This window comes from Perca flavescens, chromosome 13 (genome assembly GCF_004354835.1).
Source record: "Perca flavescens isolate YP-PL-M2 chromosome 13, PFLA_1.0, whole genome shotgun sequence".
NCBI classification, from domain to species: Eukaryota; Metazoa; Chordata; class Actinopteri; order Perciformes; family Percidae; genus Perca; species Perca flavescens.
In genome coordinates, this window is record NC_041343.1 from 17,298,044 (window position 1) to 17,369,608 (window position 71,565).

The 71,565-nt window shown below is 40.8% G+C and overlaps 5 protein-coding genes and 2 long non-coding RNA genes across 9 annotated transcripts in view; 2 read left to right on the forward strand and 5 right to left on the reverse strand.

The window, feature by feature from the left end:
• Nucleotides 1-24,170: 24,170 nt before the first annotated feature.
• On the reverse strand, nt 24,171-27,525 carry LOC114566218 (uncharacterized). Of its 2 annotated transcripts, none has more exons than XR_003694033.1 (3): nt 27,377-27,525; nt 26,789-26,891; nt 24,171-24,292 (listed from the first exon to the last, which is right to left on the reverse strand). It is a non-coding gene; the product is annotated as an uncharacterized LOC114566218 (long non-coding RNA). The 2 variants fall into 2 exon arrangements; XR_003694034.1 differs by having other exon boundaries at nt 27,283-27,525.
• Nucleotides 27,526-28,328: 803 nt separating this feature from the next.
• On the reverse strand, nt 28,329-32,431 carry sod1 (superoxide dismutase 1, soluble). The gene is made up of 5 exons (XM_028595715.1): nt 32,272-32,431; nt 29,672-29,768; nt 29,451-29,520; nt 28,780-28,897; nt 28,329-28,680 (listed from the first exon to the last, which is right to left on the reverse strand). The coding sequence occupies exons 1-5, from the start codon at nt 32,341-32,343 to the stop codon at nt 28,573-28,575; spliced, it is 465 nt and encodes a 154-aa protein (XP_028451516.1). The 5' UTR covers nt 32,344-32,431; the 3' UTR covers nt 28,329-28,572.
• A 982-nt stretch (nt 32,432-33,413) lies between these two features.
• On the reverse strand, nt 33,414-50,873 carry LOC114566385 (uncharacterized). Its single transcript, XR_003694056.1, has 3 exons — nt 50,862-50,873; nt 48,601-48,603; nt 33,414-33,983 (listed from the first exon to the last, which is right to left on the reverse strand). It is a non-coding gene; the product is annotated as an uncharacterized LOC114566385 (long non-coding RNA).
• On the reverse strand, nt 34,216-47,172 carry scaf4a (SR-related CTD-associated factor 4a). 2 transcript variants are annotated; one of them, XM_028594790.1, is made up of 19 exons: nt 47,094-47,172; nt 44,439-44,522; nt 44,265-44,309; nt 44,009-44,170; nt 43,719-43,851; nt 42,480-42,616; nt 42,184-42,360; nt 41,921-41,991; nt 41,205-41,289; nt 40,433-40,609; nt 40,187-40,260; nt 39,854-40,044; nt 39,186-39,286; nt 38,727-38,840; nt 38,474-38,630; nt 38,214-38,341; nt 37,668-37,821; nt 37,169-37,324; nt 34,216-37,051 (listed from the first exon to the last, which is right to left on the reverse strand). In XM_028594790.1, exons 2-19 carry the CDS (start codon nt 44,508-44,510, stop codon nt 35,922-35,924), a joined length of 3,264 nt encoding a protein of 1,087 aa, XP_028450591.1. In that variant the 5' UTR covers nt 44,511-44,522; nt 47,094-47,172; the 3' UTR covers nt 34,216-35,921. The 2 variants fall into 2 exon arrangements, with proteins under 2 accessions (XP_028450591.1, XP_028450590.1); XM_028594789.1 differs by lacking the exon at nt 47,094-47,172 and adding an exon at nt 46,126-46,436.
• On the forward strand, nt 48,235-59,715 carry hunk (hormonally up-regulated Neu-associated kinase). Its single transcript, XM_028594791.1, has 9 exons — nt 48,235-48,948; nt 51,844-52,136; nt 52,929-52,984; nt 53,364-53,499; nt 53,629-53,756; nt 55,145-55,271; nt 55,488-55,656; nt 55,867-56,029; nt 57,418-59,715. The coding sequence occupies exons 1-9, from the start codon at nt 48,709-48,711 to the stop codon at nt 58,164-58,166; spliced, it is 2,061 nt and encodes a 686-aa protein (XP_028450592.1). The 5' UTR covers nt 48,235-48,708; the 3' UTR covers nt 58,167-59,715.
• A 4,249-nt stretch (nt 59,716-63,964) lies between these two features.
• Nucleotides 63,965-70,324, reverse strand: mis18a (MIS18 kinetochore protein A). The gene is made up of 5 exons (XM_028595664.1): nt 70,006-70,324; nt 69,650-69,716; nt 67,919-68,041; nt 67,312-67,414; nt 63,965-64,782 (listed from the first exon to the last, which is right to left on the reverse strand). The coding sequence occupies exons 1-5, from the start codon at nt 70,238-70,240 to the stop codon at nt 64,702-64,704; spliced, it is 609 nt and encodes a 202-aa protein (XP_028451465.1). The 5' UTR covers nt 70,241-70,324; the 3' UTR covers nt 63,965-64,701.
• A 1,106-nt stretch (nt 70,325-71,430) lies between these two features.
• haus1 (HAUS augmin-like complex, subunit 1) overlaps nt 71,431-71,565 on the forward strand; it is a 3,744-nt gene continuing 3,609 nt past the window's right edge. The window contains exon 1 of the mRNA XM_028596040.1: nt 71,431-71,565. This exon is cut by the window's right edge and continues 192 nt beyond it. The gene's annotated coding sequence lies outside the window, so the exon portion shown is untranslated.

The window sequence follows — 71,565 nt, forward strand, 5'->3', positions numbered from 1 at the left end:
GGAACTGGAGAGGGTTATTGTGTGTGTTATTATGGGTTTATGTGTGTGACCTGTAAGGAAGATGGATAGCGTGAATAAGGTTTGAAGACTGCAACAGTGCAATGCAGGTAATAGCTTACTCTGTTTTTAATGAAACAGTTAGAGTGATGCAAAGACACTGTTATCACTTTATTAATTAAGATTTCTGCTGAGGCTCTGCAAATCCTTTGTAGTTCTAGGCTAATTATTGCCAGTGAGCAAGAGAGAGGCTTTGGCTTGACCGCACAAGGACAGGTGGAGTGAAGAAATAATAGAGAGGGTACCTTGGGGAAGAAAGAAAAGAAAGGAAATTAAAGATTAAGGGTAGAGAACCAGTAGAATAGACACCATAACAGTATAAACCTGACAGAGGTGAGTAAGCAGGTAGTGCGAAGAAAGATGGCAGAGGAATGGGCAACACAGAGGTGGACTGCAGAGAAAGGGGGGAGGGGGACAGTGAAGGGGAAGTTATCTTAGTACATCCCTGCACCTGAGTCAACAGTGGTGCTTGCAAACAAGAGACAGGAGACAATGCACTGCAGTGAGAGATGGGGTAAGAAATGTTCAGCAAGAATGTGACAGACAAACAGCAGCCTTCTGTGTTTTGTCTCTCGGCCAAGAGAGGACAAAGAACACGATACAGTATGGGTCGGGAGTACACAAACCTTACCTATGATGGGTTGGTTGGTTGTGGGGTGGGTTAAGATTAGGTTAGATAATGTCAAACTCCTTATGGAAAATGCTAAAAGTTTCTAGTGGCCTAAAAGAGAGACACATGAACTAGCTATTGACAGATGTAGCCAATGGTTGCACATTAAACATATATATATATATATATATATATATATATATATATATATATATATATATTATATATATATCCATAATATACAATTAATTTATAGTCCATGTCAAATGGCATGCACAAATTTGCATAGCATCCTGTACTTCTCACATGATGTTTTTTTGTCTGCCATTAACCAAGATAAAGCAACCCTCCCTCTTGCTACCTACTTTTTCATTTGTGCATCTCACACACACACACACACACACATGCTGCTTCAGAGAATAAGGGTGGACCCACACCCATAATGTTGTACACAGTTACACACCGCTCATCCAGGTTTATGTGTGTGTGTGTGTGTGTGTGTGTGTGTGTGTGTGTGTGTTTGTCTCCATTTACTACGTGTGCAAGTGTATATTCAGAATCAATGTTCTGCACATTTGAATGACCACAAACTGCTTCAGTAATTTTAGCACTATAGGTCAAGTTACGGACACAGAGATTAAGCTTAGTTCAGGACTAAAAAAACTCTGGAAAAGAGGGCTGAAACTACTGACTTTTACTGTTATTTACAATTTTTCATAATTGATCAATCTTTTAGTCAACAATATGTCAGAAAATAGTGACAAATCAATTTCCCAGAGTCCATATCTTCAAATAACATGTTTCGTCCAAAGCTTCAGCACTAGTTCAGGAAAGCAAGCCCTTGTGTATATACTTTATGTATCAATTGTCACATTTTAACATTATAATAAGTTTAACTTAACCTAGCACAGTATAGCAATATGAAGGTGCTCTGTTTAGCACTACCATAGTGACACAAACAAATGTTGTTATTTGAAAGAAACAAGATCTGGACAAAAGTTACATCTTGTGATGTAGTGTCAAATTAACCTGGTTGTGATCAACATAAGGTAATTTCCAAAAAGAAAACTGAAATAAAAATGTAAGCCATTGTGGGTAAATTCTTGTCACTATAAAGGTCATAAAGGTTGGTAAACCATAATTAAATCCCTGGCTATTTGAATAAGTGTCCCCTCGGATTCCAGCCAATGTTTAAATAATGTCTTGTGGCAAAAACAAAACGATCATTGGGACAAGGATGTCAACAACATGTCAGCAATGTGGCGTCTCTTTAGTGGATGGGGTTGGATCTAGGTCAATGGGTCCATTTCCTGGGAGTTGAGCTCTTGTGCGGACTCGAGTTGGGGTTATTGTTTGGGCTCTGAGTGGCTACGGTGAACAGAGCCTCCCCTCTCAGTGCATTAGTGCCCTCTATAAGCTCCACACGACTCACTGACATCTGAGTGCAGGCCTGAGGTAAGAGGACAAAGGCAATTTGACCACACATGCACACACATTCACGTGTCTAAAAGCGCACCAAAGGGCAATAACAAAAACACACAGTCTAATAGAAACCTTATACAGCACTCACCACAGGGTTTTTATCCCCAAAGAAACTCAATCCAAAGAACAAAAAAATCCATGCAGCTCTGCTCGTAAGCCTTCATCCTTGCTTTTGTCAACCCCCCATCTCACACACACACACACACACACACACACACACATACATACAGTAGCTGCACTTGCACACATTTACAAATGCATGTACAGTCTTCTGAGACCGCCACGTACAATCCCACTGCATCACTTCCAGGTCAACAAGCAGGAACGTGTGACTATGTGATGAGCACTAAGTCGCTGGTCATCAGTCTCTCTATGTAACTAGTGTAATGTGGGGGGTTGAAGGAAAACAGAGAGGATAGGAGAGGAGAGGAGAGGAGAGGAGAAACAGTGGCTTGTTTCAGTCATGTAGATGTAAAACACACACAAACACCCACACAAATTAGGGGGTGTAAAGATTTCCAAGCAGATATTTAAAAAAGGAAATCCCGCGACGACCAAATCTCCCCAGTGCAAACACAGCATAAAGCCAATCTTTGAAGACACTCTGCACACCCACATTAATTCCTCCCTTAAATCCCTACTCAGCACTTCACACAAAAATGTATTCCCACTCACTCACTCTGAAGTATTTTACATTAGCTTCCTGTTCAGGTAACATTGTCTCAATGCACGCGTCCCTTTTCCACTAAACCACACTCAGATTATAGCACCTTTACAATATGTACTTCTTTGGCATGACAAACATCAGCTTGTGAGCACTGCACACATAATTTCTTTGCCAATCGCTCAGGAAACAAAATGATACATATTTACCATCCCCTGCTTTTTTCTTTTGCTGTTCTTCTAAATTGAGGGCACCTAAGAAAAATATGAAGATCCAACAGTCTGTATATAAAAAAATAAGATGTAGATGTATGCACATAAACACACAGACACACACACACACACACACACAGACACACACACACACACACACACACACACACACATGCATTTACGCATCATCAGATGGCAGTAAGAGCTGATGTGTGGGCTGGAACGCAACACTGATCAGAGATAATGGGCAGACATGACAGGGATGGCAATGCTGCCACTCCAAAGAGGAAGGAAGGAGGGATGATGGAGCAAGAGACAGAAAGAGAAATAAAGAAAAAAAAGAGCAAGAAATAGAGAGAGAGAGAGAGGAGAGAGAGAGAGAGACAGAGAAAAGGGAGGGAGCACAGGAAAGAAAGAAGGAAGAAAGAAACTCCCAATTCATCAGCAGAGAGAACAGACAAAAGATAGGAAATGACTGAACATGCCAGCTCATGTCAGCTCTGAGACACCCCTCCCCCGTCTGGACCCTTTTACAAATTAGAGGCATCCCCTTCTGCTTCTCCCACTCCTTTTGCATCGTCTTCTTTTTCTCATCAGGGGGTTGATGTTGAGGAGTCTGGCACAAAATAAATGTTCTTCACCTGATGTTTCACACTCCCCTGCTAACAACTCTTGCAGACCTGCTCAACCAGATGAGTGACATTAGTAAGGGATGCACATAAGCAAACGCGTCACTGTGACATAGTGTTCACACTGACTCATTCAGCCTCTCTTGTTTCCCACAATTTCTCCTATTTTCAAAAGGATCATTATATATATATATATATATATATATATATATATATATATTTTTTGTGTGTGTGTGTGTGTGTGTGTAAAACCCCAACCTATTTGACTTTTGGCCCCTTAAAATAAAACAATGTCTACTTATAACCCATCATCACAAATATCATGGTTTATGAGCAGGTCACCCGACCCCCAGCTCGTGAACTATTGCCGTATTTCATCAGCTACACTGGAAAGGGATTCCCCCTTACTATTGAATGCAACCATGATAGAACCGGCACCTTAATTAGACACACTCAGTGCAACCAGAGAAGAGAAAAAACAGTGTCTTTCCCCCCTCAGCTGTCAGTTTTGTCTTGGTTTTCCCAAAACAGACATCAACAATATCTGTCTGGTATTGGGCTGCAAGTGACAGCAGCAGAGAAATGGGACAGTGAGAGACAGACAGACAGACAGACACACAGGGAACCTACAGGCACACAGTCAAACACAAACATTTAAACAGCTTGATTGCATGTGGGGAGATGGGCACTGGGGGCTGCATAAGCCCTATATTTGCTTAACAGCATAAATAAGGGGACCACTGAGGAAGAGGGATGAAGCATGTTCTAACAACGGTTAAAAGATGAGAGAGGAAGACGAACAAAGATGCAAGAGAGAGAGAGAGAGAGAGAGAGAGAGAGAGATCATCCCTTTCATGTTAATTGCATCATCCCATTATCATGCCCACCACATGCTCATCAAACTGCATCTTATGTACTGTATCTGCAATCATAAAGTGAGGGCGTCTGTCTGCTCTGCCACAAGGTCAGAAGAATCACATTCACTGTGGAGGATAAAGATGTGAGAGTATTTGCAACAAGCTATTTAGGTTCCATGCTGTTGATGATGAAGATGATGGTGACTGCGATTATTATTTCCAATTATATAATGATTCATGGAGCACTTTATAAGCTTTACATGAGCAGATCAAAGGATGAGTATATGACTTAAATATTTGTATTTATAGTATAGATTATTCTAAATCTGCAGAATATATAGAGGGTGGTGAGTGTGTGTGATTGTGCCTATCATAAAAATCTGCAGATTTTACTGACTTGGTATTTAATTAAGGTTGATGTAAGGGTTAGAGTTACAGTGCTCATGTATGATCTTAGTTAGGCTGTTTATGTGAGGCTGGACATGTGTAAAAGAGGATACACCTACTTATATCTTCCCTATAGGTGAGCTGACTTAGTTTGAGAGCAGTGTATCAATCTGGGTCAGTATGTACACACACATACACACACACAATACAAGCACACCCGCACACCCACAGGGCTCACTTAACAGATCCCCATCCCCCCTTTCACGCTCACACACTATATTAGCTTACTGTACACATACGGAGCACATGGTTGTGTGGATGCACATATATTTGTTCTGAACACACACTTGCACATGTAGTAAATGGAGACAAACACACACACACACACACACGCAGACACACACACACACACACACACATAAACCTGGATGAGCGGTGTGTTACTGTGTACGAGATAATGGCTTTCCCCCATTTTCACAGCCCCAGGCTTTCGCAAAGTCTTTGTCAATTTAAAAAAAACAGTGTGTGTGTGTGTGTGTGTGTGTGTGTGTGTGTGTGTGTGTGTGTGTGTGTGTGTGTGTGTGTGTGTGTGTGTGTGTGTGTGTGTGTGTGTGTGTGTGTGTGCGCGCACACACCAATTTTTATCTGTCACTATAAATCCTTTCACGGATCACTACCTCAAAACAACCTGCCAATATTCAACTTCCTCATGGCAGAAACTGAAGCAGTGAAATGAAGCAAGAAGATACCATGAAGAAAAGATAACAAGGACGAGAGAGAGATAGATGGCTAGTTTACAATTCTTATTCTTCTCAAAATCAAAACAAACACTAATAGCAAATCATTTTAAATATTGATGATAAGGATTTATAACAAAGTAGGATTTGTAACTTATACAGTTTTACAGTCTTTGAACGATCTGAGTGCAAACATTCTTAAAGAAATACATTATTCACTATTCAATTAAAGTTAAAATAGGTTACTGAATTACTAAGGTACTACTCCTTAAATTGCTCCCCGTGGTTAGGCCAGTCCCTTACATGGTAGATGGGTGAATGAGAAGCAAATTCCAAAGCCAAACATTTACTAAATTACAGATATTTATGCTTCTTGTAATGTTTTATCAGAAACCTGCCATACACTTGTCATATCTTGTTGATAATAAGGTCCTGATTTCAAATCCAGGACTAAATATCAAAATGACCTGCAAATCTTACATCTAATTTCTACTATATTTTATGTAATCTGTACTGAATTATTTTAACCAAACCAAATATCCCGAGAAAAAGCATGAAACTGAGGGAGGAGAAAGGACAGCAAAGATTCTATGCCCTTTGACCCCTCATCATTATTTAGCTGTCTGGCTGCCTAGAGATGACCCTCTGCACAGCTGAGACCTAACACCTCCACCAACCTACTCACATTTGAGTGACAGATGGTAAATACCTCTGAAGTATTCAGAAGGAGTTAAAAGTGCACATTTGCAGACTCTCCTCCTTTGTTTTTGTATCTCTGTTAACTTGCAACTTTTCCCATATCCCCCTCTTTCTCTCTCTCTTATTCTGTCTTGTTGGCTACTGTCACTCTCTGCCAAGTCTTTAGTACCACACTGCCTTTCACTAGTAGCTCTTAGGTCTCCCTCTTTGTCTGTCTCGTCCTTCTCTTATTCTTTAGCCGTTTTGCCTCTTCCAGCCTCTGTTAATATTTCCATACACACACACACACACACACACACACACACACACACACACACACACAAAGTAGACTAATGTCTTTATCAGATCCAAAATCCGTTAGTGTCTCTACTCATTTTTGCATTGTGAAACTTTGATGGCATAACCAGAAATTTTGAGAACTGACCTGCGTCTTAATTTTTTTTTTATTATGCGCATGCTAAAGCATGCGTTACTTTGTTTGCCCTTTGAGCTGTGGAGGTTGTACAATGGCAGGGAAATGGCAGGTGGTGCCAGTCCAGAGGGCTGTTAAGGTATTTTGTTATCACTAAATTACCTCAGGTAAGAAACCAGTTAAGTCCCAGTGAGTGAGTCCCATTAATGATTGATAAAGTCCAATCATCAACACACACACACACACACACACACACACACACACACACTGGCCTAAACATATGGTTCTATTTCTACAAAATGTGTGTTTGTCTATTTCTAGCAATTATCTTGTATTTGTGTGTGTGTGTGTGTGTGTGTGTGTGTGTGTGTGTGTGTGTGTGTGTGTGTGTGTGTGTGTGTGTGTGTGTGTGTGTGTGTGTGTGTGTGTGTGTGTGTGTGTGTGTGTGTGTGTGTGTGTGTGTGTGTGTGTGTGTGTGTGTGAGTGTGAGAGAGAGAGAGAGAGCAGGAGAGCCCCATCAAGAGAAAAAAGCCACCACCAAACAGTAGAATAGTTTACTAGCCAAGGAGAGGAGTCACACACACACAGAGACACATTGTGAAAGAAAGCATACAAAATATATATATATATATATATTTTGTATATATACAGACATTAACATACACAAACACACACACACACACACATATGGACCGAGGACAACAAAAAGCTTGTACTCTTGGAAGAAGTGAGACGCACAAATTTGGACATCTTACTAGAACTTTACCTTCTTTTGCCTTATTAACACAGAAATTAACATTTATCCAAATGGTTAACAAATCATCTAAACACACAACATGAAGCCAGTTAAACCCCCAAGCAACTCTATCTCTGTCACTCACAAGGCTCCCAAAACATCTTTAAAAAATGAAATGCATCTCTTTACCTTTACATAAGCTCCCAGTGTGTCCTGTGTGAGTATCAGTTAATTCCCTGTGGTGGTTAAAACACAGTCGGCATGTGTCCTCTCCGACAGCTAACAGGGGATTCCTTGCATCGGTGAGACGTCTCCCGGACTCCAGCGCAGCGTTTGACTCTACACACACATACACACGCACACACATTACAGCACATACTCACACATGCTGCCTCTTGCATGCCTAGACCAGACTGAAGGCTGAGGAGAGAGTGTGTGTGCGCTGGCTGCGTCTGAGCCCGCCCTCTTCTCTCTGGTTCTCCCCATCTCTCCCACATGCACTCACCCTGCACTCCTCCTTCCTCCCTCTCTTTTTCTCTCGCTCCCTCGCTCTCTCCAATTTCACCTCCCCCGGCTTGCCAATTGACTGCCAGCATGTGTGCTGGGTCTGTGCCTCTAAGCCTTTAGATGTCCCAGTCCTCTTTTTAATTGCTGGCTCTCTGGCCTCAAGTTCTACACGCACAAAAACAAAAAAACACAGATACAATGGACAAGCACAGGCATACATAAACATATAAGGATACAGACACAATTGCCTACAAGTAAAATTGATACAGTAAATATTTTTCTTTTCTTTTCTTTTCTCTAAATCTAAATTCTTTTTTTAAAGATCATACATAATACAAACCTACACTCTGAAAAGTAGGTAAGGAAATGTCAATCCTAAAATGAGACTTGTAAAACTTAAAAAAAAAAATTAAATTCAATGTGCCAGAATAGAGATGTGTTTTGAGTAGAAAGGTGAGAAAGGTGCACAGTGAGGTGAAGTGTACAAGAAAAATCCATCTCATTCCTTGGAAACTTTCCATGAGAGCAGCTGTAACTCGTGTTATGCTGCTGCTTTACTCTTGTCTTTTTTTCCACCCATCTTTTCTTTACTATCTTATAACCCACCAGGCTTTGTTGTAACACAGGCTTCAAATAAAAAGAATGAACCCTCAAGTGGTAGTTTTTGCTATTTTTTACTATTTCCTCCTACGTTTTGAGTATGAAGAAATCCTCACTTGTAGGGTTGAAACATGGATCGGAAAAGTGTGTAGCCTGCTCCTTCACTGATAGTTGTAGTCACATTCACAACAATTACAATGGATTCCAAGAGTGACCCAGTTTTATGGCAAAAAAAGTATCAAGACATCCATCCAATCTACTCAAACCACTTCTGTAGCACAATCCACTACTTTACTGTCCATTCCTATGCTCAGTATGTTCCAGAAACGGATGCCTTTAGCAAGATGGGACAAAATAAATCTAAAGCTTAATATATAATGTCACTTGTGTGGTTAGCTATTTGCCTTTGTCATCAACACAAGCAAACATACATGCATGTGACAAAGGTAAATACAAACAGTGTAAAGGTTGTTGCAATTTGGAAGGGTCTTTGTACCAAGACTAGGACAATTATGTTAGTGAAATTTGTTAAACATTATACTATATTAATGTTTGGCAGAAATTAAATTGTTGTAATCATGAGAAATGTGCATTTTGCTACCCAGGATTTTAGTTTTGAGCCACGTTACCATGTTTTGGTAAATGAAACCCACAGTATTTTCCCTTTTGTTATTGTTGGAAACTTAATACATTATACCACACACATACATTGTAGAGTACAATTTACTAATTTTCATTTACAAAAGAGTGTGTGGGTCTTTGAAACAGCCCTGTATACCTTATGCACATTAATGTCTACATCCAAAACAAATGGCCTTAGCACTCAAGAAAACTTTAGGATGTAGCGTTTTTAAGGAAACTTAATGTATGAGTTGAGGAGGTCCTACAACAAAACTAAAATGCTATATTAGTGTATATCTTTAAATCTACAAATTGAACTAATAACTAGATGAAATACACCTCAATATTAAAATAGTTTATTTCTCCCTGGAGATAACTAATCATCTGGCAAAACAATTCTCAGGATCATCAAATAATTTACCAAAATGTTTGGCTTGAGGACAGAGGATCTTATGAGAAAAACAGGGACGATTACATAATAGGCTGATGATCCCCATTGTCTCTATCTGCTGAACTGTGCAGCTCTTAAAATAACTGCTGTTTGAGAGTATTTTACATTTATAGAGGCAAAAATGTCGGGACAAAGGGAAGGTAACAGATCTACCCAACAAAAGGACCTGACACAACCTCCACAGGTAGAGAGGGGAGACAGTCACAAGCACAAAGTTGCTAACATAAGTGCACACCGGTGCAAAGACAACACACACATTCACAGCTTCTTCTTTTTTTTACCCCCTGGGCACAGGGGCTGACATTTCAGCACCTGACTCAGACAATACCATTAAATGACAGTTCTTAACAGCAAATGTCTATGTACGTGCATGTATGCTATCTGTCTGCCTGTCTCCTAGCACCTGTCTATTCACCAGACATCATTCTCTTCCCAGTCTATCCCCTTCCTTTCTGTCTCCCCATTTGTTTCTTTCTGTGTTATCTAACAAATTAGCTGGAGAAGGTCATGTCCTGCTAGGAGCCGGCTGAAACAGGAAATAACCAATCCAGGAGGATAAATAGGGACTTAGACAACCAGTTCCCACACTCCTACCCAAACATAGCGTTATTGGGCTGTAATGCAATTATCCAAAGGAGCGGGAAGGAAGTGGTTAGTAGTTTTAGGACAACTCAGAGCAATGGCTGTGATGGCATGCTGGCACAAGCAGAGTACAGAGGAGGTAATAGTAACAACATCAGGTGGAAGATGTTATGTAAGCAGAGAGGAAGGCTGGAGAAACATCAGGATGGCAGGATTTTTTGCTTGTTTTGCTCTGTCTGCACTTATTTGGCGTGCTCCTACTGTAATGTGAACACGCTCATTGTTTATTCTCTGTTGTGCAGTTAGGACAGCGATGAGTAAATGGATATCAAAGCCCATTCACCAGTCGCGTTTTCTGTTGAAATAGCAGACTATTCGGTAGCAGCGCTGTAAGAGTAGCCGGTTTTGTTCTCCTGTCTTCCTGCACACCTGAGCTGGCCTTTCAGCACAATAGACTCTACCTTTCAATCCTTATCAGACGTTATTGCAGTGAGGGTGGCAATATCAGTAAAGGGCTGAAAAGATGAGACACAGATTGGTTTTCCATTTCATGCATCTTTTACATATCTGTTGCTAAACATATATTGAAATTCATGAACATATTGTATTGGAAAAGGGACAAAAAAAAGATACGCACATATACACAGTAAGGATGCCCGTTTTTCTCCCAACCCCCACCCACCTTGCCAGATTTGATAAAATCATCATCACCAGCCATGCGAGTAGAGCTGATGAATAATGTATGTAATGCTGGGCCACAATAGTACATCCCTTCTGGCCTGTTACCTTTCTCTAAAGTCACAGTAGCTACCAGTTGCTTCGGGTCATATCAGCTAATCCCTGTCTAGCGCTATTGCATTTCCCATTAGCATGCAACAAAACTATATATGCACATGCATACTGGTATGCACACAAAATCAGGTGTCTAATGCACACATACAGACATATAGGCACACTCCAGACAGGAAAATAAATTGGACAGATATACAGAAAGACAGAGACAGATGTGACTGACAGACCCTCAAACTGTAGAATGAGCTGGCATCAGGTGTAAGACTGCATCCCTTCATGATCAACACATTGAAAGGATGACTTGCATCAGATGTTATGCTGTGATTGACAGCTTGGGTTAGAGGCGATAGGTAAGACATCAATTATTTCAATCGTCAAGCGTTTGTATTTCAGAGGAGGCCAGTGATTTATTCTGATTCACTGTTATCTTTAATGTCTCCTAGAAGATGGACAAAAAACGAGCAAGTCACCAGTCCAGATAATGTTATGATTTGCTAATGAGCTAGTATATTCTTGTCCTTAGACTGCAAGGTCATACAGCACACATAGCCTACTGTATGTTCAACATCAACCCAAAGCTATGAGTCTAATTAATATTCACATGGGGGAGGTAAGCTCATTACCTGCGGTTATCAAACAGGAACATTGTATATTGTTTACTTAGGTCTGACTTACATTGCTGCTCCTAAACCACTGCTACACTGATGTTGTTTAATATGCTTTTACAGTACTAAGAAACATGACCTTCAGCCCATTGCATGTTGTCTAAGAAGAAAAACATCAAAGTTGGTCGTTTACATCATATAAAAGTCCGATTCTGAGCTTTGCAGTCTGATCACCACAGATTGTGCATTATCAGAGAGAAGTGAAACATGATGGGTGCAGTGGCGAGATCTGAGTCTTGAAGTGACTGATTTAGTTTTGACAAGGTACAGACTACACAAGTCATTTTACCAAGCAGCCTTTTAAACTGTCACGTTTTGAATGAATTTGTCATAAGTATAAGAAGTCTGTGATGTTTACATTCACATTAATTAGCAATTTGCTAAAAAGAAAATTGCACACTAACACTTCAAATGTATTTTTGATTTTGTAAGTCTACAATTGCTATGTACTTTGGTTGTGGTATATATATAAGCCGCTACAGGTTTCTACCACACCCTCACATGTATTATTGTATTTCTTAAATGTAATTTGTTTTTTATGTACTGTAAAACACATAAACTAAACTAAGCTAATATATGGAAATCAATCTGATTTAACGTATAATTAATTAATGAAAGCTTTTACATGTGTTGTGCTTCGCACAGTGTTTGGCAGTTTTCTCCAGAAAACCATGTGAAACAAATTTTATTTTATTTATTTATTTTTATTAGCGTCACCAATAATAGACACCATGGCTGAGCTGCTAAGAGAAGAGCAGCACTTACAAAACCTCTGTTAACACTGTTGAAGTGTTTGTTTATCACAAGAAAATGGGCCTGACTGACAAATGTTTTATTGTTTACAGGCCGTGCACACCCACACAGGTGTTTTCAGTTATTCTGGCTGAATAAAACTCTGCTCAGGTTGAAGGTGAGCATATGTACTGATAACTTGCCCCACCCAACAGGTGCAACAAAGCTAAGAGGAGAGGCAGCATAATTAAAATGACCTGCTTGGGTTTACCATGGGTGTGTAGGGCATTTAAATAAAATAAAAAAAGGAACTATGAGATATAAGAAAGTGCTACCTTTGAGAACTGTGCACAAACTACTAACCACATGAACATCTAATTTCCAAGTACAAACAAGAAAAAGTTCCACATTTTGGAAAAGCACACAAATATGAAGCTACGGCCAGCAGCCAGCTACATCAGTTTAGCGTGAGGACTGGAAACAGCTAGCCTGGCACTATCCAATGGTAACAAAATTCACCTACCAGCGCCACAAGCTCACCAATTAACACAGTGTATCTCGTTTGTATTATCCATACAAAAAAACAACTGTAAAGTTGACAAATGGCCATTTTACGGGGATTGTGTACCAGATTTCTTGCCTCTGAGCCGTTGCCAGGAAACCAGCGAAGTCTCCAGGAAGTTACTGGTCCTGACCAAGAAATAGTCCAGCTCTTAACCCCCCCCACCCCCATAACATCAAATCTGTGCGTACCAATGTTTACTATTTTACATTCTGAAAACAGTTTCAAAATCAATTCAAGATTACAAATACGAATAAACAGCATAATTTCTGTCTCGTGTGAATGTTAAATTCAGTAAATCCTCCATTTCCTTAGTAAATTAATGAGCTTTATTACAGTGACTACACATATCTCTGAACCTAATGGACTGATGCTCACACAGCTATTTTAGTCCATACTAATAAGGCATAACACATAAGTAGGCAAACAAATTGGCAACAATGTTCAGCCAATAATCAGAAAACACACTGAAGAACACACATTGCAGTTGGTCCCTTATACGCAATACAAACACAAGACATTATTTCCCTGGAGACACTACACTGAACTCACGTACAGTATATATCTTTTTGTAGATTATGCTGAGATAAACAGAAAGATGAACAAGCTAAGAAGCTGTGCTAAAGTCAGCACTACTTTATTTCAGGATCAGATGGGTTTAACATAGTGTCCAATGTGGATTGAGATTAAGAAAAGAACAGGCAATAAACAAAGCATGTGTATTTCCAAGGCAGAAAATAACACTAAAAGCATTGTGCAAGAGTCAGCAGAGATGTAGCTCTATCTGTAGGGGCTTTGTGCTAAATCCTTCAATAACCAACGAGCTGAAGATTTTGAATAATTATTGCAGAGAAGTCAGTTGTATCTACATGGTAATCTCTTAAAATGTCTGTAGTTCTGGGAAGAAAATAATTATATGTAGCAAAGGTGAAAACAAAATATGTCTTTGTTAAAGCTGGATAAACTATAGTCAACACCCAAAAATGGCAAAGACCAAGTGGGACATGTCAGAGTCAAGACCTACAGCCCTGCTCTGAGTAATACCTAAACACAAGTTTATCAAGAGAATGGAGAATATGGGCTGACTTAGAGTCATCATTTGGCACTTGGCATGTTTGGCAAGCATAACCAGCATCACAGAAAATCTGATATAATCAGCAAGACAAAGTATCAGATTTAAAGACTCATCTGTCCTCCATACATGTTGGTAACCTCCAGATCAGTGAAGTAAAAGCACCGTATTATACCCACCAATCATAATCCCCATCAATGTAAACAGGGAGCAGCATTAATTAGGGTGCTGCAATCAAAGATGATTATCTGGGATACAAGCACATAGGAAGGGTGGGAACAGTGTTTTTTTTTCTCTTACTCTTATTTGTAAAGAAATCAACAAGGAATGGCAGCAAAGGAATAAAAGGTGTGTGTTTGTGTGAGTAGGGTATGGGGATGGGGTAGGATTTATGGGAGTCTGAGGGAGGAAGAGTGAGAGACAGATAAGGCTGTAGCAGTGCTCGGACGGCTGCACACACACCACACAATATCCTGACCTTGTCGCAAACTCATGAGCGCAAACTGCACAGCCCATTTCTTTACTCACACAGCCCAGTAACCCAGCCTCTCTGGAGACACAAAAACACACACACACACACACACACACACACACAAACCATTCTGCACTTTCGTTATTAAAGCATGCTCAAATCCTTACAAGACTGCAGCAACACACATCAAAAGATTTCACTGCTCATCAGAGACTCTTGGACAAGGATGAAAACGGATTCTGACATGGCATCCTGGAAAAACCACTGGCCTTAAGCTCTGATAGCATGCATAAGATACCAAGTCTTGCCTCTGCAGCAATAATAGAAATTAGTTTTTTTAGGATACACAAATACAGATTGCTAACCACACACTGTGGCAGTTCCACAACCATTCCCATATTTCCGTACAAAGAAAATAAGAAATTCTGAAATACACTTTTGCAGTTTCGTTGATTTTATTACCTAAATAGATACTGATTTCCCACATTTCAGCTCAACAAATTCAAATGGTTTGGAGAGGTGAATTATGCCTCACTGTGTACCTATTAATTACATTAAAAATAATTGTGATTAGAAGTTAATGAGATTAGCTCTATTTCAGTGATGATTTTGACTGAGATTTAACTCCCAGCAACAAAGTTTACATTTAAGTTCTTGAGACATTTGACTCAAAATTTACAAAAGTGAACATCATGGTGATACTAGAGGAACAGTCTGGGGATCATCAAAGTCAGTCAAGCCGCTAGCATGGCTGTAGCTCTTCTATTGATTAGAAAATGTTCTTTTCTCACCCTCTTACTTTCTTCACTTCATACACACAAAACACACTCACACAGTTACACACATATTTTCATGGACTTCCAGCCTGTTTAAGATCTTTATATGGGCTGTTTCCAGGTTAATCAGCAGAGACAGAATTAGACCTTATCTTGTCCGCCAGTTGTGCTTGTCTTATTACATCATTCACTGTCTGTAACAAACAGCCATCTCAAATTTACATCATCTAGCCCCATTTAGTAGCTCTCGGGTTTCCACTTACACAATAAGACACAATAAAAGACTGTATTAAATGCATACACGATTACAATTAATAAAAAAGTGAATAATGGAGTCTTGTTGATTCATGTTATAATGAATAATAAACTTCTAACTAATGAACTATCTCTCTTTTTGAAAAATATATTTCCGAACGTGGGATAATACAAATCATATTTCACCCTGTGTGACATCTACTGTGATAAACAATGGATTTAATAAAAAAATAAAAATAAAATAAATAAATAATAAAAATAAATATTAAATAAAAAAATAAAAATATTTATTTTTCTCTCTTGAGCTTCTTGTCATCGGTTTAAATCTTTTAAACACCTACGTAACACAAAACGGAAAGTTTCTTCCCATAGCAATATATAGCAGCAGCATTTTGTTATTGAACTTGTCAGACGGAGCTGTAACTTCACAGCTTTAAACACAACCGCTGCTGAATCTACTGTAGTTTCAGCCACTTCAGCTAAAAGTTGACAGCGCCAGCAAAAAAAAAAAAAAAAAAAAAAAAGGGAGGGAGGGAGGTGGGGGGGATGAAGTTAAGAGGTTGAGTGTGGGAAAAGGAGGGGAGGAGAGGGAAAAAAGGATTAAAGCATCAGAAGGTATAGTGTTCCTCTGAAAGATGACGGGCTGATGGCTGCTCCCGCAGGACGGACTGGAGGAGTAATCCCACCAAATGGAAGCGTTCAACAGTTACCACCCACTGAGAGAGATGTAAAGACAGAGACAAGACACACACACACACACACACACACACACAGTCACAGACACCTGCATTTACACAAACATCCACATGTAGGTACACACAAAATATTAAATATTAAAATATGATCAATTACAAAAGACATATTGTATACATGCACATTTTTTTGTGAACTATGAAAAAATATTACTTCAGGTAAAAATACCAACAAGGGAATGCATGAGCTAATAATTTTGTGCTGTAAAATATGTAATTTCAGTGAAGTCCTTGAACATAAATAAACATAAATAAACCTGACAGTGTCAGGTGAGGACACCTAACACCCCACTTCACTGACACTTTCTGTGTACATCAGCAAAACCAAGGACCATAGTGCCCTGCAATAAAAATAAAAAACAAGGCAGAGTGTTTGCTGTTCTCCCATGTCTGTGGCAGACTTGGACTGGTGTGACCCTGCTAACACATCAGTGCTTTGATGGGTTTATGCTGTTGTCTGGCAAGCTCGAATAATTAGAATCACAAACAGCCAGAAAGAGGCAGACAACAGGAGGCAGAGAAGGATGGGATTTTGATTAAGCTGTGAGATGCTGCCAAACTAGTGAAGGGTTTTAGTTCAGTGAACCCCACAAAGCCCCAGGACAACCCACACTTCATCTGGCCATTTGACATAGACACACAAGAAATAGTATTGCCCTATTTCATATTGAAGACGTCATCATTTTGTCATCATCACAAACATCAGATACTGTACGACTAGAGCTGCAAAGATTAATCGATTAGTTGTCAACCAACTATTCTGATTTTGATTGATTGTCGGCTTGAGTAATTTCTTTAAGACAAAAGTAAAAATTCTTTGATTCCAGCTTCTTAAATGTGAATAATTTCTAGTTTTGTCTCTCCTCTGTGACAGTAAACTGAATATCTTTGAATTGTGGACAAAACAAGACATTTGAGGACGTCATCTTGGGCTTTTTGGGAAACACTGATCCACATTTTTCATTACTTTCTGGCCTTTTATAGACCAAACAACTAATCGAATAATCGAGAAAATAATCAACAGATTAATCCACTATGAAAATAATCGTTAGTTGCAGCCCTATGTAAGACATCAAAACATGTCTTACAATATCAACCTAATTACTGAAAATTACCCGTATCCCGAATATGTTCTCACGTAGGATTACTCATCTTGAAATAAAACACTTATTTTACAATCACTGTGTAAATCTTCCAACAAAAACTGTATGATATTGATTTACTAATACTCTCTTATATTAATTAATTTGTTGATTGTTGTGTTGATGACATGTTTAAAGTATTCATTTATTGTTTTATTATGTTCTGCCATCATTATTATTGACCTATAGACCTAGGTTTTCGTGAGATAAATGATCAGTGTTGTTTGCATTTGTCAAATTAGCTTTCTCTGTAATTGCTATGGCATTTGAACACTCTATCTGGTATTGAATTAGTGGATTAGTGAATTGATTTTTTAAAGGCAGAACACACGTATGTCTCAATTATGCACCATCATAAATAGAGTGGATCCACACACACACACACACACACACACACACACAAAACACAAACACAAACAGGTATCCATAGCACTGGGTCAATGAGAAGAATCGATATGTGATAGAAGGTTCAAAACTAAATGAAAAACCACGTGCGAGCACCAGTGATCTCTCTATCCACAGGTTTAAGTTAAACATTTACCCTAATGTTATTCTCATCCTAATCTAATATTTCAATATTAGCCCAAGACCTGCCAGTAAAATACTTCTCAAATGTCCTGACTGAAAACAGTATTGGACAACAAATTCAATAATAGTGATTACAAATCAGAAAACAATGAGATTCCAAGAAGACGAGTTGGACCAAAGATGCTGTAAATGTAATGACTCACAACAGTAACGGAAACTGGATCCACAAAAGTGTAGACTAACTGTCAAATTGCTTACATTGGGCTTCATGCCAGGAAGCAACACAATATCACCAGTGAACGATAACAGTCAGTAAACTGCTAAAGAAGTGTGCCAGTAAGGGTTACTACTGGCAACAAACTCAAACCAATTGTTGGTGGCAGAATAATCACTCTCCCTTTAACCTACTCTCTGTAATTGCAGGTGTTGGTGTTACAGCTCCTCCGGCAACACACTCTAATTAAAAACAGGTTAATTGCTGTCCAGGACTAACAAGACAGAGGGCACCACAAGTAATTAATATGATGATAACTTCAAACACCAGCAAGAGCACATTTTCACCTAAACACACACACACACACACACACACACACACACACACACACACACAACCAACTGAGAATAATGGTCACCAACATCTGTGGAAGAACAAAGAGTTGGCTTGGGAGGAAACACAAAAACAGTATCCATTATGTGTTCAGTTAGCTTACATACTAAAGATAATTATACAATTCCAGTATTGTCTACACTTATTGTCCACACATTGATGTAAGAAAAACGTATATTCCTGCAAGTGCTTGTTGTGTTGTACCCAAAGCGGGGTGCCTTGGCATTTCTGGTTCATAAATGTAAAAGGGGAGGACATCGGAACCAAGTGATTGGTCGATTAATCAATTAATAGATTAACAGAAAGATAATTGTTTAAGTCAGGGAAGATTTGCTGATTGTTTTTTTTTCCCCCATAATTGTAAATGAAAATACCTTTGTGTTCTGAACTGCTGAAAATCTGAATATATGAACTCGTGTTCTGGGACATTGTGACACTGCCATTTTTAAAGGTCCCATGGCATGAAAATTTCACTTTATCAGGTTTTTTAACATTAATATGAGTTCCCCCAGCCTGCCTATGGTCCCCCAGTGGCTAGAAATGGTGATAGGTGTAAACCGAGCCCTGGGTATCCTGCTCTGCCTTTGAGAAAAGGAATCTGCTTGTTATGAGGTCATAACAAGCAAGGTTACCTCCCCTTTCTCTGCTTTGCCCGCCCAGAGAATTTGGCCCACCCATGAGAGAGAGACATCATGGCTTTCAAACGAGAAAAGTGGCAGTTGGTCAAGGCCACACCCCCACCCTCCACCTTGCCCCTCCCTCTCTCCTCTTTAATAGCTTGAGAGACAGAAATGGCACATACTAAGGAAAGCTCATTGTGGGACTGGCTCTAGTGGCTGTAGTTCTGCACCAAAGCTGAATTTCAGGAAAGAGACTTCAGATACAGTATTAGGGGACCACTAAGGTCTATATAAAAGCATCCAAAGAGCACCATTTCATGGGACCTTTAACAATTTTCTGAGATTTTATAAACCAAACAATTAACTGAGAAAAGAGTCAGCAGATGCATTCTCTTCTTACGGTTCAGATTACTTTTCAAAATCTTTTCACAAGTAGATGAATAATTAAGCAAAATGTGGGGTGAAGTGTATAATTTTAGGCTGGGTAAATCAAAAGAATGCAAAATATGCGCATATTAGCACAGTAATTTCCTCCTTCATCTCAGAGAGCGAGGGGGTCAGAGCCCAGACTCTCTCCATTATCTGTAATGGACAGAAAGGAAAATGAAAGGAGAGCAGAAGGAGAAGAACAAATCTGAAGAGTGGAATACAGAGTGAGAGAGAGGACAGTCTGTGAGGGAAGTTTCCTGCTAGTGTGGCCATAGACAAAAATGTGGAATGTATATTCTCTGTAAGATGAATAAGAGCGTCAGTGACCCTCTCTCCTTGTTTCATTCCCTCCTTCACCATGTTCTACTGTTTTTCTATCCCCACCCCCTGTCTTTTCTACCTCCATGATACAAGAGGGTGTGTTAGTGGTCTTCATTCTGGTGGGAACCGCAGAACACTTCACACCTGAGCTTAACATCTCACACATACGTATAGAGTCTTAAATTGAAAACTCACAAACATACACACATGGATAAAAGTGCACTGGATCAGCAGCTCTCAAGAAAGGAAATAATCACAAAAGCATGAAAAACGCATGGTGAGAGGTCACATTGCAGACAAAAATATGTGCAAACATACTCGCTGTAGGTTAGTAAAGACTGATCTATCGTTCTGTTTCAAAGATCAGACCCCACCCTGAACAGAATGTACAATAACTGGGACACACCCTTTTCTTACTCATTGTCCTCCCTACTGCTGACAACATTTGCACAACTGGCTTCTACTTTTCATCTTGTTCACTACTTCCTCTTTCTGTAACTACCTAAATATTTGCTTTGATAACAATTAGATGGGGAATGAATTTACATAACGGAATCTAGAGACTGTCTGCAGAAGGACATCTGCATGAACAGCCTCTGGGGAACAAAGAGGTGGGGGAGAGGATAGAGGGGGGAATTTCAAAACAGATCATTTCTGATCTGATCATAAATGTTGTAAACATTTGCAATCGCAATTTACACATGAAAAATATGTAGATGAACACCAGCATATTATTCCCTCATGATTATGGACACTTTCATACGATTGTCTTAAACACTACTGTATACAGTATGTTTTGAATTTTGGGCATTTATATATGTTATATAGGGCTGCAACCTGACGATTATTTTCACTATCCATTACTCTGTAGATTATTCAGTGTCATTTCTTTTGGCATGACAATGTTGGTCCACCACTTTGGTCCAGAGTGAAATATCTCAACAACAATTGTATGGATTGCCATGAACTTTTGTCACGGACATCCATTGTCCCCAGAAGATAAATCCTACTGACTGTGGTGATCTGCTAATTTTCCCTCTAGCACCACTGGCAGCTAAACGTTTTCCCATGTGCTGTGAAATATCTCAACATCCACTATATGAACTGGCACCACATTTTGTAGAGACATTCATGGTTCCTGAGGATGAATGCCAAAGGATTTTATTGATCCCTTGACTTTTAGTCTAGTGCCACTATCAGGAAAACTTTTCAATTTGTCCAATACATGCAGAACTAATGGCATTCCCATCAGCCTCAGCTGTACTTTGTGTTTAGTGCTCTTACAGAGCTGCTAGACTATAGACTCTTAGTCTTGTTTCAATTAATGGATTGATAATTTTCCCAAACCCCAAGGTGACAAAATTGTTTGTCCGACCAACTGTCCAAAACCCCAAAAATATTCAATTTACAATTATATATTGTTTATAATATTAAACAGAAACAAGAAAGAAATCTTCACATTTAAGGAGCTAAAAACATATTTGCAAATTAGATTAACTGGTAATCAAAATTATTTGCCATTATTTTTTGCCAATTGACTAATCACCTAATCGATTAATTGTTGCAAGCACTAGTTTTCTTTGTCAAATCAAAAACCCTAGTGCACTATGCAGTAGTAAACTACCATTTACAAAGCTTATAACAAGCATAATATTTTGTAAAATCTGTGTGCAAATGGTCATAAATATACAAAATATACAAATACCGGTAGATATGCAAAGTTCATAAACTGTAAAACAATTTTGAAAAATGTAAGATTTTCTTCACATGGGATACTATGTCACTGTTGAAGTGATATTCCTGCCATTGACCATTCAGGAGGTTGACACAGAGGCATCCCTGGAATGTCACACAAGTTCGGCATCTAGCAAGCTACTCAGTTGCCAAATAATATCTAATCATGTCTGTCTCCCTACCCTCCTTCATGCAGCAATCTAATCTAAACAGCGTTGAAAATCCTACAGCCATTCATCCTAGAAAGAATAATAAGCACCATCTTGAGTAAAAGTGAGAGTTATGGATGTGCAGGGTTAGGAGGTCACAGAGTTCGAAGGTCAGACCCCTGGACTGCTGTTTGACCATGGATAAGAGGGAGGTTGTAATGTGTTAAATAGGCCTTTGAATCCCTCTGGAGTCATCTCTACACAGCCTGCACCGTGTAGGCCAATCCTATAGCATGCTGAGGCTACTGGACTATTTCCAGAATCTAAACACTGGAACATGTGTCCTTTCTGACTGAAACTAGGCCTCTAATAAGGCCTTCTCTCTAATAAGGCCTTCTCTTCGTAGTCATCAGATTTGTTTATCATATAATCAATAATATAGTGAGAGTAGAGGGAGGCAGGCCAGTACAGCCTCTCATCAATGTTTTCATTTGTTTCCTTTTGTGTGCATCCTGTCCCAGAACTGCTTGTTACTAACCTAGCTCTGGGGAGTTTACTCCCCGGAGTCCTTATGTTTCTTCTTCGCAGAGCCATGCTCTGCGATTCCCTGCAATGTCCAGCCACGTCCTGCTGCGTCCGCCGCATCCACCCGTGCTCTGCAGCGCCACGTTTCATCCCGCAACGTCCTGCTGTGATGTTCATACGCAAAGAGTAGTCAGGATCCGGTATAGGAGACTGCACTACTCAGTATGACACAATGTGCCCTGCTTTGACATGAACTTCCATGACTACCTTCAAAGTCACTGTTCCACTATCTTTAATGTGACTATTATCGCCACTGTTCATCACACCCCCAACCGGCCCTGTCAGACACCACCTACCAAGAGTCTGGGTCTGCCGAGGTTTCTTCCTAAAGGGTCTAAGAGTGTCTAAGGGTCGCAATAGCTACTGCTAATGCTTGCTCTTGAGGGGATTACTGTAATTGTTGGGGCTTTGTAAATTATAGAGTGTGGTCTAGACCCACTCTATCTGTAAAGTGTCTCGAGATAACTCTGTTATGATTTGATACTATAAATAAAATTGAATTGAATTAATAAGAGATGGAGAGTGTAAAACGATTTTAGCAGTATACATGTAACAGAGAGTAAAATGAACAGCAGAAAAGAGAAAATATCAAGAGCAACAGGGTGTTCAGGGGGTCCACTCTCATGATCACATGACACACAGCTCAGGGGTCAGAGGTTAGGTCATGGGGCCATGTAATTAGTCTGTCTACCAACCAACCATGTCTCATAGGACATGCACCATTTATGGCATCTCACCCCTGACCTATGGCTCCTAGTCTCTAAAATATCCCCACAATGTCAGTGGTGGACGGTGTACCGGAAGGTGAACTCTCACCCCAGAAATAGAGGGTCACAGGGGAGTAAGCAACAATACCTCAATAGGATCATTCAGGCTAGAGTGCAGATTAGGTTCCTGTGTTTTTGTATCTGTGTGCATGCAGTTACCAGACTGTAAACTGTTTCTCAAGTGAGTGACAATTGCACCCTAAATCACACAAACCCGTGCTAATACAGTTACAGCTGAAACGATTGCTCCATTAATCGAGTTTCAGAAATGTAATCACCAACAATTTTGATAATCAATTAATTGTTTCAAAGGATACTCCAGCAATTTATTTTACAGGTACTGTACAGGTACTTTCATGAAGTTGAGCATATTTTAAGGATTAAAAAGCTGCTTTAAATGTGTGCAGTGGAGGCCAAGATATCCTAACTTTTAGCCCCTATGGGTCAAGCTAAAGAAACACTGAATCCACGATGCATTGTCATAGTATTTTTCATCAGTCCCTACCAGGTAATACTCCACATCTCTAGTTGGTAACACAAGCTTCCTGAATAAAATGTGTAGTCTCAAGTTAAGATGACCCCAATGTCATCTCAGACATCAGAGTTTTGCCTATGAAAAGGCAATTTTTGGGCTTGGGGAATTTTTCACACTTTCCCTTTGTAGTCAAATGGCTATCTGAATAATTGAGAAAATAATCTGCAGATTAATTGATAATAAAAATATTTGTTATTTGGACCCCTAACGACAATCAACTTTGGAATTTAATTCCAAACTTGAACTGACAGCCATATTGCATCAATCACATATGTTAGAAAGCCACACTACTGAATGAGCTTTTATAATTTTCCAAATGATTGATAACCAGTAAAGTTGAGAAATCCACTACAGATAAATTAACATTACAGATTTTAGGTGGGTGGGAACATAATACATATAGCATGCAGCTGTTAAACAAGAACAGGCCTGTCCAGAGTGTTCAGCTGGAGTGCTGGGCCATACTGTTGCATCCCTCGGGGGGGAACGATAGGAAGCCACCTCCAGAAATGTGACCACACTGGTTCTTGTCAGCAGTGCTTTGGAGTGCAAAGCTGGATGTGTATGGGAAGAAAAAAAAGAACACAACCCTGTAAATGCTCATAGACAAAGTACAACTACTCACAGAGGCACATAGACACAGAAAAACACACACAAGTGCACTTCTCTCAATTTACGTAACTTGGTTGAAAAGCAAAACCTTCACCTCTGAGTCATCTTTCAGTGAACACCAGAGGGACAGCCCTACCACCTCCAAGTGTGATTGTGTACTTGTGGGTGATGGATATCAGTTAATAGCAGTATATTTTCCCCTTTATTTTTATAACAATTATGCAGACACATCCGCACGTGCACTCACTGCGACCTGCAAGCAACAAAAGGACTGGATCCTGTAAGACTGGTTCACCGCTGCCTTTGGGAGGAACACGCACAACTACTGTTTCGAGTTGAACCTTGAAGCAATGGCTATTAAAGGATGAATACACCTTAAGCATTACCTTTTACCTGAAAGCTTGTTGTTGTGATGCAGTGACAGTTATGCCCCAAGCCTTGCATAAGTATGGCTTGTCTGTTTTATGTTGGCTCATTCTAGGATTTAACTGAATTTGAAGGCATGCTGTGAAGTTGAAGGTTGGTGCTGACGTTTATATATGCAAATGCTTTTGTCAACATTTAAAAAGTGTTCTCTGTGAAACAACATTTAAATATGAGGCACTAATACCAGAATTAGTGCTAACACCTTGAAATAAAGTCCATTGAATGCCTTATATCCGAGACAGAAAATAAGGACATGTTGATTAGTCATAAAAGTCCAATATTATAATGACATTTGACCTCTCACATGATCATCTGTCAACAGCTAGCTAGATAGTGTAGTCATTGTCTTTCTCGTTCTATTCCATTTTTTCTGCTTTTATACTAAGCTTTATTGGACTCCCCTGCTGTCCTGGCCTTTCTCCCTCACTGTCAGCAGCATTGGTAAGTCTCTATTATTCATCACCTCCACTCCCAGGCTATTTATACTAGCTTTTATAGTCCGTCTGTCTTTCCGCTCTGCTGGCTGCATCTGTCTACACTAATACAGCTATTTCACCTTGTATATGCAGTTCTGGGCTGCCTGTGAGTTCTTCTTGGCCTGAAACAGCATCACTACTAATGCCAGCACAGTGGAAAGACATATGCATACACTGACTTCCATGCATAAAGGCTAATACATCCTACATCAAAAAAGAAAGGCTGGAGCACCTGAGTAGCTCACCTGGTAGAGCGTACGCCCCCATGTACAGAGTCTCGGTCCTCGCTGCAGCGGTTGCGGGTTCAATTCTGACCTGCGACCCTTTGCTGCATGTCATTCCCCCTCTCTCTCCCCTTTCAAGTCTAAGCTGTCCTGTCAAATAAAGGCCTAAAAATGCCACAGAAAAGGAAAGGCTACACTCTTCGCTGAAAAAACTGTGCCAAAATGTGGCTGCCACCCACCTCTAATGACCCCGATGAAAACCCTTGGTTTGTTTTACTGAAGAACTGCAGATGTTAATTTTAGTAGTAAAATAACAAGTAAGGGTTCCCTAATTATTATTTAGCACTGCCTTCAAAGCTGAAATTTAAGATGATCAAGTAAAAAGCAGAAAAATAAGCATTTCATGTATGAATTTGAACTATACACACTCTGCAGTTTGCATCTGGATTGCTCCCTCAGGTAATAACTCCATTGATGGCCCTCCAATAGCTCATTTCCCCAGGGAGAAAAGCATTGTGCCAAATCACTTCACATGGGATCATCCGCCATTTCCATAAAAAAAAAGGGCCGACTGGTAGAATGGATGTGTATACTGTAAGAGTGTGTGTGTGTGTGTGTGTTGGCCAGTGCAGGACACAGCTGTTCAGTTTAATATCATGGATGAAGACCAATATTCCAATTTCAACCCAAAATCACAAGATCACAAACTGTATTTATATTTCAGTAGGGTGGCTCCCATCATGAAATTTAATGTTTGTATGTAGGCCTATGCAACAGTAATTAACAATTTAATGGAAATAATTGTTACCAGTGCAGAATAATAAGGCCTGTGTGTGCTGTAATGATGAAAAACAATCATAACAGCATTAACAAAAAATTTCAGCCACTGGTATGCATGGCTACATCCCTACAATGTAAAAATATGCAAAATCCTTAAGATATGTTTTTTTGTAAGATGAGGTAGACAGAATGTGATCCGATCGATTTGTGTTTACCTGGAGGCTGCATGTTACAACTTGAGTTATGAAGAGTTACAATGCCCTCTAGAGGATCTGACATACACATGCATCTTTAATACACAGTCAAGATAAAAGCTGTTCAAAGTTGCAGATTCAGTTACATCTTTAAAATCACCTCTTTTTACACGTACTTGTTTTAAATGATTGGTGTTTGTATTTTTATAATTCTATTGTTTTTGGTAATGTCAACATGGGACCAAAATGTCCTATAAGGCAGGTTAGTCAACCTGGTCTTTAAGGAAGGAAAGAAAAAAGTATTTTTCAACATATCTTAAACATTTATTTTTTCTTACCTATAGCCTGGCATGTCTGTCAGTTGGACTACACAGCATGATGACAGGCCACCGTTGACCACCTGATATCTGCCATATTTAATAAAGTTGTCAGCGGTCTAGTCTGTAAAATTGTACAGTGCAACAGACACAATTAAAACTGAAGTCCTTTACAGTTACATTGTTTACCACATAATTCTTTAATTGTGTATACCACTTTTATCCTCCATTATTTATCTGGAACTTTAGTGTTTCTTTCCCTTGTTTAGGCCTTTACATTTGTAGCCGTAGCCTTTTCGAGTGTTTTTCAAGTAACCTTAAACTATACTGTAAACCCATTAACCCCCTAACGTTTCTTAGATACACTGAAAAAGTAATTCAAATACTCTATTAGTTACATTACTTTCCCTTAGGCTAGTTAAATGTCGGTCACATACAGGTAGGCCCTATGTTTAGAAGGATAAAGAAAATAAGGCATATTTTAACGAGCAGTCAGACATTGGAGCTTTACTGACCGTCAACGACGTAAGAGCCAGGCAAAACCCAGGTGACGTCAGGATATAACGAGCTAGGAGCTATAACATGTAAATAAGCCCGTTTATGATTTACCTGAAAGGGTAGCCTATTCCTCTGGTTTTCGCGAATGCTATAGCTCTGGCTAATTAGGCTATACATGACCGCAGCGCCGCAGCCAAATCGGTGACCCGTCCGATTCTGATGGTCCTTTGGGCCCCATGTTGCCTCAAAGTTCCTATCAGGTGCAGGTGCTCAACGAAGATGTCAGCTTCACTATGTGCATTACATGATAAGGCTTCTGTATGTTAGCTAGTTTGTGGTAATTTGGTGATAAAAGCTTTATTTAGGAAAATGCACCAATGCACAAAATAAGATAGTTTCATACAATTGTATGGTTAGAACTAGGTTTTGACACAGTAGACATTCACAAGACAAGGCTAGATTAAGTAATAATGTCGGACATATTCAATATGTAGTGGAGCCAATTCATAGTAAGAACTCCAGTTACAAAAGCAAATTGTGCACAGTAAAATCAGGGCCCTTTGGGGCCACTAGAGGGTGTTGCCCACTTGGTAATCCAAAATGAGTTTTAAATTCAACCTAAGTAAATACTACAGTCACCATTTTTGTAACAATTATCCAAATTCTAATGTATCCATAACAATTAAGAACATATGCAGTTGCAGTTATTAGTGGCACAGACCAAATTACAAAAGCAAATAAACCCACATGTGCAATGAGTAACACCAAGGATGGTAAGGTAGGCCAGTAAGCCATGCCATTATGGAAGTTTGGCAGGGCCCTGGGACTCGCACACCTACAATGGTATGCAACCAGACCTACAATGGTATGAAACTATTAATGGTATTAGTTACACCTGTGTTTAACAAGCCAAAGTGTCCACTGTGAGAAAGATCTATTATTTAAGCTCAAATACTACTTTGTCTCCACCTGTATTGCTAATTTTTGTTTAGAGTGTCAACTGTCCACCCACACACACATCACAAACTGGCAAAATTATCACAATTAAGAACTGACAACTTTGTAAATTGTACTTATCTTTTTATTACATGTGTGTTACCAATTCTTTGGGACCAAAACTAATCAGCAGACATATAAACCCATACATACAATAGTCATGAGGAACGGACAGGGTAAAGCATGGCTCATCTACTCTCTAGTAGAGTCAATAAAGAGTATTGCAAAGGACACACTGTCACATTAGGTAGCTTGGTCTTATTAAGTGCTGTGGGGAAACGTTTCCAGGGCTGCATGATGTGGCAGAGTGTTCACTGGGCGATACCAATGACACCACAAGCCAGACGTCCACCAGCATTGCCCGTCTTTAGACTTTCATCATTGCCTCCTTTTCCCAGGTCATCGGCCTTCTCATGGATCTAAACACAGGACCGAAAGTTAGAAATGGTTTTCTTCATTAAGTTTATAGTCTGGATGCTCAATTCCAGTTCCAGGGGAAATAAGGCCCTTTCTCTTACCACCATGGTTCTGCCAATGATCGAGTCTGGGCCAGTGAGGGTGATTATACTGTCCGTGATTTCTATCTTGGCAACATTATCTCCTCCTGCAGTCACATTGCCCAAGTCTCCTACATGCCTATTTACATAAAAAAAAAATGACTCATTAAAACCATCACCAATGTTTGTGCATGCTACAAACTAACCCTGTGGTCGACCTTCTGTGTGCATTAATCCATTTTCAGATCATAATATAATTATGCTGTTGGGAAATTTTGTATTTTCACTGGACTCTAAAATACGTTTTTATGACAGATGCCAATTTATAAGCTCAAACTATTCAAGTTTAATGTTTTAAACATCAGCTGATGAGTTTTCTATTTCAGGCGGGGCCCTTTGCTGCATGTTGTACCTCTTTTTCTCTCTGCATGATTCCTGTCTGTATGACGTACAGCTGCTATCTAATAAAAAAGGCAAAAAAATGTGGTTTAAAGCTACTTTGTTCCCCTCCAAAGAGTTACTAATTTCTCATGTGATAGAGCTATAAATCTATTTCTGAATCTATGAGTCTATGGATTCTGATAAATGTTAACCGTTGGCATTAACGGTTATATAAAAAGGGCATTATGAGGCAAAATGATTTGCTGAACATTGAACTGGCTCATAACTATTCATCCCTCAGACAGACTCACCTCTCTTTATCCTTAGGACCAGCATGAGTCTTGTTGTAGGGATTGAAGTGAGGGCCTGCACTGATGCACCCTGGTAAAAACCAAGTGGAACAAATAAAAACATCTCAGATTTAGTCTGAGTGTAGGTATGCTAAAACCAGACAATGCAGTTATATTTATTTGCAAGTCCTGCAATTTCAGAAACCTGATAGATTACCACGCAACTACTGCCGGATACTCACCGTTTGTATTGTCCCCAAAAGCATGGACATGGAAACCATGCTCACCAGGAGTAAGGCCTTTGATTTCTCCGGTCAGCTTTACAGGGGATGAACCCTCCTAACAGAACAGGATAACATCATTCATCAGGAGAAACAAAAGACACAAAAGAGCTGTCAAAGCCAGGTGGCTAGAAGGACTTGAAGGAAAAGTAAACAAAACAAGAATTATGTCCATGTCATCTGCATTCCCCAGACAGTCTTATTTCTTTATTTCGAACTACTTGAAAACAAAAACAATTATTTTTGCAGTCTTAAATTCTACCAGATGCTTAAACTTTAAGGTGTGTCATTTTAAATACAGTATGTTGGTGTGATCATTAGGGCTGTGCTCGATTGAAGAAATTCTTAGGTCGACTAACACTCATTCAATTGTATCGACTAATCGATTAGTTGATTTAATCGACAAATCTGTAAATCTGAGTTTCTCTGCAAAGAGTCATGCAAAAGCACCACTTTAATTCTTGTGTTTACCAAAGATGTGCTTGTATGTTTCTTGGAAATAAGTCATTCAGCATGAGAAAAGCATAAACATGACTAATAGACTAAAGTAAACTAAGTTGACTAAGACCAAAACAACCGATTAGTCGACTAATCGGCTAAGAGGGAGCAGCCCTAGTGATCATGATAACCTACATCATTTACTATCCAAATGGTTCTTTTTTTTGTTGTGCTTAATGATTGTAAGGTGGTTTTGTAGGTGTTGCCACATATGTCTACACAATAACTTAAATTTGTTAACACAAGTGAACTATACCGAAAATAAAGTGCACTCTCATTCAAAACGTTCCTTGCCCATCACTTAGGGGTTGAACGGTACATGTATTCATATAGAACCGTAACGGTACGGGCGTCACGGTTCGGTGCATGAATATACACGGAGAACACACGGTATAAAAATAAATAAAAACTCATGCGGAACTACAGTTAGATACGCGGGTTGTCCAGCCAGACAAGATAGCGAGAAATAGGCCATACAGTTGCTGAATCTGTCGTTTTTTTTTTTTTTTTTTTTTAAATCGACAAAAGGTCAGTTTAATAGATTTGTCAGATTTTGAGAGGTGGCAAGCCGCTCAAGACCGCTCATCATTTCCGGTAAGTGCTCTTTTTGGGACAATACTGACCACCGAAAGTGGGCACTACGGCAGTAAGTGGTCAGTGCACCTTTTAGCAGTGTACTGACGGAAGTGTGCGGAATGAGAGACAGCCTATGACATAGGTGGTACAGCCTGAGACATGCACAATAAAAAATAAATTAAAAAAAACCTGCCTTCTGCATTTTTTGTTTTGCTTTTCCATCCACTGTACCGAACTCATACTGAACCGTGATGTCTGAACCGAACCGTAACCTTCCACCATCACTCCAATACTCCGTGCTACTTTTGCTCTCACATGTTTATATGGGGTTTCTAGCAGATTTAGTGATTACAAATTACAACCAGAAATAAATTTTCATACACACTTTCCATTAGGCTATTTTGCGGAGGCAACGACACCGGCGTTTAGTGCTGCCCAAAACGATTGGTTTAAAGAAATGCCAATAAACGAGAGCACGTTTTTCTCCTATCCCAGTGGAGGAAGGTCTGGCAATGCGAGACTACGGTCATAATAACACAAAAAGTAAATGGCAAAAATGAATGTGGACATTTCTCATATATTTGGTTCTTAATATTTTTACTTAATCTCCTATAGACTTCCCCAATCACAAAATTTAGCAAATCTAAAACTTTCAAAAAGGCTTTGAAAATCCTTGAGGATTTGGGTTAAAGTTATTCTATCAGCAACACCAACCCTGCTTCAACCATCTAACCTCGACCACACATGGGAGTCCAACCCATGGTCCAACCCCTTATCAACAAGGCCAGATATTCCAGGTAACGTTCAACGGCAACAAGGACGAGGGCAGGCAGTGACTCAGCAAATCTTAATTAGTGGGCTAGCCCTCCTGTTTTAAAGGCTACCACTAACGGTGCAGCTTTTGACTTCAAATTAGTTTTCACTAATAAACTAAAAACAGGAGTGCTCCCTGAAGGGTTCAACTAACGTTATTTAACCAAATAAGACATAACAATAAAAGCGTTAAACTGGCATTGCAACAGGCGTTTTCAATAAAAGCGCTGTTAATGATTAACAAAACACAAAGGTTCAAAGGTTATGACAACAATATTGTTTTATATATACACATTTCCTAGATAGAGAAGTACGAATACAGTACACACGAGCAGACTACTTTGAATCAAAAGGTCATAGTACCAGATAACGTTACTGCACTTAACGCTAATTGTTTGTTTTACTCCGTGCAGGCTCATTTAAATTTGCATTGAATAAGCGTGCAGTCAGGTAACCTATGCAAAAATCAGCGGAGGTCTGCTAAATCTGATCAAGTTCGACGCCTAGTTATTCAATGTAACATTTAGCTAGCTAGCTAGCTAGCTGGGTCTCTCCTGAAAACGGATACGACCGTAGGCTTGTGAATGGGGAACTTTGCTAGCTAGGTATCGTTAGTTTAATTAAAATTAGTAACCAGATAGTTCTTCCTCTGAAAATAACGTAGCACACCTTACCTCCTGCTCAAAATAAACGGTCCCGCTGGTCTCTCCAGCTCCTTTCAACACACAGACAGCTTTTACAACCATCTTCGCAGTAGTTTCCAAGCACACCCGAGTTTCTGTTGCGCTTGCCTTGCTGAGCCAGCCAACTGTATGCAAGTGCCTAATGGGCGGGCATATAATACAGACAGCCAATCAGAGTCAAATATTATCAAAAAAGACACATTTTGATTGGTCACTATGACTATGACGGTGACGAGCTGCCCACATTGAATAACAGCATAATTTTTTTTCACATTTCTCCAGAATGTTTTTTGTAACAAGGCATTGCATTTTGGTTTAAAAAATTATTACGAAATGTTTTGCTGCCATCTTAATTTATATCACTTCTATCAATCAATGGCCGAATATTTGCATCATATTTCCTATACTGTTGGACTATAATGCTGATAATTATGCCACATGCTAAAGGGGGTGGGAACAACTGAAATTCCTTCAAGATGTTAGATTTTCCTGCACAACAGATGATTTATTTAATATTCCTCCTGGTTCCATATAAAGTAACTAAGCTGCAGGGCAAGGCTGTCAGTAGGCCTCTTAAAGCGAAAGGTAAACGCGCATTGTCTCTGTCACCAAGAGCATGACTAAATAATATGGGGGTCGGTACAACACTAGTACAAAGCAGATTTGAAGCCATCATTTCTGGTTTTTCATATAGATGAACATTTATTGGAAAGAAATGTGTGGGCTGCAATAGTCTCGTATTGCCAGACCTATCTCCACAGAGCTGGAGAGCTGCAAAGTCTGCTGTCACATGAGCTTTTTGCTGTTGAGACCTAGACTATTAACAATTAATGATAAATCTTACCTGTTTTAAGGGTCAACTTGTAATCATAAGTTGAAATACTCCAAAATCACAGTACATATCAGGCCTGTGACATTTAAACAGACCATTATGTGTGCCAAGGTTGAGCATGGGTTAAGCACAGAATATCATTTGAACAAGCAAAATGATTTGGTACAAAAATAGTTTATTAAAAACAATTTCCTCTGGCTGAAATATTGAAGATTTTATGTTCATGTCTTTTGTGTTTTTAACAAATCATAAAAACATCTGTCAACTTTCAAACCATTAGGAGTTAAAAAAAAAAAAAAAAAAAAAAAAAAGCGTTAAAGCAAGAGGCTTGTGTTGTTCTTTCCAAGTCAATTTGCTTCTCTCGGATAAACGAATCACAGATCATGAACAATCAACATTACACCTTTGAATCATCCGTGATACAAGCATATTTACAGCAGTGTGTCCCAAGCAATACTCATTTAATCACTTTAATTTTGCACTCATGGCCCCTAAAATTATTCAAGAACAGAAGTTGGGCTTGCAGAATCTGAGCTTCAAATGCCAACATATATGTCAATATGAGATACAGTATGTCTGCAGGGAAACAGACACTACGTTTTAATGCTGTGTTCATCATAATCCAAACAAAATCCAGCAACAGGGTACAATTTTGTATTTTCATGTGGACACAACAAAATTATATCCGAGTTTGACTGACGTACACGAGACAAATGAAGAAGTGCTTTTGTCTGATCAAAGCGATTGCCCCCTTTCTTCCATACACATGGGAAAAAGAAAAGTCCACCAAAACATAAAGCTTATCAAGTCTGCCTTGTGTGTATACACAATGCTCAAAAATCCAATCTGGCATCTACATTTGTTGTGGAATCTACAAAAGGTTCTACTTTATTCCTTAACGGAATAATAACATACACATTTAGGCAAGGGTGTGAAATTTAGACAGCAGAAAAAAATGACTAAGTACTAATTACTATACTAGAATTTCCAATAGAATTTTACTTTCACTTTGATGTAAATGTTAGTTAAAAAAAAAAACTGACATTAAACAGAAACCAGGATAAAAATCTTGCATGGGCACAAAACAAATCTGCAACCTCCTGTTTGTTCTGGCATTTGCAATTTGGTCTGGCAATTTCAGGCTAATGAAAATCCACTTAACCAGAGAAAAATGTCTTTGTTTCTTTTCAGCAGTTTTGAACAGCTCATCTGTGTGCAAGTCAATTTCTTTGCAAATGGATGTACTTATCCTTATTTTCTCATACCAATATTTCTCGGTCTAGACCAATCAAACTTCTGAAACAAAGTCCACTTATATAACATCATTACATTTCTTTACATCCAAAATATTCTTGGGGAGATGTACCACGATACATCTGGACCTACTTTTTCTTTCGTTCTTAATTCTTCTGCATATTATGTTGAAATGTCTTATCTGAAATGCCTCATGGCACATCAGTCTGTTAAGCAAAATAAATTACCGTTACAGTTTAAGTCCTTGGTTTTGAGCGCCTAGAATTTGCCCAATATTTTTGTAACCAAACAATGATTATATGCACACGTAAAACGCTTAATGTGATATGGATAAGTATAATATGATCAAAGAATGTGAAGCAATATTGATTACCTAAATAATAATGAATGACGGAGTGTTACCTTTTTTCACAAGGAATTGGGTGTAATTCCGGTTATCAGTAAAGTAAAGAATATGACTTAGATGTCTGATTCAGAGACCTTTTGAGAATAATCTCAGCTTCTAATCAGTCCTAGTCTAGTACAATACATAGAAATTTATAAAATCATGTACTGAGAGTGGATATTTTAAGGACATTGGGTATTGGCTAGTAAATGTGCACCAAGTGTCTGGTAGAATGAAGACAGTACTCGTATTTATTATGCCTGAAATAAAGTGTGGTTCAAAGGGTCAAAAGTGGGCAAATAATCAAAAGAAGAGCTCAACATTTTGTGTGAGCAAAGTACCAAACCTAATTCTCAGTGTAATTTACCCCGACATGTCTTCCACAATTTGTACTTTTTCCTTTTCCATTCAAACACCTACAAGTAACATGATTGGATTTTAAGCCCCCCCCACCATAGTCCTTTCAAAGCTGTGCCTTACTGGCTGTGATCTTGCAATAATGAGCCGATATTAAACACAAGATGAGATGAAAACAAAGAAAAATAATGGTGCCTATATTATCATATAGTTGTTTGAAAAGATATTCAGTGTTTTGACATGACATTTTGGCAGATTTAAAAAAAAAGTTTTAAAATGAACATTGAACTTTGTTGAGGAGTGCCTGCTATCACACAGATAAGGCAGTGAAGTAAAAAAAAATGGTGTCATAGAAGTTATTTGTTTACTCCGCCTGCAAACCAACTTGAGTAAAAACATAAAAGCTAAGCTCAAATTAACCTAAAATGGACAGAGCTAAGTTAACAGGCAAGCACTCCGTTCATTCTTACAAATTACAGGAAAAAAAGTTGACAGCCAATATTTAACAACAGCAAATTGCGCCAAACGGATTTTCATGTGGTCGTGTGTTTGGAGAAACAGATGCAAAGTCAAATTTGACCATAAGCCGTACAATCTGAAAACAACCATTTTACATATGTTTAACAACACGTGTGGGAGATGTTTGTTTTCAAGACATGTTAGTGCCCAGAAACTGCCAATTACCAACTGACAAACTGTGACGAGCTAGCATTCATATGCCATGAGTTGCGACTGACCATCATAGTGAAAAATGCCTCTCTTTATCTTTCAGTGGTTCACAGCAGTCTCTGGCTGAAGGAGCAGTGAGCCAGTCTATGATGCTGCTGCTTCCTCTTTTGTTTCTGTGGGCTCACTTTGAGCTGAAGGTGAGGGCTCAGAGGTCATCGGTTCTTCTGCAGCAGTTTTTACCTCTGGGGACGGAGCTAAAAGTTCAGACTCAGCCTTCTTTTCAGAAGCTTCCACACTTGGTTCTTTACTGGTTTCCATAGTAACCACAGGAGTCACAGGAGGTTGCTCTGTGCTGTTAGAGGTCTGAAATCTGTCCAGGTTTTCCAGTTCGGCCAATCGATCATCCCTGTCCCAACGCGTGGTCCTCTCTCGCCGTTCTGACCGCCTTGGCCTGTCCCCCACTTCTTTTCCTTCAGCTCCTCTCCCTCTTTCTCGACTCCCACCTTCTACCCGTCCTCTCTCTCCTCCCTCTCCCCTCCCTCGCTCCCTCTCCCCATTATCAGCCCTCCCTCGCTCCCTGTCGCTATCCAGGCTGTTTCGCCTCTCCCTCCAGTCCCGTCTGTCTCTGTCCCGATCTCTGTCTCTATCCCATCCTCCTCCCCTGTGATCTCCTCCATCTTCCTGCCAGCCTCCGAGCCGGTCCCTCCCATCCATTCTATCACCACCTCCACCCCTCCCTCCATCACCAAATGGACGCCTTCCACCTCCAAAACCTCGGTCCCTGTCTCTCTCCCTATCTCGATCCCAGTCCCTGTCCCTCTCTGGCTCTCTGTCCCTGAATCCAGGCCTGTCTCCCCTGAATGGTCTGCCATCCATTTCTTCCGGCCCCTCTGGACCACGAGGCCCCCCTGGTCTGATAAAAGGAGGAGGAGGACCTTGAGGAGGAGGGCCATGCCCATGTGGAGGGAAAGGAGCTCTCATATTATGAGGAGGGAGCATCCCAAAGCCTCCTTTAGGTGGAGGGGGGTCATGTTGCATCATTTGAGGGTGCGGCCCTCTGGGCATCATCTGTGGTGGCATAGGTGGCATGTTGGGGTGAGGGGGTCGTGGCCCGTGGGGGGGAGGGAAGCGCTGCATGTGTGGTGGTGGGGGAACCGGAGGACGCTGGAGTGGGATTATACCAGGCCGTGCGCCAAGCAGACCACCAGAAGGGGGTTGGAGGTTTCCTGGAGGACCACCTTGGAGAGAACCCAGCGGTCCACCTAACTGGTTACCTGATGGGGAAAACAAATACAAAATACAGCTTTAACTTTAAATCAACTTTTATAACTAACCAAAAGCAATAGAGCAGAATGAGAAAAAAAGAAGTTCTGAGAGAAAGACAGACTGACCCATAGGCCCCATCTGATTGCTGAAGATGTTGGGACCCTCCAGGACCTCGTCATTTTTCCTGTTGCCCAGACCCGCTGGGTCCAGAGGCGGGTCTTCAACTCCACCTTTGGAGGGAGGTGGGGGACCAAGAGGCATGGTACCTGGGGGAGGAAAACCTGGAAGAAGAGGGTTGAAAAGAGTTAGTTAGGGTTCAGCTTGTCTGGGCTGGCGTGGAAACTGTCAACAGGTGTGGAATTAACAACTGGACGATTCCCCCTGAAAAGGTGGACTGTTGTGTTTTGTTGTGGTGCAAGAGCAAAGACAGCAGCGTGTTGTGCTTGTGTTCTTCTAGTGTACGTATTTTTGCAGTTTCTTATTTAAAAAGGCGAGCGAAACTTAGCGACTACACACTTCCTACTACGATAAACATCATTCAAGAATAGCACTGTGTGAGTAAGAGAGAGAAACTGAATGAAAGCCAGTGAGAAAGGGCTTGACGGCAGCTGAATGAGGTGCTACCTGGAGGCATCTGCATGGGGTTGAAGCCAGGTCTGATGAAAGGAGGAGGGGGGACGCCTGGGGGGAAGGAAGGCAGAGGCATGCCTATGGGACCAGGAAAAACAGGAGGCTGGAGAGAACCCACACCAACCATTGGCTGCTGCATCAGAGGAACCTGAGAACATTTACAAGGATTTACTGGAGATGTCAAATGAGAAAGTCATTCGTTATCCTTCCCAGTAGCACTCTGGAGAAACACAGGAGCTAAGTAACTTCAAACAAAAAAATCATCTTATCTAAGCTACCTCGTCTATTATAAAGTAGGTATGGACCAGGCGTCTCACCAGCCTGTCATAATATTATAAGGGTGGCCTCCAAACTTATCCTTCGGATTGAGTAGCATACACACATTTGCATAGATCCCCAAAAGAACAGCAGGCAAGTACTCTCAATCACATCAAGTTTCAGAATGATATTTTACCAACATTTTATTTTATAACAGTATTACATCCTCCTATCTCTAATCCAAAGAGTGTAAGCTGGTAACATCTTTCAGTTGCCGTTTACCTGAGCAGGAGGAGCAGCTGCAGCAGCCCCAGGTAATACTTGTGTTTCCTCAGGCTGCTGTGGCTCCGAACGGCCGTTGTGGTTGAGTTCCTCCAGGTGGCCAATAGTCTTTCTCACTCCACTCCACTCTGGAAAGGACAGACACGACAGGACCTTATTTATTGTGATCTGTGTGACTAACTGGACTTCCCACGTGTGATTGCATTTTGTGTCTTAATTTGTTTGTATGATTTCCTAATGTGTCTGTGAAGAGTTTTTACCTGGTGATAAGGTGTCCACATCCAGTATTCCTCCTTCTTTGAGCTCCTCCAATTGAGCCTCTCTGATTTTAGACCAAGGTATGTAGGTGACACCCAGCTCCACATCCCAGTACTGTTTAAAGTCAGGCTTTATGCCCTTGTTCAAAGCCCAAGCAATCTGGCAAGAAATATACAAAAACAACTCTTGATAAGACAATTTGAGTTTTACTTTTGGATTTTCTTTACTAAGCAGCAGTCTGTGTTGCTCACTCACCTTGATTGCTTTCTGGTTCACTTTGTGAGATCCTCTACTAAGCTTCTGTAGAGCCCTGAAGGCATCTTGCCTATGTATCATGACAATATAGGCACAGCCGCGTGGAGGGATCATCTTAACAAGTGAGGAGGACAAGCAGACAGGTGAGGAAAAAACAAGGAGACTGATTTTCATTTAGTTAGCTGAATCTCATGATTTTACTATGTTCCTTTCATCAACAAGTACAACATTTGGCAAGGTTTGAAAAAACCAATATGTAATATAAAACATTAACAACAAAGCAGGGTCTATGAGCTGCCCCCACACCCACACACACACACACACACACTTAACTATGACCAAAAGACACCCACATCTGTAATTCTCATCTTTGGATGAGAAACCGCAAATGTCATTGTTACAGACACAAGATGTGGTCACAGTTGGATCAATGTTACTGATCTATATTAGTCCACTTACATTGATGGACTCTATCTGCCCAAACTCCTCCAGTAAACAGGCAACGTCTTGCTGTTGAGTTCTCTTATCCAACTGGCCCACCCAGAGAGTTGTACTGCAAACTGAAAAGGAGACAGAAAAGGTAAGAACTTAAAAATGCAAAATGATGATGGAAATGATTGCAAAGATTAACAAGGAATATGTTTAGAGAATTTAATATCTAACTGGGACGTTTTGGGACCGATAAGCTGGGATTGCTATGGACGAAGTACACACGGAGATACACTGGTAAGAGCAAATTACGTATAACCATGTATCCAGCTAATTTAAATAGCTTGTGTCACTGTATTGTGTCAACAGTTAACCTTATTTAATATTTTATGTGGCGTTTTCTTTTGTGGGTTGCAAATGTTCCACCAAAACAAGTTCCTTCCCGAGACCATTTTGCAGAGCCACCATCGTTGAGTCCGGAACTTTGCGCCACCCAAGACAACAGTAATTGGTATAAAGAAATGCAAACAACCCAAAGCATTTTTTCTCCTATCCCAGAATGTACGTGTGATGAAGCCAGACCTTATTTCACAGCGCTGTGGAGATGATTCTGGCAATGGAGACTAGCTCACAATATAACAACTCATTTCAGGTCCATATACTTGAATAAATATACCCATAAATAGATTATGACTCACTGCTTAGTGTCTCGCTCTTGGGTGGCGGAAGGCCTTTCTGCCGTCGCTCTCTCTCCTTCTCTCTCTCCTTGCGCTCCAGCGAGCGAGAGCGTGGGGAGTGATGACGCCGGTCTCTGGAGCGCGAGCGCGATCGCCTGTGCCTGGATCGCCGTGTACGGGAATTAGACCTGGACCTCCTCCGCTTTGGAGACCTGGAGAGAAAAAAATAAATAAAAATAAATATGATATGCTCACAATAAATAAGCACTGATAAGCTTAACAAAATAAACGGTGAAGAGCAATTTACATTGTTGCAACCAGATCAATCAATCAGATCCCATTTCAGATGCTTACCTGGAGCCTGAGTGTGATCGTCGACCATGTCTGCCATCCCTCATAGATGAACGGTCCATATCCATTGACAAATCCTGATATGGTACAGAAAAAGCCATGATTATGATTCAATGCACACATTTAAATATTCACATTAAGCTGGCATCAGATTTTAGTTTTAATGCAAATATAAAAATTTACTTTACCCACTTACTTTATTGGCTTCTAAGATTTTACATATATCCTTCGTACTATTGTTAAGTCTACCTGTTGTTGCTGGGCTGCATTGTGGGCTGGGTATACCCCTGAGAAGCCTGGAGGCCCAGTAGAACCAGGGAGGGTCTGCCCTGGCAAAGCATGCCCCATAGGAGGCATCATAACTGGGAAGCTTTGTCCTGGCGGTAAGCCATAGGCCTGAAGCTGGCCGTTAGGAGGGAGAGGAACCTGAGAAAGACAACTGGAATAAATAGTGTGCAAGTACAACAAGGTTTTCCAAATATATATATATATATATAAAATTACTTTTACAGAAAAAGGTAGTTTTTTTTTTTTATCCCTCCCTACATTTGATTGTAATATTTTTATGTGTTACTTCTTTTTTTTTTTTTTTTTTTAAAAAGAGCATATAGTAAGGCCGCCCACCAAGAGCCAGGGTCTGTGTGAGGTTTCAGCATGTTAAAAAGGAAGTTTTTTCTTGCCACTGTTGCATCAAATGCTTGCTCTTGGGGGGGCGAACTGCTGGGTCTGTAGTGTAGTCTAGACCTACTCTGTCTGTAAAGCGTCCTGAGATAACTTCTGTTGTGATTTGACACTATAAATAAAACTGAATTGAAATGATACTGTATATCGTAAATGTGTTATGTAACCCTATTGTTCTAACACAAGCTTAAATAATTGTAGTGATAGGAAACTTAAATTTGATAGCATTTTAAAGTTTAAAGTAAAAATGACAAAAAGAAAACAAAGATCAAAGAATTAGCTGGATGGACTTGTCAGAAAAGAGGAGTTATTTTACAATTACAAATGTTTGTACTTGTACCTGTTGCGAGAGGCCTTGCAACACGTTCATCATCGACGGTTTAAAGTGCTCCATGTGCTGTGGGAAGGCTGGAGGCTGTTGCATACTGTGATGATAAAAATACCCCATTAGCTTCACAGCTTTAATTTCATTTCCCACTTATTGGATTTGCAGAGATGCTGCAGCGTTTCCCCTATAATTGTACTTTTTTTTAATGCCAAATATCGATTGCGTTTCCACTATATTTATTCTGCAGCGGTGCCCAGCCACGAGCTGCAGCGACGCACTGCCTTGAATCCATGAACGGGACAACAACTGTCTGTTGTCTGTCTGTCAAACTGCTAAAAAAAAAACAGGCTCGGTAGTTAACGTCACGCTGACGGATTCGGTGTTTTTGTATTTTTGGCTGAGCTGGACCAGAAAATTAAAACGGTTAAAACAGATTGGTGACGCGGTTTTGCCCTCATTGTTCTCTGTGAAGTTTGCTAGATGTAATGTAGCGTTTTATGTGGCGTGAACACTGCGCCAAACACTGTTTGCAATTGATGTTGATGTAAAGAGTATTTTATGTGGATTTCGAAAATGAACTGAGAAATATTTAAAGAAACTTTAAAGTGTTGATTTGAGAACAGACTTTGTAGTGGTGGTAGCAGCCTCCCCTCCCCTCCCCCCCTCCGACAGGCTTAAGCAATCAACCAAGGGGAAACACTATGCAGTATGACAAATCAAGGGCTTACAAGGAGGCCTGTGATGACATTTCTTCTCCAATTTCTGGTTCATCATCATAGTCAAAACGGTCCAGCAATTTCTGAGGGCGAGAAATAAAATTTAGGGCACAGATGTTGTAGTTTTTAACATGGAAGAGCTTGTACAGCCTTAAAGAACTTATACTCCAAGCACTGTCCTACAAAGTGTCTAAACAGTGCCTGCCCTCTAAAATGATGTTCAGAGTATATTTAGCTGTTGATTGCATATGCAAATACAAAAAACGCACTGCTACCTTGTCAAACGCTGCCTTCTGCTGGGCGGTTTGGGTGGGCAGAGGCGGTTGCGGGGTGACCGTGCCCAGGCCAGTGGTTATGTTTTGGGCCTGTGTTTGACTGGTATGGACAGGAGGCTGAGGGTTGGTGTCAGACTTCACTGGCTGCTGCTGAAAGTTCTGGAGCATCTGCTGAAGCTAAAAATGCCATTGACAGATTGAAAGAAGAGTTGTAGTAGTGAGGGTCTAAGAGATGTGCAAGCAACGATAATACAAGCAAAATGACTGTGGTCAAAGCTTATGACACAGACACACACCTGTTGACCCTGTGTGGACTGAAAGAGCTGTGCGACAGCAGCAAAGGCATCAGAGTTTTGCAGCTGAGCAGCAGATGCCGTGGTGGAGTTTGCCGTTACCGCAGTAACTGGCTCTTTGGCTGGAGGTGGGGAAGAACCTGAGAAAAGAGACGTAGCATGAACATGTGTGTGAGCAGCACACAGATGCCTTTAAATGCCAGCATACTGACAGTGAAGCATATCAACATTAAATTGTAGAGGTGTTGAAATTAATCAAATAATTGATGCATCGAGTCGCGGACATGCATCGATAATCAGCCGGGCCATAATCGATTATTTCTGTTTACAATTTAATGTATGCCTAACAACCTGTTTACATATTCAGTTATGTTTTGCACATTCAGGAAGTGCCATGTGCTCAGTGCTGTAGTTTTATGTATCCAATTTATTTAGTATTCGAGCACTGCAGAATGTTTTGTTTATGAAGCTTGAAAAGCTATGAATTAAATATCCTATATGGCTTTAATTAAAAAATTTATTTGATGCATCGTGATATCGAATTGAAGACCTGATAACGAATCGGGAGATTTTATGCAATATAAGTTTAAAAAAAAAAAAAAAAACATTTACAACTTTCTCCACTAAGCAAACATGGATTATTTTCACTACTGAATGCAATAACTCAGCAGTTAGGAAATTGTGCTGATAAAGAAATAAAAATAAAAAAAATTTAAAAACAATATCATGGTCTTAAAGTAATCACTACTGCCTCATGTGTACAGTACAAACACTAGGGTTGGGTACCGAGAGCCGATGCTAATACGGCACCGATGCCTAAATGACCGCTATCTACCGGACCGAATAGCAACGCGGATTTCGGGGCCTCATTCCGGTGCCACTTAAATGCCTGCGCTGCTCGCTGATGCTCCGAAACGGACGGTAGGGGCAACAGAAAGATTGCTGCATGGGACACTAGTTAAGACTACGCTTGACAGCAGGTAACGTTAGCCTACCGGTTACTAGTAACTGGCTTCAACACGGTTAAAATGCAAAAGGGTGTAAAGTGTGACTGTACTTCGCTGTAGAGGACTCCAACACCGGGACGTCCAACAGTTAAAGACACTCTACTAGCTAGCCACAAACTATTTTTAGGCCACTGCCTGCTGTTGTCGCAAAAAACACACTCGTTTTAGTATCGGTATCGCAAAAAAAAAAAAAAAAAAAAAAACGATACCCAACCCTAACAAACACACAAATCACCTGGATCATCTGAGCCTGTGTAGGGTGCAGCAGCACTGCTAGAGCCAGCTGCCATGTCGAGGAGGGGCTGAATAACCTCAATCTTGAACACCCCATTCTTCTGCCACAGGTTCAACACCCGCACAATCTTACTCTACAAAAGGGAATAACAAAGCAAGGAAACAGGTAAAGGAGACGACACAATACTGACTAGCATTTGTCATTAGCGAGGACAAAATCTTTTAACCCCAATTTGGTACAGTCCACAACATTCATCACAGTGAATTTTCACCAACTCTTTTCTTTCTTACCCTGTCCTCTACTGGGCAAAGGCAGAGGTTCTCAAAGGTTCCTGTAATGTTTTTGGTGAACCTTGGGCCAAACACATCCTTATCTGATCCAAACTGGTGTCTGGACTGCCTAACAATAGAATCCACCACATACAGGCCTGCTACCTTGTACTCAGGCTTACACTGGAGAGAGCAGAAATAGAAAACAGATTTGGGTTTATTCATGTTTGGTGAGGTGAACATGGATGATAACTGGATTTAGACAGGCTTGTCTCACCTTTTTGATAAACTTTTCCACAATCTGGACCACATGTTTGTAGAGCTGAGAAGAGAGAAGCAAGTGAACATGTTATCATGTACATATACTGTAGCCTCATATCATACAGAGAATATCATTAAAATGAATATAGAAGTAACTCTCAAAACGAAAGAATGCCAAACTCATTCTTACTTTCATAGCTTTGATGGCCGATTTGGTGATGGAGATCATCTTTGCCCGAGAGATTGGGGGCTTGGAGTCCATCAATGAGAACAACTAGAGACAGAGTAGATGATAGATGAGTGAGATGGGAGGGTCATAAGGAAAAAAAAAAAAAACAACACTGAGAGGACAGTGCTTGCAAAGTTTCAGAGGTGATGCCAATCATTTCTACTCCATTGCTTTGATTTCATGCAATTTGTTAATTGGATTACTGATCTTTTATTGGTTGCCACGGTTGTTGAGCTGAAGGGTGGCACTATTGGTTAAGTGGACTTTTTCACTGTCTCTATATCCTGTGTGATTGTTGTATTGAGGATGAATCGCTAAAAAAATTCAAACTTCCAACGTTTTTATTGTCATATGCACAGTAAGGAAACATGTTTCCCATGGTGGCATGAAGGAATGAAAGCTTTGTGCTTAAAAAACAGTAAATGCAAGAAATCTTTCACTTCTATCATTTACCACTTTCATTTTCCATCTGCTACAAAGCCTTGACACGTGTAGACACTTCAAACTGTCATGTGGTTTTGTAAAATAGAATTTTTACAATTCCTCCTCAGGTCTGAGGGGACAATGATACATTTTGCAGTTGGTTACACAACACACACAGCAGCATAACTTACAATAAATAAAATTACAAGATACAGCCTTGTTACAGTAAGATGAAAATAAATAAATAAACTATACACAGTTAAGCTGTGTGGTGCAATAGGACCTTTGCTAATTTTGCACTAACCTAAATGGCCCAGTGCCTGAGGGAAACTAATTTAAACATCACTTAAGTACATGTTTTCTTATTTAACAGGTATGTGAAGTATACACTGACATGTTTGTCATGTAGGCTAGTATATTAGGTTATATCTAACAGTGTTTTACATCCATAAATAACAATTACTTTCTCCTGTGCCAAACAGAAACTGCTATTGAAAGTGCAAAGCATATTCCATGATCCATCAGAATCCGCTTCTAGGGGTTATGATGGTGTGGTGCAACAAACAAATATCAGGACTGCTCTATGATACTACTATTACAAGTTTGTGCGTTTCCCACTCAGTCTCATCGGGCCCAGCAGTGGTAAGTGTTAACGTTTCATTCAAGGATTAAAAAGCCCATTAGCAGAAAATGACTTGACCTGTCTTTTTTTGACTGGGCATCTAACAGCAACAACCAGTCCACAGGCCTTACAGCAACTTGGTTTCTAAGCAAACGGACTGTGCATATCACCGAAGCGGTTATGCACATTGTGTAAGGTTGCATTGTGACAATAACAACAGGATAGTGTGTTTGCCAGTACCATTGTTACCAACAACAATGTTGGAAACCATGCTCCCACAAGCTAACATAAACGTTGGTCTTACCAACTTAGCGAACTTTGTAAACCAAGGTGGACTCGCTAACGTCGCGTTAGCTTGCTAACGTTAGTTGGCAATAATTTGTTTCAGTACCAACATTAATCGCGCTGCAGGTGTAACGTTAGCTACAACACAAACGCTAACTCAGTAAGCCCAAGCCAGGTAAGATGGACAAGTCCAGCTAGCTCGCCGAGCAGGCCCATTGGTCAGTCCTGCTCGACTAGCTCCAGAGCAACACAGCACCATGACCAGCGCCGCCAGACTCGGTGACTTCGGGGTCTCAGCGAGCCCTGCAGGCAGCTTACCTCGTGGTTGAAGGCGTTGACGGCATCCATGATTGCCCAACGCTATGAGCTCTCCCCTTAATTCCCGATCCCCCGCTTACAGCGATGTTTATTCAAAGAAGGCTCGGTACAACATGTCCGCTCCCCGTTAGCTAACGGCAGTTAGCCTAGCATCGGTAGCTCTCGGGTCGGCAGTCACGGCAAAGCATGATGGGATTCAATTGTGTTGTTCTAGGTTTGGTCCACTGGATGGCGGAGTGCTGTAGGGATTTAAAATTGGTGGACAGGGCATGGGACAGGATTGTCCACGGTGTGTCCTTTTGAACATGGTTATATTCAGGTGCTCATCAGGCAGGCTGCACACACAGACTTCTCATGCAATGTTATATTTTACCAACTCGCAGATACCAATCATTATTACTGTAGGCTACTACTGTACATGACCCCAGATTAAACCAACCAAGTTGAAGATATACTTGCTTTTTTTATGTGTAAATTCCTAATAAACTTGTCATCATCACCTGATGTTTCTGGGATTAAGCAAAATACAACTTGAATGAGTTATTAACACACACACACACACACACATATATATATATATATATATATATATATATATATATATATATATATATATATATATATATATATAAAAAATATAGAATAACTATGACTTTTCCAAGTCAGAAGGAGTAACGTTTAGTTAAATAATCACTTTTAAACCTTTAAACTAGGTCTATATGTGCAACATTTAAAAGTATACTTTAAATTGAGAATCATTATCTTCAAATTAAATAACTTGGTCACAATTACCACTCTGTTTCCCCCCTGAACAGGTCACCTTTATGGATATCCAAGTAGGCTATCTTTATTTTACAGGATGCTGTAACTCCAAGGACTAATCCACAGACTACTTGCTTTAATAATAATTTAACTAACGAATAGATGAAAATGCAGAATGAAAAAGTTCAACAAGGATGCAGTCTCACTCTGTTCTTGTAGTACGAAATTACTCCAATAGATGGTAGTATACTTGTACATTTGCTTTCATGTCTGGGTGTCTGGTTTGATGTCTAGAAAGCATGGTCCAGCAGGCAAGTCAAACTGTATGTGCAGATGTATTATTCTAACTCCTATAGGAATCCATACAAGGGATAACAAAACCGAGCACACCTGTATACAATTAAATCTGATGCAGTAACACCACAAACTCTAGCCTCATAAAACACCACAGTTGAATCAACACCTCTCGGACACAGACTAAAAAAACAACAAAAAAACATAATCTTCACATTGGTAGTAGTACTATTGCAGGGATATTGAACTTCATTGTATTGTCAGGTGTTACTGTCATTTTGTTCAGCTCCTGTAGGAAAACATATAATATAATCAGATTAGGTCAGATTAGCTGAGCTGAAGCCAAATAGCTACAGGAAGAAAAATATGTCTCAAACTGTTGCCCCTCCCTGTAGGTGTTCTCCTCTGAGAGATAAACACCATGTTAATTAGGCCAGTGACACCTCAACAAGCAGGAGGAAGACGCTTTTTTTTTGTCTGCCACTGGTCTACTGGAGTAGCCTACAACTTTCTATTGTTGGCAGAACTCCAACTCCTAGTTCAGCAACAACCAATAACACAGTGAAAAACGGCAATAGATAATGTCACCCCTTACATGAAATTGACCATTTCTCACAGACTCAGACATTTATTTATGATCATGTATTGCCACTATATGTAACCAACGCCTCTATGTGTAATTAAGGAATTTTAGCCTGCGTGGTGCACAGCACGTGAACATTTGGTGCCTTTACGCCCATTCTACCCAAATAAACCTGACAATAAAGTCACAACACAGACAGACAGACATTTTGTTACAAGAATAAACAAAAAGAAAAATCGAAATATTTGTATTGACAGTGTGTCTATCTCTTCCGACCACACACATATTCTTTGTTCATAGCTGTGTACAATCTGAGCGCACCATACGAAACGGCGGCCAGCGGTACCGGGTGCAGTTGTCCCCCTTGTTCTCACATGTGCTCCGCCCGCCTGCGCTGATTGGATTGAAAATTACCCCGGCTACCACCACCGTGTGGGTTGTGTGTTTTTCTTTTTTTTCCCACCCTCACACTAAGTAACGCCCACCCATATGACCGGCAAAGTCAGTTCAAACTGAAAAACACGCTGCCTGCACACTATTCAAGGAGACATAGGTGCATGGAGCAGGGACGCCGAGTAAGAGCCTACCTCTGACTGAGCTACAGATTATTTATTTTTAAACCCTCACAAGTATTAATACAGGTTGCGTCATTTAATTTCACTTTCCATGATTGAGTTTGACATTTTTTCTGTGTCATGTCAAGCTGATAACACTAATCACGACTCGTCTCGGAATCTGCTGAGTGCGCTCACTGGATGCTTTGGGCGAACAGGTGGCGCAAGCTCCCGTTCCCTTAATTTGTATTAGGGGCAAGACGCAGACGGACCGGAGTTAACGCACTTTGCCGGACGTTAAGCATTTAATACCCGCCTTAAAGGTGGGAAAGGGACCAGGTGCGTGATTTTATCCCTTGTTAAAAGGGGACATTTGACAAGGCAGCTGTGATGCCAGTTGCCGACATGGTAGTAGACAACAGCCACGGGTTAGGCCTATATGAGGGCAAAACCCCAAATAGTGCCGGGAATGACAACGTCCTCCCGGCCTCTCTATGCAGTCCTGCGGCGGACATCCTCAAGAACTTTTATCACACCAAACGGGTCGGGAACTATCTGATCGGGAGGAAGCTGGGAGAAGGATCGTTCGCCAAAGTTAGAGAAGGTCTCCATGCGTTGACTGGAGAAAAGGTAAGACTGCGGGGATCATTAAGTGGAAATGCAACGGGGTTTGTTTTAATTGTGTGTAGGTCTAATCTATTTTCTTGGCTTTATTTTAATGCAATGTGCGATCCTATAACATGCTATCAGAATTAAAGTGAATTAAGGCCTCGTGATTTCTTGCACTTCAAAAATAAAAACTTTTTTGAGGAAAACTAACTTTTTTTCTTTTCTTTTAGAAAACTGAGTTTGTTCTGACTGTAGGCCATAGGCTAAGTTTTAACATTTAAGATAATCAGTGGCATGCAGCATGGTAATGGGGATGTGGTGATATGGTTTCGAATTTCATTTCAGTGGACAGTGTCAGCTGTCACTTGCCTGCAGGTCAACCGATAAACTGCTCACCTGTTCATATTGACAGTTTAGCCATACTTTATGATTTTGCAACGTGTCTAATTAGTTCTTAGCTTTGTCAGAGAAAGTGATCAGCCCTGTTTGCAATGGGGAGCTTTGTTAATGAGCTCATGTGGCACCACCAGCTGTTGAACTCAGCCATACGCACAGCAGGGCTTGTTTTCTAGCCAAGCTCCAGTGGCAATATTTACTTTTTGTGTGTGCCAGAGAGACAAAGAGAGCTGCCTGTCCTTTCCCTAACGTGTGTTGGATAACTAGTTGTGCGATCTGTGGCTTTTTACGAACCTCTTCTTTGTCTGCTGCTGCTGGTGGTGATCTCACCGCTGTGGGCGCGCGAGCCTGTGATAGGGACAGAGAGGAAAATTGGCTGGCCTATGAGAGAGCAGAGCTGCTACTTGCATATGAAATCATGTCGTTGATAAATGGGCTTCAGTCTCATTATGATTCTGCCAGCGCAGGGCTTTGATATGGGCCACCATTGGCCACTCGTTGCCTTTGTCTCTTCAAGCTGTTTTGAGGGGCAGCCAGAACATTTGCATATAGGAAAAAAATATACCCTCTTGTCCTTATGTGTCCCTATATGTAGACCCATGGTTGTTTGTATATGTGTACAACAGAATATGTGCCAGTGAAAAAATGCATATTTATTCATTATTAGCTCATCCTGTGCCCCCCCCTCTGTTTCTGTGAGGGGAAAGGAAAGCACTCCTCTCCTCTTCCCTCGCCCTCTTTGTTAAGGATGATGCAAACGCTGGCAATCGCACAGCACATGCTCTCCCTCTCTTTACACTCTCTCTCACTCTCTCTTATTCAGGGTCCAACAGGCACTGGGGAGGGGGGAGGAGGGAAGGGAGTTTATCCAAGCAATAAGGTATGAAGGGGGAAAGAAAATACAGTATGGGAGGACTCCCAGAACCTTTTTTTAGCATCACTAGAAAGTCAGTTAAGGGTGTGTGTGTGTGTGTGTGTGTGTGTGTGTGTGTGTGTGTGTGTGTGTGTGTGTGTGTGTGTGTGTGTGTGTGTGTGTGTGTGTGTGTGTGTGTGTGTGTTTACAGGCAGGGGGTATGAAAGTGAGGAGAGTTGAGAGATGGAGCTGTCATCATCAGGGGGCTGGGGAGGTCATATGCATGTGTTTTTGATGTCTGTAACCCACTTTCCCCTCCATACTACCCCCACCTCCTCTCTTTTCTGTCTGAGGGCCGCCTGATAAACAACTGAATCCCCCAGAAGCCCCCTGGCTGGGCGCACCCCTCCCCCTCTATATCCCCAACTCCCCCTCCACATATAGATCAGCCTACTGTAAATACAGTGCCCCACCCCCCCATACATATCCTACACCCCCTTTCTTATCCACGCTGCCTTGCGTAAACACCATCTACTACTGTATTGTGACTGCTACACACACACACACACACACACACACACACACACACACACACACACACACACACACACACACACACACACACACACACACACACACACACACACACACAAGAAGGGAGACAAAAGACATCATCAGGCTAAACATACTATTAAAACAGCCAGGTTTAATTAGCAGCTGTAGAAAGGTTGTCAGAGGTGAATGAATTATCAGAGATAAAAGGACGAAAGTATAAAAGAGACAAGCTGAAGGACAGAAGAAAGAGAAGACACACACACAACCACTTTGGCCCTCACCATTTCATTAATGGATATGGTGATTAGTTTCACTGGTCATGCCTTTCCATGTCTGTGGGCTCTCCTTGAGATGATTTGCTGTGTATAGTAGCCATGCTCTTGAACTCAGTCTAGACGGGATACAAGGTGACACGGGGAAAGGATGAAATAGAGTAGATGGGTACGTTATTGAATGTAATTACCTACAGAAGGAAGTGTTTGTCATAAAGGACATGTTCTGTGGCTTTTATGAGGAGACAACAAGGACAGAGAAAACATAGAAAGACGACGCTAGGATGAGTAATTAAAGAAAAAACTTAACACCCCTGCCTGGGAATCTGTTGAATCTGCGTCAGAAAATGAGCCCTACTTACTTATCCTTCCCAGGTCTCCTTTCTACATTTGTCGCTGCTCCTCATGTGTGTTTTGTTGCAACTAAACTCTGTGGCAAATGGGGGAATATCAACTGTCCATTTGGCCCTGGCGCCTTCTCAACAGAAAGGGTAATATTTTCTTTTCCCCTGGTTTATGATGGTTCAGTGACTCCTCCAACACACACACACGCATACCTCCCCCCCCTGCTGCCTCAGGCCCTATAGCGCCTGGGTTGCCCCACATTGGGAGCAGCTGTGAGGGGAAAGGGCAGTGTCGAGTTATGTACCCTGCAATGGAGACTGAGAAGCTTGTCACCTGTTACACTACGAATCTGTGAAAACCTCTCTCTCTGACTCAGTAGTGCACTAGTGCTCTATTCTCCATGGGTGTAACTCACAATATCCTACCAAGTCAGTGCTTTGTCTAAAATTAGTTCCTCACCTCTTATCTTTCTCTCTCCTGTCTCAATTTCTCCAGGTGGCGGTGAAGGTGATCGACAAGCGAAAGGCCAAGAAGGACTCTTATGTGACCAAGAACCTGCGGCGGGAGGGCCACATCCAGCAGATGATCCGCCACCCCAACATCACACAGCTGCTGGACATCCTGGAGACCGAGAACAGCTACTACCTGGTGATGGAGCTGTGTCCCGGCGGGAACCTCATGAACCGCATCTACGACAAGAAACGCCTGGATGAGCGGGAGACTCAGAAATACATCCGGCAGTTGGTGCTGGCCGTTGAGCACCTGCACAGGGCAGGCGTGGTGCACAGGTAATAAAATACACTTGAAACAATGCAGACAAATGCAGAGAGAGAAAAATAAACACAGAGCCCCATACAGATTGCTGACCAATATTAGAGCAGAATTTGTACAAATGCCTCTATTGACGGTTTACCATCCATAGCTAGATAAAGCTTTGTGCCATTTATGGGTTAAAGCTGACTTTAAGATCTCGGAGACATGATCCTCTTTCTAAAAGTCTGAGTTAAGTCCAAATTGTGCACATAAGTGTTAATCCACAAACAACCATTTTTGCCATGCTTTAAGAGGTTTCTATGGGAGCTGCTAAGAATTTTTATAAAAAGTAGATATGATTTATTAAAAATATAGCAGCTGGATTTCCATGCACTGTGCACCGATATTAATCAGTCCAGTGCATTTCTCCCACAAATACTGCTGTACAATCTCATGATAAAATGTTTGATTTGATTCGATTCAGGGGAAAAAAATCAACATATAAACTCCATCTAAATCAAATTTCAGATATAAACTTCACAAAGCTCTTCCTGGGAATATTCAATTATTTGTCGCTCAGAGCCTGGGAACTAAAATTTCTATCATGGAGAGATGGCCTATGTAGATAACTGTATAACAGGATTTTTAAGACTAAGGAGGGATCTGGAGGCACACAATAGACCCTGAAAATCAGTCAGCGTGACCCACATTGGGAGGGGCATGTGTGTATGTATTGGGGCTTGCAGGGGGGGTGGGGGTTACCTCTCCTGCTTGTACATTGTGTGATGATTGTTCTAATGTAAACACTGACCCTCTTTGTCTTACAGGGATCTGAAGATAGAAAACCTTCTGTTGGATGAGCAGGACAACATAAAGCTCATAGGTAACTCAAAAGCTCTTACATTTACAGTATTTCGCTCATATCGGTTTCTTTTCCTTGTTCAGTGCAATGCTGCTGCTTCTTTTTAATTTCCTGTGAATTAAACCTGCTGAAATGCCATTAGTTAATTTAATAAGAAAAAATTGTGTCAGTTGGAGTGGGACATGCAGAGTATCACAGTGTCCCGCATGTGGTGAGGAGCTAAGAGCAATTAAATGTCCTGTTAAAACCCTTACAAGCTCTCACCTTAGTGCTAATCTGCTTCCGTTTGTGTGTGTGTGTGTGTGTAACACTGTGACGGTGCGACTAGTTTAATAAGTGAGCTGAAAAGACAGTGATCAAACCCAGAAACAACACTCACCCCAGTTCTTCTGTCCCTCAGATTTTGGCCTCAGTAACTGCGCAGGCATCTTGGGATACTCCGACCCATTCAGCACCCAGTGTGGAAGTCCGGCCTACGCCGCCCCAGAGCTGCTCTCCAGAAAGAAGTACGGGCCGAAGGTGGATGTCTGGTCCATGTGAGTGCATTACTCCTTTTTTTTTCCCTCACAAATGTAATCAATTGTTGCCAAATATCAACTTATTTAAATACATTTGTTTATTTCACAAGTGCAGTCCGAGCTAAAGTGTGTATTTTGATCTTCCAGTGGCGTGAACATGTATGCCATGTTGACTGGGACTCTGCCGTTCACCGTGGAGCCCTTCAGTCTCCGAGCCCTGCACCAGAAGATGGTGGACAAAGAGATGAACCCTCTACCTCCCTCGCTCTCCACAGGTAAACACTAACGCAAGCATTAATGCGCAACTATGTGATAAATCAGAGATTACAAGGCATTCCTCTATCAACTCGTCTACTATGTAGGCTACCATTCCTCAGGATTAAACTGACATGAGAAATATATATAGCGTGTAAACAAGATAATTTTAGGTTATGATTGCATGTGAGAGAAAGAATGTTGATGTTCCGGTCTGCCAAGAGATGCAAGAAAGGCCAATAGAAAATTATTGATTATAGGCTGCTCTGACTTGCTGGAATGACTGTCAGTAGCCTTCTTTGTTTAGCTTTTTGTCTGGCTATCCAACAGGCTTTAATAAACAAGCTCTCTGACACTCTGCTTTTAGAAGCTTTTTTTTTTTTTTTTTTTTTTTTTTAAAAAGATTAAATAAGAAGCAAATAACAAAAATTAGGAAATGGCAAAAGTTTTATCCAATTAATAAATCAGATGTGTCTTTGTGATTTGAAACTCCTTGATTAAGACTCTTTATTACGTCTCTTTTAAATCTTCCTAAGAGAAACGCAGCCTTCAGACACCCTGCTTACCTAAAAGTAAGCAAACCGATCAGTGAGTTCACTGAGAAGTTAAACAGCTGATTAGTGCAGCGCTGCAGACAACAAAGAACTCACTGATGCATTGCTGATAAGCATTTCTCAAGAAAGAACGTGGCAGCTTGTTGGCACAGTACGAGTAAACAAGTGCACTATCCAAATTGCAGTTGGTTTTTGTTCAAAATTAATAGCAGGTTTTATCTTTGTAATTATGTATTATCTAACTTTTCCTGTGAAGTCGCTGGGACTGCATGAAGTTGCCTCAGTTTGTCAGAATTCCTGAGAAGGCAGCGCCCTGTTTTTATTTTTTTTTTTTTTTTTTTTAATAAACCGGAACACAGGTGTGTTTATTCTTCGCTGGAAGTAGCTACGCTCATACCACAGATGCTACTCCTGTTACAACAGTGTCACCCTAATACCAGTAAGGGATGGCTTAACCCAGTTATGTAAGTTAACTATTAATCAAGCTAATGACATAGATGGTGTGTCATCTCATCGGTCTTATCTGTCTGACGTAATAACAGATTGAGAGATGATGAGTAGGATGAAGGCCAAGTTTGTTGTGCACTGTGAGAGGACCAAGGGATTGTGAAACTTGTAGCCTACTTCTGCTCCAACTAATAAAAACTAGTCAAACAGTTAAGGGGTGTGCTGGATGGCAGAGAAGTGAGTATTAGTATTCAGTCCCATAGTTGTCAACCAAAAGAGCAGTCACATATCTGAAGAAAAATATGTAATGTAAAAACATGTTTCAGTATTGGAAAACGTTCCTCTATGCAGCAAGTAGAACACCAGTGGCAGCTTATTAATATTTCTTTTCCCTATCTCTGTCTTAGCTGCCATCTGTCTTCTGAAGAAGCTTCTTGAGCCAGATCCCAACAAGCGTCCCAATATCCATCAGGTGATGGCTGATTCCTGGCTACAGCTGGCCAACAAGAACACAGGGGCACCGTACCTCAACAGGTAGAGTTTAAAGATTGCCTTTTGCAGCAGTAGGTCTTCTAGTTTAGTCTCTCTCTCTCTCTCTCTCTCTCTCTCTCTCTCTCTCTCTCTCTCTCTCTCTCTCTCTCTCTCTCTCTCTCTCTCTCTCTCTCTCTCAAACTGATATTCTAATTGCATTCAATTTAAAGCATCACAAAGCATTAACCTTCTTGCTCTCCATTCCATTTCTGTGTCCAGGATCCACATTGAGGAAATAAACCACACAGTGTTGCTGCATATGACGGAGAAGATGAGCTACAAGCACAGTGAGGTGCTGAGCGCTGTCCTCACCAACCGCGCCTGCCACACTCTTGCTGTCTACTTCCTCCTCAACAAGAAAATGAAGAGACTCTCTAAAGAGTACAGGGTAAGGAAATCTTTGCTAAAACCTGTCCCATGCCAGTCTCAGTGACAGAGGGTAAAGGAAACACAAGACACACTCTACCTGAATTAATTTTCCGTGTCTAGAAAAGTTACAAGAGAGCATGAATTATGAGGGGATACAACTGGTTACACAACAACAGGTTTGTCAAATTCTTAGGGTTGTTGTAATGTGTGGTTTGTCCCGTCTGTTTAGGAGATGCAGTTTCAAGAAAATAAGAAAGGAGAAAAGCAGAAAAGCGAATACTTCCAGACCCAGTGGAGGAAGCACGTGGACAAGCTCACTATACCCCCCAAGCAGACGCCCGTCTACCTGGCAGTTGCCAAGGGGCCCAGCAAGGAGAAGAAACACAGAACAGGTGAGGGATCATAAAGTGCAGTGCAGGAAAAAAAAATTAGAACAAAAAAAGAAAAAGATAATAAGATACCGTATATTTGTTTTAAAAAGTACCACTTTATTTATTCTGTCTATTTTATTTACCTTTATTCATACAGGGTAGGTTGACTGAGCATGCATGTTCTTCACACATAAGTAGTTACCCCCATCCATCCATCCATCCATCCATCCATCCATCCATCCATCCATCCGTTTGTCTGTCCACCCATCCACCCACCCACCCACCCACCCACCCACCCATCTGGGAGGAAACCTCCTGGACAAGTTTCCAGTCAATCGTAGGGGCAAACACACAAACACTTTTTAAATTTAATGTATTACTAATAGTACTACAGAAGTAAGTATATTATTTGTCTGAGTCACACTACTTACAAGTGAGGTGGCTAGGAGCCAGGGGCAAAGTTGGGGCTTAAAGGAACACGCCGACTTATTGGGAATTTAGCTTATTCACCGTAACCCCCAGAGTTAGACAAGTCCATACATACCCTTTTCATCACCGTGTGTGCTGTAAGGCTGTCTGGCGGCTCCAGCGGCATCAGGCCAGCACAGAACATGCAGGTGAATGGTTCCAGTAATCCTACTGCTACGAATAAGTGACAAAATAACGCCAACATGTTCCTATTTACCTGTTGCGATTTGTAGAGTCACAGCGTGTACAAAAAACAATGTAACATGAGACACAGCGTTCTTCTAACTGTAAACAAACCGGGAACTATATTCTCAGGCGGAAGAATATAGTACTTGTGCGGAATGATTGGCTTTGCAGCAAGCCTGTCTGAGAATATAGTTCCCGGTTTGGGTTAGAAGATGGCTGTGTCTCATGTTACATTTTTTTTTGTACACGCTGTGACTCTACAAATCACAACATGTAAATAGGAACATGTTGGCGTTATTTTGTCACTTTTGTCACAATTCGGAGAAGTAGGATTACTGGAACCATTCACCTGCATGTTCTGTGCTGGCCTGATGCCACTGGTGGCGAGATGAGAAGGGTATGTATCGACTTGTCTAACTCTGGGGGTTACGGTGAATAAGCTAAATTCCCAATAAGTCGGCGTGTTCCTTTTAAGCTCCTTTCCCTCTCCTCGTTTGCCTGTAAGTGGTATAGAGAAAGCCCACAGGCTGATCCGGATCCTGCATGTCAGGACGGTCTGGTCTTTACACAGAAATTTCCTGTACCTTTTACACCTGCTTGTTACATGCTCTCCGATAATAGAGTGAGCGGTATGTCTTCACTGACGTGACATAATAGAAACTAGACACGCAAGGCACTCATCCAAAATGTGCACCTGCAGGCGGCTAAGCAAAAACATTTCAGAAATGTAACAATGCTTCTCGTTTCTTCCTCAGGTTTATTGCGTGCAATAACTGGTGGCCATCGCAATTCACCTCTGGCACCACCTGGCACCGTCGCCTCTTCCTCCATGGAATATCTAGAGATCCAACCTCTCTTTTCTAACACCCCTCAGCAACGGAGGCGCTTGGCCACCCTTCCACAAGTCAATACGAGCCCAGAGCACAACATACCTGCCCCGCCAGCACCATCACCGATCGGCATGCATTCCTTCGGCTCCCTCTCCAAAGCCGAGCAAATTGAAGACACCCCCGCCTCACCCTGGTACAAGCTGACCAACGGGACTCTGTCCCCACCGCGCCACGTCTCTGCCTTCCAACCCGACTCCTCTTACTTGAAGAAGGCCACGATCCCCAGTCCTCCCGTCCTCATTGTCAACCCGCAGCCCAAGAAGAGTGTCTCGTCAGATTGGGGCGGTTCTTCTGACACCAGCGGCAGCCCTCCCAGCACTGTAGGAAGCCCCCCGGGGAGCTCGGCTTTCAGCCCTCCAAAGTCCGCCTTCAGTCCCCTCAACCCCACCTCAGCATTCATTCCTCCTTCCAACAGCAGCAGCAGCGATCCCGACAGCCCGACGCACCGCAGCAAATTCCCCTCGATGGGAATTGGACAGATCCTAAAGAAGAAGGTCCAGCTGCAGCCGTTCTCTTTCAGGCCAGAACAGGTCGTTGAGGAAGTGGTGTCCCCGCCTCCCTACCCCATGCAGACTCTCCTCTGTGCTTCAGGTGCACTCAAGACCCTCTGCTGAGGGATACACGACACAAGAAAATGAAAGAAAGACAGACTGAACTCGAGGCCCCTCTCAACATTTTGTTTAAGTTGGAGAGGTCTTCCAGAGCGGCCTTTTGAACTGTGAACTGTCCCTTTATTGCGACTGAGCCACTTTTCAAGACAGACTTGATCATTTTAAAAAAAGAAGAAAAAAAAAAGAGGTTTGAGTGAGAGTATAAAATATTGTATCTCTCGTTACCGCTCTCATTATGTAATAAGAAGTGGTGACGCTAAGATGAGATTTGAAACGGATCCCTGAGCAATGACTAAATCTCGCTGTGGCCTAGATCCAGAGTGGACATCCACATGGTACATCATGTATTACACACACACAAACACACACACACACTGTATTATAGACTAAGTTAAGAGGTACTCTCTTATGTAGTATTGCTGTAACTGGTTACTAATTGAGCCGCAGACTGATTCACACCAGCTAATGGACCCCAACTCTTACCCTAACCCTGATTACGTGTATAAATGTTTTTTTTCTCTGTGAAAACACTCTCTAAGATAGTCTACCCACTGACTTCCAGCCAGCTGGCACTGTATCCTCAATGCTGCCTGGATGGAGAAGCTCACTGCACTATTCTTAAAAACCAAAACCTGAAGTAACAACGGTGTTTACCATCCTTTACCTCACTGTATTATTCATACATTAATGTATAACAGCAGTCGATTGTGCGATGCTTGTGTGGATTTTGCCACCGCGTTGCAGTGTCTTGAGCGTTAGTGCCATAAGATTCAACACACTGAAATAGAAGTAGGTACCAAGAGATGAGTCATACTCTCACTTTTTATGGCATTCTCATTAACTATAACTCAACACTAATAATAATTCACAGCTCTAACTTTTTATATACAAGTGTTACATCAACTCTACAACCCACAAGAAAATGTCAAAGTCTTAGTTAGGACTTTCTCACAGCCTGGTCAGTCAGTTTAAAAAAAAAAAAAAAAAAAAAAAAAAAGGGCAAGGGCTGAGGTATGAACGTGGAAGGATCACATACATCCATGAAAATAATTCACTTCCTTTTGTCTTAATTCTGTAGTTTGTGCAATAGTCTTAAGTATTAACTGCAATGACAAGTATTTGCCAAGAGCTCTCTGAGAGTGATGTGAAAACTGTGCTTGTAAATAACAGTACGACTCCGTGTTCCTGTCACTTATTCTGTATGAAGGGATTGTAACATGTTTACCGACCCGACATTTTCACGTCTTAGTTGCTTCATAAAACTATTTGACAAAAAGGCTTCCACAGGCACATGAGGCTTCTCGTGTTAAGATACCGTAAAATCTCTTCCTGTCCAAATGAAAAAGTTGCATGCAATATTTCACGAGTCGTACTGTACTGTCACCATTTTAAATTGTGTCACTGTCTGTACCTTTTTTTTGGTTGACACTGAGATTGATACTGACTCAAGGGGGGGGTGGTCTTTTGTAAGATTTTGTAATGGATGGTTTTCTTTGAGTGTCAAGAGATTTCTATGCTGTATAAAGTATTTTAAAAATTTATACTGAATCCATTATGTGTCTTTCTGGTCTTTCAAATGCATCTACCTACTGTCTGGTTTCATTTTAATTTACTCTGCCTGCACACATACACAGCTTTTTATCATTAGCTGAAAAAATATAGAATTAATACACTTGAATAACTATAATTAAGCAACTAATTCCACAGAATCCCACATTCTTGTTAATTTATGTGTAGTTTACAGAGCCTGAGGCATATCATTTATTCCTAAAGCTCTCAGCTCCGGGAGCACTTCGTGAAATTTGGCCTCTGCTACGGAAGACTCTGTTACTTTACAACTTCAATGTGCCACTTGTCTCACCCTCACATACCATATACATTTCCCACAGGACACCTGTGGTGGGTAAAAAAACACACCCTTGGAACAGCTGAAGGATCCTTGGGACTCACAAACACACACACACATACTGTAGACACTAATCTACTCAGCTGTGGCCCCCATCATAAACCTCTTTGGGTGACACTGGTCTGACGAGACAAAGAAGGGGGATCACCAGAGCTCTGAGACAAACGCACACATGCACAGGACAACAAAAACAGGGCTGTCAGATTAAACCGGCGTGGCTAAGCTGATAAAAGCCAAGGGGCAAGAGTGGCTCCAAAATGCATTGAGCTGGAGCCTTTTGTTTATCAAAAACAGGCAGACAGTTGTTCAAAATCCCTAGGCTGTCCGGAGAGACGGACCATAAATACTATGGCTTAACCACAGCGCTGAGCGTAAGAATAGTGTACACCACAGGGCATGTACAGGTAGATTTTTTTTTGGGGGGGAAGCAGTTTCATCTGGAAGCATTAGTGGAATACATACTGATGAGATAAATACAAAAAAAAATCTTTTTCGTTGACATCATTTCAATGTAAATCTGTGTAAACAGGTCAAATTACAATGACGAGTCTGTGATAAATAAACACCCATCTCTACCATCCCAACAGGGGTGGGCAGTTGATTTTTTTTTTTTTTTTTTTTTTTTAAATCATAATCATATTAGGGGAATTTTAATCATAACTACTCAGTGTCCAAAACAATAGAAAGGAGTTAGTACGTCAGATTTCTCCAGGATTGATTTCAGAAATATTTGGGATGCTAGATGAAAATGCACGATGGATGACTTTATGTGCCTAAACAAAAATATGTATTGTCTTTTGTCCTCATCAAGCCATACATCTTGACAAACTCTAATTTAAATTGAGACTAAAACAAGACAGCAGACATATGCCACATCCTGGAGTAATTTTTGAAATAGAATTAATATTTATACATGTTCTTCAGACACTGTTCATTTCCAGTCTTTGACCACACAAAACATTGTTTTAAATATTCAAATCACTTTTAATGAGAGGCCAAACTGACCACTTACTGTACAGCAGGACTTTTTTTTTCTGTCAATCTGTTCAGGCTTAGATCCTGATGACACTAATACTGTTTTCAGCCCCCTTCTCATCACACACACACACACACACACACACACAAACACCAGGGTGTCACTGGGACGAGCCTTTGTGTCTGAGAAAAACAGACGATTAACCTGCTATACAGTGACTAACACACACACACACACACACACAAGTACTACCTTCCTCAGCAGCTCTCACCCATGCAAAAAATGAGGGGAGACTTCCTGGCAGACACCGGCATACTCAAAGATGTGTGGGGAAATAAACAAGCAGATGTTTCTAATGAAGGAGGCTTTGAGCACTAAGAGGGGATTTGGGTTATTCCGTTAGACGAGTCTCCGACCGACCGGCTATCCTGTTTCGATCACAGACACAGATGAAGGTGATTAATGAAACTAGAAGGCTGTGGCTTATCAGAGAGTTTACGCTTTCGCCCTAGGAGGTGCTGTTAGTAAAAAAGAACTGGGCTAAGGTTCCCAAATGCTTTTGACACACAGATCATTTTACACCCACTATTTCTCAGATTAATTTGGTAAATTTAACCTGATTTAACTAACTGACCTGCCGTCTAGTCTGTCCGACACAAAGACAAAGATGAGACCAGACTGTCTTAATGACTTTAGATTTAAAAAGAAGATTTTGGTGAAGCATATGTCAAGCATCCTCACCATGTGAGGAAACGTAGAGGCGATTAACCAACTGTCAAAAGTTTAGTTTGGTTCTCTACAATGTAAAGGTTCTTTTAGGTCTGTCTTTTATGAAAGTTTTTATGTCATATTTTCAAACAGAAATATGGAGAAATAAGGATTAAACATGTAATTGATATATTAAATATATATGGATAGCATTTACATAAAGGCACCATGTAAATACATTTATATGAAAACATTTTTGAATTAACAGGTGCGCAAATGTCACATGCACAGCACATATAAAATAGCACTGTATGAGACCGTGATGAAACACAATGGACCTGGGGTTTGGAAAATCAAGAGTTAAACCAGGAATTGGTCATAAACAAGCAATGAGCAACTGGTGGGGTGTGGTTCTTTTGTCAGGGGGAAACCAAATAATATGATGCTAGGGCAGAAAAAGAAACATGCACTAATTCAAATTGCCATTAATTAAATTATGGTTGTTTTTCCATTTTTTTTTAATTGACAAAACCCCAGACACCTCAGGATATACCTAGTGCCAGAAAAAAATCCCTTTCCTCATTACCTACTTTATTACTCCATTTAGGTCTGCTAAACCCCTTATAACAGAAACATTTTCTCTCTCACAAAGTAATCCTTTTCATTTTGTGGAAATGAAAACAAACATATTTTGTAAGTTGGCACACAGGTGGCACTCCTTGAGATATTTTCTCTCTCGAAAACAAGATCAGAAATTCAATCAAAGAGCAGAGCTCAGCCAATAGGATCTCAGTGTCTGTGGCAACAGCAGCATCAGTTCGAGCAGCCATTGGTCTCATGTTTCACACAGGGAAGGCTGTAATTGGCTGATAGTGTGCCGAGGCTTCATTGCCTCCATGGCAACATTGCTTCCTTATTGCTTGGAGAAGGTGAAAAGGAGGGAAAGAGGGGAGGCGACTTTCACTCAGACACAACCTCTGCATTATTCATCCTTTGTCCCCGAGTGCTTGTAGAATGTGTGTAGATGTTCTGACTGATGCATGTGTGTATGTTTCTAAGTTAGTCTTGGTTTGGGTGGTAATGATTGGTTGAGACTTAAGGGGTGAATGGGGTGAATCCGGTGCAATAATTGCACTCAACAGTGCAATGCATCCAGCAACACGATGCCTATATATAAAACAGCTAAATGAGTTCAAAGGCCATTCACAGTGACGCTAACTCCAAACACAACTACTAGCCTTTAAGCTCTAATGCTCTGAGTGGAACAACAAATGGGAAAATATTCTCCAAAATGGGTCTGTTACAGGGTGTAACGGCACACATCTGGACAGTTGACTGGCTGGCCGGCTTGCATCATCCACTCTCTGTGCAGGATGCATGAAGGCACCTCATTCTTAAGCGAGGAAGGTATAAAGAAAACAACACCCCCAAAAACAACAAAAACCATGCCGGCTTGTTTGTTGTTGTTTTGACTTTTTTCCCAGCAGTTGAGGGAGGGGGAAGGAGAAAGACGGGCAAGGGTGGGGTTAGCAGAGAGAAAAACATCACACAGAGATTAGGGCGTGATGGTGTGTGTGTGTCGGGGGGGTGGGGTGTTCCCACTCACGACTCCTCCCCCGTGTATGTGTCTGAGCAGGAGCGGGGGATAACGTCTGTTGACAGGCGTGCCGGCCAGCGAGCTGGCTGGCTGTTCCTACGGCAGTGAACGCGATGACGAGATGGCAACAGGCATTCAGCATAGCACGTGCTCTCAGTTGCCATCGCAACCTGCCCTTGGATACAGCATGCTGGTTGGCCGTTTCTAACGGTTGTTGTTCTGTGAGGCTGATGAAACCTTGTGGGTGAGAGAGGGCAAGCGGTACAGCATATAGCCGCTTTCCCGCCTTAGTAGAAAGTGTTGCTAGGCACATTAGGAGGTCAGTTGGTAAACAAACACTCAGCCTTTAAATATAATCAGTACCCTGCCTAACACCAAAGACCTTAAACATGCTGTTTGACTCTTAAATCCAAGAAATACTTCTAATTAGACGAACCAGGATGAGCCACTGATCCCCAACAATCTTACTTTAAAAAGATTATCTTGGTAATTTACAGTTGTCTTATTTGGTTTGCTCCTTTATATAAAACAGACATTATAATGTAATAAAATATTAATATTAAAATGCATTTTTTTTTTAAATGTCTTTATTACACAAACATACTTAAGACAAAAGAAGCTTGTACAACTATGAAGGAACAAATAAAACAAACCAATGAGTCAATGTAATAACAAATTCTGGGATGGAAATTGCTGCCCATTTAAGAAAAAAAAAAAAGAAAAGACAGAAAAGTCTTTAGATGATTCCTAAGTAAAATAATAGCCAATAATGTGCATGAGTGTATGTCTTTTTCACTCCAAATTCATCAAATGTTCACTTCTGGCCACAACAAGGCAATAAAAAAAAGCATATATACAGCAATCCTTCAAGGCTCCATGCTTGAAGAGAACAAAGAAAAAAAAGAAAAAAAAAAAAAAAAAAAAAGTGTGTGTGGAATCGAGTGGCCAGATCAATGCAGCATTTTGCTGAGTTTGCAGCCTGCCTGATGAAATCCTGCACAAATAAACATTCTGCTCACAGCGTACATTCACTCACTACATGCACTGAGACCCGCAGAGAAGATGGTGCCATGAGCCACAGGAGCCAAGCTGACAACATGATTGATTACATGTGCAGGCAGTCTTTGTTTCACCATTGGTAATCAGGACAAAGCGGAGTGGAAGCCATGTGCGTGTGTGTGTGTGTGTGTGAGCACACAAGGTGAGGCTCGGACAAAACGTGTGGCTGAGGGAATGTGGTTGAGATGATACTTAAGAGGAGGAAACACTAATGTAAAAAGGTACGGGGTTGAGAAGTCACGTTCAACACCTGGACAAAGCACCCACCCAGACAAGGTGACGTTCTTCATCGTCATGCCACATCGCATTCCTCCTGAAGGCCAGCATCAATCTCTTCCAGCCTCTGTGCCATGGACATGACCAGCATTTTCATCTGGGAAGGATAGGGTCAGACAGGAGAGAAGGGGAAGGTTTTAAAAGGGGCCGGATTGGCATGTTAAGAAGAGCAGCAAGGGCAGAACAGCAGAAAAATGAGTAAAGAGAGGATGGAATAGGTGGGTATGAAGGAGTAAGGACAGGGAGGAAATGGAGGAGAAAATGGACAGGTGGGAAATAAAGGGGGCAGCAGGAAGCAGAGGAAGAAACATGGGTGGGTGTGTGTGTGTGTGTGTGTGTGTGTGTGGGGGAGTGGGTGGGGTGGGGGAGACAGGTCAGTGAGTGTACAAGTTGAAAAACCCAAACAAGTGTCTACGAGTCAGACAGACAGACATAATACATTAACTATGGCGGCTTCGACAGATACAGTACAGCTGAGGACAAAGAGTGCAGGGCTGGGTATTGTTGGACATTGTAATACTAGTGACGATACCTGCTGGAACCACTGATACCGAGGGCTTTTTCACACCTGAAAGTCCGAACCAAGGTTCATGTTTCTGTTACATTGATACATTTGACCCGCTAAGTCTCAGTTTCACATTGCAATTACGCAAGCACACAAAAGAACTATATCCTCGTAACCCTCTTGTATCCTCTTTTTGTGCGTTTTTTTCAAACTGACCTCTGCTTTCCCCATGCTGCCGGGAACGATCATTTTGTTTTGTCGTTTCTTTTTTCCGGCTCTGACTGTTACCAATCCTGTTTCAGCAGTTGAGAAGCAAGACCTGGAAACTTTACTTAGGTCTTGAGGAACTGCAGAGTTTATTATCAATTATACTTATTCTACCGTTTTTAGAAGAAGAAATAAATTAGTCGGCCGTAAAACTTTCTGATCAACAACTTTCAATACTTGTGGTACACCCAAAAGTGGGCACCCAAAGGTATTGATACCTACATGAGTTCTGGATGGACAAGCCGAAACCACATAAATCGGAAATGCTATTTCAAAATTTGTCTAGAAAACAGACTGCGGGCAAAACAGCTTAGGGCCCGAACTCAAACACAATGGTGATTGAAAGAAACTATAGTAGAAATTGTCAGTGAGAAAGCCATAAAGATTTATGTTGACAAACGTGATAAAAACAGATTTTAATCCTTGACCTAGTCAAATGCCTTTATAATCTTGTTAGAATGTGCCAATGACTAACAATGACCGATGGCTATAAAGCCACCTAAAATTAATACAATCAGCGTGTAACCATAGTCAGATTAGTCTTCAGCCTACCCACACAGCGACTTAACACAGTCAATGAAGAGGTGGATTTAAGTGGTAAGAGAATGAGGTAAGCCTGTTCAATTCATTTTACGGCGCACTCCTTTGTTTGAGTGACACATGGTTTAGCAACATTATTATATCAGTGACGTGGGCTTTGTTGCATGGGATGAACTAAAGAGTTGATCCATTCTGAAATGGATTTGTCTTGGAGGTTCACAAAAGTGCATTCAAAGAGAAAACATAATTACACATGGAAACTATCAGACAGAAAAAAACCACACGGTACTTTCTTGGTGTGCTAATACACAGACATGACATCTCCATGAGGACTACAAAGCTCTAATGTTCTATTGCTGACATGCAATATTTTTTTTTTCTTGTTTATAACCAGTAGTGTTACATAGATTACATCTCATAACACAATGGTCAAGTGTCACCTGCAGGAAATTCACTGCCAAATCAAACTAAATAACCATGCATACTTCCAGCTATAGTGACAAAGGCACTTCATGGGCAAAACATGTTTTTCCTCTGACAAAGATTCCTCAACATGCTCCCCATCACATCTATTGTCCTTGGTGCAAGAGTGTGGGAGGGCTGCCATGTGCTCCTGCACACTAGCACCACCTACTGGCCAATCTGTGGTTGTGGGTGGATATTTTTTAAACAAAGGATGATTTAGAATAACTTTGCAAACCACAACACTATTCCAGTGACAAATGTAAGTACCCTCTACATTTTTATAATAATAACAATGTGTCAAACTTTTTTTTAACATGGTTTAAAAGTTAAAACGTGCATAAAATTATAAACAGAAATGGATGCTATGATTGATGCTTACTGAAAATATACTTTTTTATTTTAATTTGATCTAAAACGGTATGAGAAAGAAGTCACTTTGCTGGGGACGACATGGTGAGATGAGGTAATGTCTGATATAAACGTCTGCCCGTCAGAGGAGTGAGGGCTTCCCAGTACGAAGCTGATGTCATCATTAGTACAACCTATGCATTGATAATCAATGAGAGAGCTGCTCTAAAGCAATGTGAGAGCACGGTCAGCAACACAACGCAACACAGAGAACAGGGACTCATAACTGGCAAGGTGCGGGACAGATCTGTAGTTTTTCTTCAACCATTTTTACACAACAATACAATTTTAAAAAGGACTAAACTTTACCTGTGTTTGGAGAGAGAGTACATATTGCAATGAGGTTTGTGGCAGACTTTCTGCTCAGCGGAGGAAACATTTTTCTCACACTGATACAATATCAGAGAAAACAGACAAAGAAAAGCAGCAGCAGTAATTTACCTCTGTCAGCTGTTGTTCAACAATGCCTCTGTACTCCAGTGTGACTGGCTGCTCTTTGGGGCCCTCTGCTGCCAGCATCTGGCTTGCAGAGCCAAGCACATAGCTGAAAAGGATTCACAGTGTAATAGTAGAGTGCTAAATGCAGGTGCAAAGGGGGGGGGGGGGGGATTGCATGCCATTAACGGCTTTATAACAAGTGGAATTCCATACAATACCCCAACCATAAACACCACCAAATTATAGCTAGAAAATTTGTGTCAAGATATGATATTTTCCACATCTAAGTAGGCTTATTATTTCTACATTATTCTACTTGATTATGACAATATGCTGATGTCATTAAGATTAAATTTGTTAATACCAGTTTATAAATAAGGGTGCATGTTTTCAAGTTTTAAAACAAAATAGATGCTTATACTCATGTTTTTATACAGTAAATAAGGCGACAATTTCTGTGGAGACTATCTTCTCAAATAATGTAATCTTGTGAAATAAGTTCACAGGTGTACAACATTCCTGTTTTGATCATTACACTCACTTCAAAAATTGATCTAAATCCCATTAAACTAATTTAAACTGATTCGTACAATCCCAGCCCTAAACATACCTGTCAATGTCTGCTACATTGAGACAGAATGCAAATCTCTTGTGGTCCAGGTTCTTAGGCGTGGATGCGTAAACCATACCAAGTACAGAGTTGCAGCCTCGACAGAACAGATCCACGATCAGACTGCGAAGGGAAAATTACACACACACACACACACACACAAACAAAAGAGAGATCAGTTTGGCCCAGATCAGAGTTAAGTAAATAAATGTATTAAAGTGTTGTACTTCAATACAATTTAGAGGTACTTTTATTTTATTTTTTATTCCACTAGTTATCTGACAGCTACAGTCACTAGTTACTTTGCAGATTAAGATTTAACATACAACGTATATGATCATTTTACAAAATATGATGCATTCTTATAGATTGAACCAGGGTTCATACACATTTTAACCAATACTTTTCCATGACTTTTTCGCAAATTTCCATGACTATGTGTTCCTGAAAATGTCAGTCGACATTATACAATAAGAATAAAAATCTGTGTTAAAGTTTACCCTCAGAGGTTTAACTATAAAATGAATGACAATTTATGTGGTTCATAGTGGGATTCTTAATATCGCTCCCTGAATACAACGTTGAGGTTAAGACCACGTGAAAACACGTTTATTAATGACATATTATTATGCTGTGTTAAAAAAAATTCCATGACTTTTCCAAAATTTTCTGGGTCTTTTTATGTTTCCAAAACTTTTCCAGGCCTGGGATTTGCATTTTTCAAATTCCATAACTTTTCTAGGTTTTTACAAAACGTATGAACCCTGTTGAAACCCAACAAAAATATATTTATATATTATATATAATAATCCAATTATATAACATATACTAGTATAGCTCTGACAGGGGCAATCCTGAGGCCTAACAAGCACTTTTAATTTTGATACTTTAAGAACATGTTGCTGATATTTCTGAGCCTTTACTCATGTACAAATTTGAATTTTTACATTATTTTGACATTGTTGTATTGGTATTTTCACTTAAGTAAAAAGGACTTCATTGAATGGAATGCCTTCTTCAGGTAGGGAATGAGTCCTTACCCCAAGTGAAGGAGTTCAAGTACCTTGGGGTTTTGTTCGCGAGTGAGGGGACAATGGAGCGGGAGATTGGTCGGAGAATCGGCGCAGCGGGTGCGGTATTGCATTCAATCTATCGCACCGTTGTGACGAAAAGAGAGCTTAGCCAGAAGGCAAAGCTCTCGATCTACCGGTCAGTTTTCGTTCCTACCCTCACCTATGGTCATGAAGGCTGGGTCATGACCGAAAGAACGAGATCCAGGGTACAAGCGGCTGAAATGGGTTTCCTCAGGAGGGTGGCTGGCGTCTCCCTTAGAGATAGGGTGAGAAGCTCAGTCATCCGTGAGGAGCTCGGAGAGCCGCTGCTCCTTCGCGTCGAAAGGAGCCAGTTGAGGTGGTTCGGGCATCTGGTAAGGATGCCCCCTGGGCGCCTCCCTAGGGAGGTGTTCCAGGCACGTCCAGCTGGGAGGAGGCCTCGGGGAAGACCCAGGACTAGGTGGAGGGATTATATCTCCAACCTGGCCTGGGAACGCCTCGGGATCCCCCAGTCGGAGCTGGTTAATGTTGCTCGGGAAAAGGAAGTTTGGGGTCCCCTGCTGGAGCTGCTCCCCCCGCGACCCGACACCGGATAAGCGGACGAAGATGGATGGATGGATGGATAAAAAGGATTTGAATGCTTAGCTAACTAATTCACTAATGGGCAGAACCTTTTTACCAGAGAGATCGTTTGCTTGCTTCATGCAGGCGAGAGTCCTCTCCAACCACGACGTTGTCAGTGACCCCTAAAACCAAAACATCACAAACGTGTCAGCAGCGTAGTGCAGCCTGCATATTATTGAGGTAACGTTAACGTCCATTTCTGTAAGTTCCCAACCTCTACAACTGCCTATGAATGCACCATTTTCATAACTGCAATAACAAGCTAACGTTAGCTAACTTCCAGTTATAAATAGTAGAAAGATATTGGTAGGGAGGGGGTGCAGTTTGATAAGCTGCCCAAATATGCAAAATCATTTTTCAATCAGTTTTACCGCTAAAAGAAGAAAAGTAAGCAAAGCTAAACCTCCTTACGCTTCAGTCGTATTTGGTTTTGGCAGTCTTCACTTCCATCCCAGGACATTGAGTCCCCAACAGGCAACTTGCACTTCCCGCAGATGAAGACCACAGGTCCGTCGTCGTCACCATCCTCGTCCTCCTCTGCTTGGCTTAACAACTTTTCTTCGACGGCGGTGGAGTCTATACTGGACTCAAACGTGGTATTTATACTTGTCTGTCGGGGTTGTAACGACTTCTTTCTCGCCGCCATTTCCACCAAGCTATTTCGAACTACGCGGCTGGTTGACAGTGAAGAGGAGAACCCTGAAGTATCCAAACGACGCAAGATTGTTATTTGCGTACTTCCGCTTTCGTCTGTTTAGAGAAGAGCCTAGAAAACAAACAACCGCGACACTTGTTTTTCCTTTTTCGTCTTAATGTAACTTAATACTTCATTTAAAAAATGGGAGTGAATGAGCGTTTACGTGTATACATCTAATCAAATATTTGATTTATACTCGGAACATTTCAATGTTTTTTTTTTATGAGCTGGTGGCTTTCATAGAGATATTTTTCAAAAGTAGTTGTAAATAATCTTTAAAACAGCATAAAATCTTAGCCAATAGCCACTTTGGGGAGAACTAAGTCTGTATCATATTTATTATTATTATGATTATTATTATGATTATATGCTGAATAACACTAGTGAATGGCAAGCCAAATGTGACAGTAAACTATGTGCATTTATACTTTTGTTAAACAAGGTCAAGCCAATCCCATCTTTTTGTGACCATCTCTAATCATACATATGTCGTTTCACACATGTATCTCCAGGACCTTATGTGAACAATTAGAAACATTAGACTACATGATTACATATATAACAAACACAATAAAAGAAAGTTATTGATGTTGATTTGTTTTACCCAACTGACCTGGTTAAGTCAACTGATTTATTTAATTTAAATGTGTAGGCTATATATTTTTGGTATTGCTGTTAATGGTTGTGGTTATTATGTTCCCTTGCATTTTCTCCTTCTTTCTTTCTACTTCTTTTTCTTAATAGACCTGTGAGCCATAACTTATGTGGGATATATTGAATTGATTTTATATTTACCCATATTTTAAGTGCTGTAATGGATATTGATCTTGGTCGAGGAGCAGATGTTTTTCTCTCTTTCTCTGCTTTGCCAATAAAATGAAAATAATTATCACCAAAAAAAAATATTATTCATTCATTCCATTCATTTAGTTCTAATTCCACGTTTTTCATTAGTGTTTGTAAGTGTGACTACTCTTAGCTTTTCCAGTTTAGTGTGAAAAGGTTATCAGAGGAACCGACTTGAACTATCTTGACCTGATGTTTATCTTTGGGAGCCAAAAGGAAACATGAACCGGAAAAACTTTGTTAATATTTTCTGTTTACGTAATTCGTCACCTTGTTGGCTTTATTTATTCAAACCGTCATTTTTTGTCAATTTTTATTTAATTAAAAAATGTAAATCTTCTAAAAAGTAGCGAGGACATTTCTTCGTCTCATGGATAGCTCTTAATACGTGCATGATGTATCGATGTAGGAGCAGAGACGGTGGATCT

Coding starts and splice junctions, on each gene's coding strand:
- sod1 (XM_028595715.1), bottom strand. CDS start 32,343: ATGGTTGTAAAAGCTGTCTGTGTGTTGAAAGGAGCTGGAGAGACCAGC. Junction 28,898..29,450: donor GGTCCTAAGGATAAAGAGAG/GTGAGTCTGTCT, acceptor TTATGTAAATAG/GCATGTAGGAGACTTGGGCA. Junction 28,681..28,779: donor TCATTGGCAGAACCATGGTG/GTAAGAGAAAGG, acceptor TCCTGTGTTTAG/ATCCATGAGAAGGCCGATGA.
- scaf4a (XM_028594789.1), bottom strand. CDS start 46,155: ATGGATGCCGTCAACGCCTTCAACCACGAG. Junction 42,617..43,718: donor CACAGGCTCAGATGATCCAG/GTGATTTGTGTG, acceptor CTCTTTTCTCAG/GTTCTTCCCCACCTCCAGCC. Junction 37,325..37,667: donor CCCCATGCAGATGCCTCCAG/GTAGCACCTCAT, acceptor CTCTTCTTCCAG/GTTTTCCTCCCCCAGGTACC.
- hunk (XM_028594791.1), top strand. CDS start 48,709: ATGCCAGTTGCCGACATGGTAGTAGACAACAGCCACGGGTTAGGCCTA. Junction 48,949..51,843: donor ATGCGTTGACTGGAGAAAAG/GTAAGACTGCGG, acceptor CAATTTCTCCAG/GTGGCGGTGAAGGTGATCGA. Junction 53,757..55,144: donor ACCTCCCTCGCTCTCCACAG/GTAAACACTAAC, acceptor TCTCTGTCTTAG/CTGCCATCTGTCTTCTGAAG.
- mis18a (XM_028595664.1), bottom strand. CDS start 70,240: ATGGCGGCGAGAAAGAAGTCGTTACAACCCCGACAGACAAGTATAAAT. Junction 68,042..69,649: donor GCAAGCAAACGATCTCTCTG/GTAAAAAGGTTC, acceptor TTCCCTTCGCAG/TCTGATCGTGGATCTGTTCT. Junction 64,783..67,311: donor TTGAACAACAGCTGACAGAG/GTAAATTACTGC, acceptor TATCCTTCCCAG/ATGAAAATGCTGGTCATGTC.